At 42.4% G+C, this 67431-nt stretch overlaps 2 protein-coding genes and 2 pseudogenes across 6 annotated transcripts; 3 read left to right on the forward strand and 1 right to left on the reverse strand.

Moving 5' to 3' along the window:
- Positions 1-846: 846 nt before the first annotated feature.
- Positions 847-1655, forward strand: LOC150069180 (pre-mRNA-splicing factor SLU7 pseudogene; annotated as a pseudogene).
- Positions 1656-1900: 245 nt separating this feature from the next.
- LOC150069181 (pre-mRNA-splicing factor SLU7-like) lies at positions 1901-5632 on the forward strand (annotated as a pseudogene).
- A 25690-nt stretch (positions 5633-31322) lies between these two features.
- Fbxo45 (F-box protein 45) lies at positions 31323-49156 on the reverse strand. The gene is made up of 3 exons (XM_090344422.1): positions 48505-49156; positions 35443-35799; positions 31323-32289 (listed from the first exon to the last, which is right to left on the reverse strand). The coding sequence occupies exons 1-3, from the start codon at positions 48814-48816 to the stop codon at positions 32104-32106; spliced, it is 855 nt and encodes a 284-aa protein (XP_090200548.1). The 5' UTR covers positions 48817-49156; the 3' UTR covers positions 31323-32103.
- A 21-nt stretch (positions 49157-49177) lies between these two features.
- Positions 49178-59864, forward strand: Wdr53 (WD repeat domain 53). Of its 5 annotated transcripts, none has more exons than XM_090344377.1 (4): positions 49198-49282; positions 50190-50311; positions 56084-56579; positions 59244-59864. In XM_090344377.1, exons 3-4 carry the CDS (start codon positions 56100-56102, stop codon positions 59844-59846), a joined length of 1083 nt encoding a protein of 360 aa, XP_090200503.1. In that variant the 5' UTR covers positions 49198-49282; positions 50190-50311; positions 56084-56099; the 3' UTR covers positions 59847-59864. The 5 variants fall into 5 exon arrangements, with proteins under 5 accessions (XP_090200536.1, XP_090200503.1, XP_090200511.1 ...); XM_090344385.1 differs by having other exon boundaries at positions 49259-49321; XM_090344394.1 differs by lacking the exon at positions 49198-49282 and adding an exon at positions 49879-50104.
- Positions 59865-67431: the final 7567 nt, after the last annotated feature.

Consider the following 67431-nt stretch of genomic DNA (forward strand, 5'->3'; position numbering starts at 1 on the left):
TTCACTTACCTCACTCAACATGATTTGCTCTAGTTTCATCCACTGTCCAGCGAATGTCATTATTTTTCTTGTCTGTTGGCTATGTAGAATTCCATTGTACATATGTACCACATTTTTTTTTGCCAGTCCTGGGCTTGAGCTCAGTGCCTGAGCACTGTCCTTGGACTTTCTCAAGGCTAGAGCTCTACCACTTGAGCCTCAGCACCACTTCCAGCTTTTTCTATATATGTGGTACCAAGGAATCGAACCCGGGTCTTCGTGCATGCTAGGCAGGCACTCTACCACTAGGCCAAACTCCCGGCCTGTACCACATTTTTTATATCCATTCATCTGTAGTGGGGCATCTGGCCAACACCAATTATTGAAGAGGCTTTTTCCCACTGTAGTTTTTGGTTCTTTTATCAAACATTAGATGACTGTGTTCCCAGATTAACAGCAAAGACACACACAAAAAAAATGACAGCGAAGAGACATACATGACTCTACTCATCTCCAGGAGTTAATCAGGGAGGTGAGCAGCTCAGATCTTGAGATACCTCAGGAGCAAAGGAGCATGAGATCTAAATGCTCCTCCAGAGGCTGCTATGGCCGCTGGGAGAAGGCAGGGAATCCAGAAGTAAACACGGTTGCTTCGCTTTCTTGTCTGCTGCCAGGTTCTTCTGCAGTAGCTGTGGTGGGACCAGTGTCTCACTCTGTTGATTGAGCTGGCGTCAAAATCAGTGTATAGCCCCAGACTGGCTTGAAACCCTAGATCCTCCTGCACCAGCCTCCTGAGGACCAGGATTGCATGTGTGCCACTACACGTGACACTGCCTACTGTTTTAATACAGATGAAGCCACTTCATCATGTTGTTGGCACCTGTGTTCTTTGGTGCTATGTTGGGGTCCAAAGAACAGAATTTAGAGGAACCAAAGAAGACCTAAGAAGACCAGAGGATGAAGAAGGTGCTAGAAGAACAGAGCAAACCAAGTAATGCCCTGTGGAAGTGGATGAAGGACAAGGACAAGCTATGAATCCACACATCCCTCAATGCATTTCTTCAGTCTCCGTGGAACATGGATCCACCGAAAAGACCCACCTTCAAGCATCAAGAGGCCACAACCAGAGAAACAAAAGCAGTTTAGTTCATCCAGAGAATGGCACAAAAGTGATATAATTCCATAGCCACCAACTATGGCAATGATACGTGCCAGAATTGTGAGGCCATGATGCACAAAAAGAAGGACTGCTTTGAGAGACCCGGGTGAGGTGCTGCTAAGTTTCCTGGCACTAACATAACTCTACATGGGAGATGAGCACATCTAGTCTTGGCTGATGTTTGGCCATGATGAAAGGAGAAACTACTGGAATGGATGTGAAAATAGTAGAAGAATGTGCCCAGAAACTAAAAGAAAAATTAGCCTCAGGAAAATTAGTGGAACAAGCTAATTCTCCAGAACACCAGTAGGGAGAAGAGGAACCAAATTCTCAGATGGCAAAAGGTCACGACAGTGAAGATGAGGATGAAGAGAAATACACAGATGGTATTGACATACCTGGGCAGAATTTTGACTCTGAGAAACAAATTAGGGTCTGGAATCTCAGAGCCAAGTGCTGGTGGCTCAAGCCTATAATCTTAACTAATCAAGAGTCTGAGATTCAAGGGTCACAGTAGGAAACCAGCCTGGGCAAGAAAGACCATGAGACTCTTATCTCCAATAAACTACTCAGAAAAATCTGGACATGGTACTGTGGCTCAAATGATAGAGCACTAGCCTTGATCACAAAAGCTCAGGGACAGCACCCAAGCTCAAGAGTTCAAGCCCCAGGACCAGCATAAAGAAAAAGAAGAAGGAGAAGGAGGAGAAGGAGAAGGAGGAGAAGAGCAGGAGGAGGAGGAGGAGGAAGAAGAAGAAAGAAGAAGAGGAGGAGAAGGAAAAGGAGGAGGAGGAGGAGGAGGAGAAAGAAGAAGAAGAAGACCTTCAGGAAGAAAGCATCCTGGAAAAGTATGGCAGCCAAGAACACCTGGAACATCTGGAAATCTTACTGGAAAGAAGGCCAATGGGGATTACAAATGCTATCACACTTTCAAATATTCCTGTTGCACTGGAGAAGTGGGGAAGGAGACTGCTAACTCTGAGGAGTGTGTGATAAGTAGTGAGACTGGAAGAGTCATGAAGAAACTGCAGATGCTTGTGGATATATACCAAGAAAAACTAAAGGGAGGGCTAGGAGTATGGCCTAGTGGTAGAGTGCTTGCCTAGCAAGCATGAAGCCCTGGGTTCAAGTCCTCAGTACTACATAAGTAGAAAAAGCCGGAAGTGGCCCTATGGCTCAAGTGGTAGAGCTCTAGCCTTGAGCAAAGGACAGCACCTAGGTGCTGAGTTCAAGCCTCACAATCAACCAATAAAAGAAAGAAAGAGTAAAGAAAAGAAAGAATAGCAGGAGCAGTAGCAGCACTATAAGAGCAGTTCCAAGAGTGATGAAGGGAAAAAACAGGAGAAATTGGAAAAGGTAGAGCTGGGTGCTCGTGACTCACACCTGTCATCTTAGCTACTCAGGTGGCTGAGAGCTTAGCCTTCAGCTGAAGAGCTCAGGGACAGCACCCAGGCAGAGTTCAAGCTCCACAACCGACAAAAAGAAAAAAAAAAGAAAAGAAAAGAAATTGAGAAAGGCACGGAATGCTGAGGAGACCCACCTGCTCCATATCAAAGAGACTGTGCATATTGACTAGAGAAATGGGCTGTACAACAGCACAAATGAAACCCAGGACTCCATGGAGAAGGAAATGGAGGGTTACAGAATGAAGCAGCACAGGCCAGATGACCCAATGGCCTCTTTCCTTGTACAACAGTGTCTACTCAGAAAGGGCAGTCCAGGACACAGTTTGGCATGCTTCCGCAGCTTTCTGCTGCTCGTCATAGATAGAAAAACACTGATCTGTCCTTACTGCCTGACTTTAACAAGGCTTTCAGAAGGCTCAAAAAAAAAAAAAACAACAAAAGGCACATATTCACTTGTAAAGGTGATAATGATGCACCAGTGAAAAGCCTAAATTAAGACCAAATTGTCACAATCCAAGATTTCCAATTCAGGCTTGCCTTCCTTCCTTCCTTCCTTCCTTTCTTCCTTTCTTCCTTCCTTCTTTGCTTCCTTCCTTCCTTCTTTCCTTCCTTCCTTCCTTCCCTCCTTCTTTTTCTTTTTTGCTATATGCACATTCTCTACTCCAATGTCTTTCGTATCATTAATAACTCTCAAATTCTCTTCCAAAACAGAAGATTCAGATTCATATTTTCAGCCATCTACCAGTCAATCAGTTCCTCAGAACTCTCATTCTTTGTCCCTACTGGTTCTGCTCGCTGTCGGCTCTTGCCATTTCTGGCAAGTCTCAGCCCAGATGGTTAACTTTCCCAGTCTCCACCACTCCTATCCAACTTGATCATCCATTCCTGCTGAGAATCACACAGAAATATTTCCAGGCTGGGAGTGTGGCCTAGTGGGAGAGTGCTTGCCTAGCAATGAATGAAGCCCCAGGTTTGATTCTTCAGTACCACATACATGGAAAAAAAGCTGGAAGTGGTGCTATGGCTGAATTGGTAGAGCTCTAGCCTTGAGAAAGCCCAAGTACAGTGCTCAAACCCTGAGCTCAAGCCCCAGGACTGGCAAAAAGAAAATGTTTCCAAAAATCCAACCCCACTGACATGTTTAATTGTAATCGTTTTGAACAACTAAAGACAATTGGAATATAATTAAAAATTTTAAATGAATAAAAGAGTAAACAAGGAAAATCCAACTCTATTCTTCATTCTTGGGGCCTGGCTCTGGGTCTAGATCTCACTAGTGCATGTCTGGATGATTCCAGTCATTTCCTTAAATTAGCTCCCTGTATACTACTCTGTCCCTCTCCAGGACAGACTATACCCAGCAGCTACAGGATGTGGTCGTAAAACGTGTATCAGATGGTCTTATTCTCTGCTTGAAGTCTTTTCATGGCCTGCTGTCTATCCCTTATCAAAGTCAAAAGTCAAACATGGCTGAGGGTGGGGGGGGGCAGGAGTTTGGGCCGGGTTCTATTCCTCAATACCACAAACAGAAAAAGCTGAAAGTGGTACTGTGGCTCAAGTGGTAGGGCTCTAGCCTTGAAAAAACCCAAGGACAATGCTCAGGCCCTGAATTCAAGCCCCATTATTGGAAAAAAATGAGACTTCTTCATCATGTTAATATGTTTTTAAGCACTTGGATTCTCTGTAGGATTTCTTTCAAGGCTGCTCCTAAACTGGACATGGTGTCACACATCTGTAATCTCATCTACCCAGGAAGTAGGAACATGGAAAATTGGAGGCCAGCCTGGCAAATGTTAGCAAGACCCTATCTCAAAAATAAGCTGGATGTGGGGATGTACTGACACAAACCTGTGGGCTCAGCTACTTGGGAAATGGAGTTAGGAGATGCTTGGTCCCTGGCTAGGGCTGGACAAAACTGGGAGACCTTATTTGAACAACAAACTAAAAGCAAAAAGACCTGGGGTTTGCTTAAGTGGTAGATCTGTTATCCAGAAAGTACAAGAACTTGAGGTGAAAACTTAGTACTGCCAAAAAGGAAAGGAAAGGAAAGGAAAGGAAGGAAGGAAGGCAGGAAGGAAGGAAGGCAGGAAGGAAGGAAGGCAGGAAGGAAGGAAGGAAGGAAGGAAGGAAGGAAGGAAGGAAGGAAGGAAAGAAGGAAGGAAAGAAGGGAGGAGGGAGGGAGGGAGGGAGGGAAAGAGAGGGGGAGGAAAAGAAAGGGAAGGGAAGGAAAGCAATGAAGAGAGAAAGAAAGAAAAGAAAGAAAGAAAGAAAGAAAGAAAGAAAGAAAGAAAGAAAGAAAGAAAGAGAGTAAGGGGGGAGAGGAGGAATGAAAAAGAAGGAAGGAAGGCAGAAACAAGACTGCCTTGGTCACCAACAGCTCTCCTGTGTCAGGGCGCTGGCTCAGCAGGGAAACTACTACCTGCAACTTCGAACACTGCTCCCACCAACAGAGTTGTAAGCTATAAGCTATGAGCCTGACTGCACAGCTCAGGACCCTCTCACTTGGCTGGGTGCTTGCTTGGGTGCTCCTTCACAACACTAAGGTCCACTGCAGACAGAGTGTTGGCACTCCCACACAACCCAGGAGTTCTTTGCTTTCTGGTGGCCTGACCAAGAACATGCTTCAGTGGAACGGTTAAGTCTAGTGTGTCTCTCATGGACCCTGGGCCACATGTTATAGTTTTTCCCACCTGCTAGAAATAAAGCAAGAGTGGGTCGCACAGCAGCTAATGGAGATGCAAGTGGAACACAGGAATCAGCACATCCCAGAGGAGAAGAAGCCAGGTGCCTCTCTCAGCCTGGTGCCTCTCTCTCTCTACCGCCTTCCGTTCTTCAGCTCATCTGCAGGGCATGCTGTCCAGCGTGCTCTATTCTCTGTCCCTGCAAACACAACAGCATTTCCCCACTCTGCCTTCTCTTCCAGGAGCTTTCCTTGCTTGGGAAGGCCTGTCTCAGCCTGCCCATCTCAGAGGCATGGCTTGGGCTCCTCTCCTCCTCTGGAAAGCCTTTTCCACCTCAGGCCTCCTCCTCTTCTAAATCCATGATACTAATGTTAAAGCTTAGCCTTGCAACAGCTCTTCAGCTGTGACCGAAGATTTTCTATTTCTGTTTTGTCTTTCCAACGACACCAAAAAGTTCTGAGGGTAGTGGCCATGAATTATTCCAGAAACCATACTTCACATGCAGAAGCTCATAAACATTGGCTCAAAGAAGAAAGGTAGAAGCTAAGCACTGATGGTTGGTATCTGTAATCCTCGTTACTCACATGGCTGAAATATGTGAGTCAAGGTTCAAAGTCAGCCTGCACAGAAAAGTCCATGATACTTTTATCTCTAGATACCAAGCTGGAAGTAGAGCTACGGATCAAATGGTAGAGCCTTGGGTGAAAAAGCAAAAGGACAGAACACAGGTCCTGATTCCCAGTACTGACCTACGAAAGGAAAAAGAAGGAGAGGAAGGGAGAAAAGAGAGAAAAACAACGGATCTACCCTGACTATGATTCTCTATGTGTTGTCTTCTGGGAAGTGTTTTGTCTTCTTTCTTTTTCTTTTTTCTTTTTCCCAGTGCTGGGGCTTTAACTCAGGGCCTAAGCATTGACCTTGGACTTTTTCAAGGCTAGCACTCTGCCACTTGAGCCACAGCACCACTCTGGCTTTTTTTATGTATGTGGTACCGAGAAATCGAACCCAGGTCTTTGTGCATGCTAGGCAAGCACTCTACCACTAGGCCAAACTCCCGGCCCCATCCTTGTCTTATTTTTAAACGAAGTTTTTCATAAGAGTTGGTCACCTGTGGGATTTCTCAGTCTCCCAAGGAGATAAAAGGGAACCTGAGCATCTGTTCATCCTTCTCACTGCTCTACCAGGTAATAATCCGTCACTGCAGAACCAGGGGAGTAGAGGAAATCTATGAGGGAGACTGTGGAGGGCGCATGTGCAAGTGATGGAGAGGCAGGGGTGAGATTCCTTTCCGCAGAGTACTACTCTGTGCAAGAGAGGAGGAAGTACACAGTACCCAGTGGTACTGTGGTAGGAACTATCTTGGTGCTCTTGCTCTTATCTCTAGTGTTTTCTGCTCGTGGGCTCTCTGCCTGACACACACAGGGCAGCCTTGCCATCTCCCCTTATGGCTGGACTTGGCCAGGGAGTGAATTAGTTGCTCCCTCACATCTCTCAACCTGGTCACATGACAGGGAGGGGGATTTCCTTTGGGGCCTTAACTGGGAATTGTTCTGCTGGCCGACATCAACCAGCTGCTGAGCAAGTCTTCAGTGGTTTCAGTTCCCTCATTTGGATTGGAGATTTTAAAGAACCAAAAAATCAAAACCAGAAAGGGGAATGGCCATCACCCACAGAGTTCTAGCCAGCACCCCGTAATGTTAGTCCTGGAAAAGTTCAGGGGTATGTGCAGAAACCCCTAAGCTTCGGGGAAGGTAAGGGGGTCGAGCCTAATGTCCTTCCTGAGATGTTTACTCCTCTTCCCTAACCATCTAGAAGAGGAGATATCGAAAGGATCAACATATAGTCAAAGATTTCACATTGTACAAAGAGAGAAAGAGGCTCGTGGAAGTACCTGTCGACATCAGGGCATGGCTACCCGTGGGCCAGGAGGGAGAGGGGCCTCACAATAACCACAGTACTGATCAGGGAAGAAATGATGGAGAAACAAGTGTTAGGAGAGAACAACAGTGGGAGATTTCCAGCTAGACTTTTGGAAAGATCTAAACTAGAATGTCCAGTCAGAGACTGGAGAAGACATGAGGACAGTGACAATCAGAAGAAGACCATGTTGGGGAGGGGTGTGGCACCTCTTGATGTTTATTTTCTTCTTTTCTTTTCTTTTTTTTTTTGGTCGGTGGTGGGGCTTGAACTCTGGGCCTGGCTGCTGTCCTTGAGCTCTTCAGCTTAAGGCTACCACACTACCCCTCGAGTCAAGCACCACTTCCGGTTTTCTAGTGGTTACTTAGAGATAAGTCTCACAGACTTTAGTACCTGGGCTAGCTTTGAACTTCAACCCTCAGATCTCAGCCTCCTGTGTAGCTAGGATTACAGACATGAGCCACCGTGCCTGGCTTCTACTTCTTGGTGTTTCTACAGGACTTTATCAATAGCTCTGTCCAGTGCTCCATGGGGATTGGAGGCACTGAGGATTTTCCCTGGGACCCTGAGTCTGGGCTGGCCGGGACTATGATCTGTTCATGTTTGCATGTGAACAAGCAATCCTCAGTATTGGGCCTTGTGGGGCCTAAGCTTGCTCTAGAGTAGATGAAAAGGTTGAAGACCTTTTTGTTGGTCATTTCAACGTCCTTTATCATAACTGTAAAAAACAAACCATAAACCCCAGAAACCTTAGAAACCTAAGGTCTAAGAATCCTAAGAATCACCCTCCCAGGGCTGGGATTGTGGCTTAGGGATACAGTGCTTTCCTAGCACTCATGAAGACCTGGGTTCCATTCTTCAATATCATATAAACAGATAAAGCCAGAAGTGGCACTGTGGCTCAAGTGGTAGAGTGCTATTGCTAGCCTTGAACAAAAGAAGCCCAGAGACAGTGCCCAGGCCCTGAGTTCAAACCCCAGGATTGGAAAAAAAAAAATCACTGTCACAATCATAATCACCTAGTCCCTCATCAGCTCTATCTGGCTACAAGCCCTGCCAATTTCCCGGTTTCCTCTGTGGAGGCCTCCTGGAAGCTCTCCATTCAAGCCAAATGGCCTTCTGACTAAGGCTTTTACCTGGACTGTTCCCCATGTGCACCCCACACAACACAGCGTACCCCTTAATTACCTTTAGACCTATATTCACATTACCTCCTTTAAGAAGCCTTCTCTGATTAAACCACCAAATAGCTCCCTCTAGGTCACTCTCTTTTCCCTACCTTTACAGTATTAAAAAAAATTCATATCTTTAAGTAATTGTACAAAGGGGTTATCATTCCTTTATAGTATTTTTTAAAACTTAGATCACTGTCTGGTATTTCCCATGGTTGCTAATTATGTACCTGCCTCCCTACACTAGGTGCTCTGGAGGAAAAAACCTGTCTGCTTATTCATGGCTGTATCCTAGGCCTTACAACAGAACTTGCTGAGTGAGGGGAGTGAGGGAGGAAGTAGTTGATCTTACAAAGAGAACTTTCAGTAGGGGAATGGGGTAGGGAGTTTGATTGCACATATTGATTAGTTACTGAAGTACTGAAGTACATGTTGATTAGTTACTGGAGTTACTGAAGTAAAAATAGGAAAAGACAAATATTCTTTCAAGGAGTTAGTTAATTTAGCCACAAGTAGGCGTACCTAGAGCCCCAGCCACTCTGGATGCTGGAATGGAGGATTGCAGCCTTGCTTGAGCCCAAGAGTTCAAGATCAGCTTGAGCAAGATAGAATCTAGATGGGGAGGCAGGGAGAAACTTGAAAGGAAAATAAAAGGAAAGAAGGAAGGAAGGAGGGAAGGAAGGCAGGAAGGAAGGAAGGAGAAAGGAAGATGAAAGGAAAGAGGGAAGAAAAGAAAAAGAAAGGGAAAAAAGAAGAAAGGAAAAAATGAAGGGAAGGATCAATATACTCATATACTGATCCTGTATATTCATATACAGTGAAAGTGTACCCATTGTCCTTGGCAGGGTAGAGCAGGGAAAGAAGAATAGAGATGGGACAGGTGTCTACAAAGTGGATTTTGACAAACAGGAAAACCGACTTGGTGCATATGGAACTAAGGCCATGTGATAGGAGAAGGAAAAGAAGCCCCAAAGACACAGTGTTCATCAGCAAGGACCTACTTGGAAAATGGCAGGCGATGTGGGGAGACTTGGCCTGCATTGTTTTATGACTACTCGTGAATGTCCCCAGACCTGGTGGGGTAGAAAGCAGATTTTTAACATGGGGCTCACAATTATAGCTGTTGTTACCTAAGGGTACTGTGACTCCCCAATGAATTCTGGATAGGTATTAAGAGTCCCAATTTAAAGGAGAAAAATCTAGCCTTAGACTGCCTTGGTGACCGGCCCAAGGCCACACAATAGTATCAGTACCAACTTAGTTTAAGGAATAGTCATTATTTTTTCAGGTTTCTGATTATAATAATATTTTATGGCTACTGGTAAAGAAAAGCAAAAAAGAAGAAACCTTGGGCTGGGAGCATGGCCTAGTGGTAGTGTTTGCCTAGCATGCACGAAGACCCAGATTCAATTTCTCAGTACCACATACACAGAAAAAGCCGGAAATGGCGCTGTGACTCAAGTGGCAGAGCACTAGCCTTGAGCAAAAAGCCCAGGCCCTGAGTCAAGCCCCAGGACTGGCTAAATAAATAAATAAATAAATAAAAAGAAGAAACCATAGGCCCACATTATGCAGATGGCACCCAGTTAATATTAAGGCATGTTGCCCTTGAAACCTTTTCCATGTATAGGTAATGCTGCACTTACACATACATGTATGCAAGATGGGAACCTGTGTTTATATGCTCTTCTGTACATTTGTACATACAACTTGTAATAATATGTTGGGATTGTTTGCCCATTCCTTATATTCTCACAGATGTGATTTTGACAGGATCCTCAGTATTCTGACACACGAATATCTAGCCTAGGCTCCTGGGGTCCTCTTTCCTTTGGTTTGATTGTACAAGTTCAAAGCCCTGCTGCTAAACTTGACAGGGGAGTGGAAAATTTCAAAGATCATTTTTGAGCTGGGCAGGTTGGCTTAGGCCTATAATCCTAGCTACTCAGGAGGCTGAGATCTGAGGATCAAGGTTCAAAACTAGCCAGGGCATAAAAGAACCAGAGACTCTTATCTCCAAGTAACCTCTAGAAAACAGGAAGTAGGGCTTGGCTCAAGGGTAGGGCGGTAGCCTTGAGCTGAAGAGCTCAGGGTCAGCACCCAGGCCAAATTCAAGCCCATGATCACACAAATCACCATTTTTCATAGTTTAGAGAGGTAACACATTGTGGGTGTCTTACATTATGTAATTCTTCTAACAGGGTTCAGAATCAAGATGACCAATCAATATGCAATGTTTTTGCAGTAAATATAAGTACCTGCATTAGCTAGAAAATCGAGTAGCTTCTCCCACTTGAGTTTAGGTTTTGTAGACAAAAAAGTTTACACCAAAGCCACACATACAAAGCAACAAAAACAAAACAAATAAACAAAAACCCTCTTTGGTTTTCAGAGCTTTGTAGAATTCAGAACTGTGGACCCTATTGTCCTATCAAGACCTGAAACCTGCCTTGTTCTCCACCCTGCCTGTGTTGCACACAGCTGTGGCATAGTGGCAGGGCTGTTGAGAGGAAGGCACGCCCATGAGGCAAATTCTGGCTGCTCAGAAAAGCAAAGGAAGCAAAAGAGTGGTGGCGGGTTCCTAGAACAGGGAGGGGTGCAAGAGCAGGGGTCAGCTAAAGGTTCCTGAGATGTGAGGAAATAAAGCGTGGTCACACACCAAAGGGGCCTTGCCAAAGTGGGACAGAGGGCAAACTGCCATGAAGTAGAGGGCCAAAGCTCCCACCTCCAATCTCCCTGTGTGTTAGAGAGAAGATCCCAGAGGGTCCCCTTCTGAGTCTTCTGAGGCCAAGAGAAGGAAGGAAGAAAGAAAGGGCAAAGGCCCAGCAGCTGCCTGCATAAGGGTGGGCAGCCTGGCACAATTTCAAAGGCCGAGGGCAACAGTCTAGGTTCTTCAACAAATGTGGTTTGCTGTGGGGTGGTAGCAGGCTCAGCCACAGTCAGGGATGTTGGAGCATGTAAGGGAGTGTGGAATAGAGGTCCTAGAGAGAGAGAGGCCCAAGCGGCCAGAAGATGATTTGCTAAGAGCCCCTTTCAGCTGAGGAACAAGGTGAATGGTGGGGACTGAGGCTTCTGAGTGATGCAGGACATGCTGGGAAACACGGGTTTCAATTGACAGTTGAGCGGTTTAGCCACAAGTTGGGGTGGGGTGGGGTGGAGTGGGGTGGGGTGGGAGCAGCAGAAGAGGGGGACTGGTGAGGCGGAAATGGAGGAGTGATCATACTATTTCTACACCTACAAACCAGAGGAAGCCAAGCCTATCAGAACCAGTTATTGTCAGCTTATCTCTGAGCTTAGTGGCTGAAGTCAGACTCTGAAAGGGACTCTTCTTTTTCATCATCTCTTGCTAGTCTCCAAGATAACTCACACCAATAATATGATTCTCATTCATGTTGTGAATCCCCTCCTCCAGGACTCAGCATTCAAATGCCTCTTTGCAGTCCACCTCTCTCTCTCTCTCTCTCTCTCTCTCTCTCTCTCTCTCTCTCTCTCTCTCTCTCTCTCTCTCTCACACACACACACACACACACACACACACACACACACACACACACACACACCCCTTAGGCTCTCTTCTTCTCTGTCAGTTCCTCCCTATTCCTTCTAGAACGCAAGACTCAGTACCAAGGAGTATTGAGTACTCCCCAGTACCAAGGAGTAACCAGTCCCATTCTATTGAACTTGCTATTTCTGCTTATATAAAATGCCACCTAACTCTTCTAGAATTCAGACACTTGCCCAAACCATAGCCAAGCCTAAGCACCATATTATGAGGCACATTTAAAGCTGTGAGAACAGCACACAAAAGGAAAGTAAAACAGAAGATACCAACAAAGGGTTGGAGATTTAACTTAGTGGAAGAACACTTGTCTGGCAAGTTTAAGTGTCCTCAGCTCTGCAACAACAACAAGGAAAAGATATCCACGAGTGAATGAGAACATGCTCTGCTACCTGCTTTCTTCTTCCTGATAGCACTGGGTTGCAGACTTCCAGGTTTTTTCTGAGAATCTCCTCCATCTCAGAGATCCTCATTATAAAACAAGAACAAATTTACTCACATTCAGAATTCAGGGAGAGGCTGTAGTTCAGTGGTAGAGCACTTGTTTAGCATGCTCCAAATCCTTGATTTGATCCCCAACACTGGAAAAGAAAAAATTCTCATGACTCAACAATAATCCAATCTAAAAATGGGTGAAGGGTATGAATGTGTCTCTTCACAAGATCTACTAAAGGAGGGAATCTGGCCCAAGCAGAACTGACTCCGTTCTGTCCTTGTTTGTCTTAGTTTGCCTCTTTACCTTTTTTCATCCTGAGTTTCTCTCTTCTGCACAAATTGAGGAATATTGATAAATATCTTATGATAAGAGACTGAAGCAAGGCCTATAAGACAGATTACCCCAAGATGAGCTAACCCTTCAAATTGAGGCAGCTACCCGTGATGCTGAGGTTTCACCCTAGAGGAAGAGTAATAATCTCATGGGACAAGATTGTTCTCCTCAAGTGATGACAGCAATAACAACTTTTCTAGAACCCCTCTCAGAATAATCAACCAGGACCAAGGAACTGGCTGGAAAAACAGACATGAGAAAAAGGAATATTTGCAGTTCAGCTTATAAATTACTAGTTAATATATTCAAAAATTCAAAATCTATAGAATTATGATAGCAAACATAATTATTTGAATTATTGACAAGAAAATAAAGCTTTCTGAGCTTACAGTGTTTTACAGGTTGATGTGTGTGTGTGTGTGTGTGTGTGTACACATACATGTGTATGCCAGTAACGGGCTTTATTCAGGTCCTGAGTGCTATTCCTTAGTTTTCTCACTCAAGACTTATGCTGTACCACTTGAGCCACAGCTCCAGTTCTGGCTTCTGTGAGAAAAGACTCTCACAGACTTGGGGCCTGGAGTTTGGCCTAGTGGTAAGAGTGCTTGCTTAGCATGCACGAAGACCCAGGTTTGATTCCTTGGTACTACATATATAGAAAAAGGCTAGAAATGGTGCTGTGGCTCCAGTGGTACAGCTCTAGCCTTGAGAAAGCCCAAGGACAGTGCTCAGACCCTGAGTTCAATGCCCAGGACTGGCAAAAAAAAAAAAAAAAGAAAGAAAAGAATCTCACAGACTTTCTTGCTGGGGTGGCTTTAAACCTCAATCCTCAGATGTGAGCTTCCTGAGTAGCTAGGATTACAGGTTTGACCACTGGCACCTGGCATATTCATTCTTAATTTTATGTTTTGTTTGTAAGTACTTTACTTATAAACATTTATTGTCTGTTAATGCTTCTGCTAATATTTTGAGCACGAACCACTGGCACATAGCAACTGATTGGTAGCCAGCTGGGAAAACTAAGTTTAAGATAATTCCAATAATGTAATACTGCATTCTACCTGGGCACAAGTCAGCCATCTAGAGTTGTTGGAAATAATTCATAGAAAGTTTGTGAAAGAAAAAAAATTTGCACAAACTATCCTATTTTAAGTTCACATTGAATGGATTATCAGCATAAGTTACCCACTTAGTGGTTAGATGGCCTCTCTGTGGCTCAGTTTCACACATATACTGATTTTTTTTTTGGCAGTCCTAAGGCTTGAACTCAGGGCAAGCACAGCATCACAGCACCACTTCTGGCCTTTTCTGTGTATGGTACTAAGGAATCAAACCCAGGTCTTCATGCATGCTAAGCAAACACTGTACCACTAGGCCAAACTTCTGGCCCCTATACTAAATTTTTAATGAAATATTGTTAATTGTGTAAATCTTGTGACCATGTCTGACCCTGCAAGTATCCCTTGTTCTTGGGATTGTTGATGGGTTAGTTAATGGGGGTACAGGCAATATGCTCATAATGATTATGGAAGCAAAAGTAGCTTTGGGGTTGGGAGCATGGCCTAGTGGTAGAGTACTTGCCTAGCATGCACGAAGAACTGTGTTCGATTCCTCAGTACCACATACACAGAAAAAGCCAGAAGTGGTACTGTGGCTCAAGTGGTAGAGCGCTAGCCTTGAGAAAGCCTGAGGACAGTGCTCAGGCCCTGAGTTCATGCCCCAGGACTGGTAAAAAAAAAAAAGTAGTTTCAGGGGCCGGGAGCATGCGCACTCACACCTGCTCATGCACACTTTCATGCATATGCATGTGCGCGCGCGCGCGCGCACACACACACACACACACACACACACCATGCTAAAAGTAACTCCAAGGGTAGGAGCAGGGGGATGGGAGACATTGCCAACCTCAGGTCTGCTTCAAATCTACCCAGTGCCCAAGATTCATTACCTGCCAGCTGAGCAAAGTTGAGCAGGGTGTGTGGCTTTCTCTGCCTTCCTCACCTTGAGGTTAAGGCCTTCCCCTACAGCTTGGTATGTGAGCTAGTATTATTGCTGCTGGCAATTTCATCTTCCAGGGAGCAGGGGAAGTAATAAGAGGAACTGCCACTCTTAATCTAAATTTGGCTAAAAGGAGGAATTGGCTGGCAGAGTGGAAGTATAGAAAGCTTGGGAGAAAGCAGCTATTGTCTTCAAGTTGTTGATTGAAAAGTGATAGGACAGTGAGATGGGCTTGTTAAATTTTAATTCATTCCAAACATTACAACTTAAGACAACAGGAAGAAGTTCAGGTCTTTGGTACCTTTTCATGTCTGTCATCCTGGTTACTCAGGAGACGGGGGTAGGCAAATAATGGTCCAAGGTGAACCTGCACAGAAGCAAAGACCTTGCCGGGCTCTGATGGCTCACACATGGGGTCCTAGCTACTCAGGAGGATGAGATCTGAGGATCATGGTTCAAAGCCATCCAGGGAAGAAGAGTCCTCATGACACTCTTATCTCCAATTACCCACTCAAAGAACCAAAGTGGAGCTACGGCCCCAAGTGGTGAAGTGCTAGTCTTGAGCAAAAGAGCTCAGCGACAGTATCTAGGCCCTGAGTTCAAGCCCTCGACCAACAAAAAAATAGTGGAGCTGGGAACATGGTCTAGTGGTAGAGTGCTTGACTAGCATGAATGAAGCCCTGGGTTCAATTCCTTCTCCCAAATACACAGAAAAAGCTGGAAATGTTGCTGTGGCTTCAAGAGGTAGAACACTAGCGTTGAGCACAGAGAGGCTCAGGGACAGTGCCCAAGTCCTGAGTTCAAGCCCCAGGTCTGGCAAAAAAAAAAAGTGAAGACCCTATCTATAAACAAATTATAAAAGCCAAATGGATAGGGGTGAGACTCCAGTAATAGAGTACCTGTCTAGCAAGCACTAGGCCATGAGTTCAAAGCCCAGTACAGCCAAAAGTTAAAAAGTTGTGAAACTTTTTTTGGGGGGTGGTGGGAAGTAGGGGAAGAAGTGAGGATGGAATCTAAGGTATCATGAGCTAAGCAAGTGCTGTGCCACTGAGCTACAGCCCAAGTTCGACTCCCCTATTGGAACCACTTCCTTCCTGAAAGATCTCAATGACAAAAGGAAAAGAGTCCAAGGAAGCCCCTGGTCAGCCATTGTAGAGGTGTTGTTTTTCTGACTGGAGGAGAAGGTCAATGTACATCCCAATCACACAAGACAGGAGTAGGAACATGCCGTGAAAGGCACGTGCAAACAGAGACCTGAGTGGGCTGTCGTCAAGTCATGTTCAAAGCAGAAAAGGGATCTGCTGTGGTCAGTGTTGTCACATTGGAGAAAACAGAACCCGAAATGTGTCCTCGGGTTCTGTTTTTCTCTGTCAAAGGGAATGTACCAAGAACTGAAAAGCTCAGTGGAAATGTCACCCATGATGGAATGGACAATGACAAGAGATCTCTCTAGGTCTGAGCAGGCATCCTGTGATTGGAGTGTGACACACTCGAATCCAGGGATCTGGCCAGGCCAGAGCTCCAGGGCCAGTGGCCATCCCCTGCTACAGTCTATGAGGGGATTCAGCTCCACAAGCCTTTGTGTTAGTGGGGTGCCAGAACCAAAACAAATTAATGAGATGCTGTGTTGTGCCCAGAGGAGGAGTCCCCCCAAAGAAGACCACCGAGATAGAGGCATCCGAAATGCAAGAACAAGGTTTATTGCGGGATACAAGCCAGGCAGGGAACTCTTCCGCAGGCATTCGGCAGCAAGGCTAGGAGGAGTCGTAGATCAGGGTTTACACAGCCTTTTTAAAGGCAAAACTTAGGGGGGTGGGGAGGAGGGTAATGGGACCAAGACATGTGGAAGGGTATCAATATATGTGAATTAATGCACCTTCTATCTGGCAAATATCATGTTACCCTTTTATTAAATACAATAAAAAATAAAAATGTAATCAATATTAAAAAAAAAATAAAGGCAAAAATTACACCCATCAGGTGGTTGAGTGAGGTAAGATTTAGGGAGCTTCCCAGGCTGGTGGAAACTGACGGAAAGTTCTCACGCCAGCTGGGTCCCATTTAACTGTCAGAGAGTAGTTTTATGGTTTTACTGAAGGGGGTGGGTCTGGGGGGGGTCTCTACAGCTGATGTCTACCCCCAAAGAGACAGGGGTCACCCAGTCAGTGTCTAGGGCTGGAGAACATTCAGATCCCTGATATTTTGACCACAGGGAATGTGACTTTATTGGATGCAGTTTTTGGTGTGTGTGTGTGTGTGTGTGCAGATACTGGGTCTGGGCACTGTCCCGGAATGCATTATGACATACTGTCACATTGTAGAAAGAGCTGGCACAGGAAACCTGGGCAGGTGAAGGTGTTGGTAGAGAGACTGGCACGTGAGGTGGTCACCAGAGCCAAGACTTCCCAGACAGGGCTGCTGACTCCCAGCTCTAGAGGGAGACAGTGCTGATCACAACCAGAATGTAACATCCACGTGACACTGAGGAGAGGCGGTGCAAGGAGACACACTCGTCTCTAAGGAGGCTCTAGGGAGGCCTTGTCCAGGGCAAACCCAAGAGCAGTAACAGGAGATAATAATCCTGTCCCTCATCTCTCACCTCTTAGAGATGAAATTTAACCCTAGTCTTTTTTCTTTTCTCTAACATAATTTCACATCATTTCCTAGGAAAGAAGGCTGAGATAGTAGTTCAGTGTTATTTACTTAGTATGTGCTCAACCCTAGGTGATCCAGCAAAATTTTTCCCATCAGTTCCATTTTGTATTAACTAAAAAATTGAAGTTTGGGTGTGGTGGCATACACCTATACTCCCAGCTACTCAGGAGGTAGGGATGGGGAAGATTGAACTTTGAGGCCAGTCCAGACAAAAAAAGTTAGTGAGAACTCTATTTCAACAAATAAGCCAAACATTGTGGTATCTGTCTCTATAATATCAGCAACCGGAAAGACTAGCTAGGAGGATTGTGGTCTGAGGTTGGACTCAAGCAAAAACGTGAGGACTTTTTTGAAAAACTGAACAAAAGCAAAGCTGGGGCATGATTCAAATGGTAGGGAGCCCTCCCAGCAAGTGTGAAAGCTCTGAGAGTTCAAACCCTATTACTGTCATCATCATCATCATCATCATCATCATCATCATCATCATCATCATAAAAATCTGAGCTGCACTATCATTTGTGTAAGCACATCCTCCATAATTATCTTTTTTTTTTTTTTTTGCATGCCAGTCCTGGGGCTTAAACTCAGGGCTTGGGCACTATAGTTGGGCTTTCTCAAGGCTAGGACTCTACCACTTGAGCCACATTACCACTTCTGGCTTTTTCTGTGTATGTGGTACTGAGAAATGGAACGCAGAGCTTCATACATGCTAGACAAGCACTCTACCACTAGGCCACACTCCCAGCCCATAATTATCTTTTTTTTTTTGGTGGGTCATAGGGCTTGAACTCGGCCTGGGCGCTGTCCCTGAGCTCTTCAGCTCAAGGCTACCACCCTACCCTTGAGCCAAGCCCCACTTTCCGATTTTTCTAAAGGTTACTGGAGATAAGAATTTCAGGTCCTTTTGTGCCCGGGCTGGCTTTGAACCTTGATCCTCAGATCTCAGCCTCCTGAGTAGCTGGGATTACAGGCGTGAGCCACCGCACCTGCACCCGGCTCATAATTACCATTTTTTCCCCTTCTTTTGCGGTATTACTAGGAATTCAAGACCTAGTACCTAGTGTTTTGGATTTTGTTTTGTCTTGTTTTGTTTTTTGCCAGTTCTGGGGCTTGAACTCAGGGCCTGGGCACTGTCCTTGGACTCTTTTTGCTCAAGGCTAATGCTCTGCCACTTGAGCGACAGCTCCACTTCCAGCTTTTTCTGTGTATATGGTTCTAGAGACTTGAACCCAGGGCTTTGTGCATGCTAGGCACTAGACCATGCTCCCAGCCCCAGCCATATTTTTTTGGTGTTAGTCATATTTTAAGTTATTTCATGCACAGGACTGCCTAGACTGTGATCCTCCTGTTTGTCTTTCCTGTATCACTGGGATGAAAGGTGTATGCCCTGCCATTGGGTGAGATGGAACCTTGAGAACTTTCTTTTGCCTGGGCTGCCATCAAACCACAATCCCCTGATCAATGTATCCCAAGTAATCAGTATTACAGGCTTAAGCCACTATGTTCAGCTGGATAATTTACATAACTATCTTAAAATATAATTTGGAACAAAATACAATGAGATATTAGTAATAGAAATCCAATTCAAGGTGGGCATAGAGGTGTGTGCCAGCTACATGAGAGGATGACATAAGAGAATCACAAGTTCAAAGTTAGATTGGGGGCCAGGAGTGTGGCCTAGTGGTAGAGTGCTTGCCTAGCATACACGAAGATCTGGGTTTGATTCCTTGATACTACTTACACAGAAAAAGCTGGAAGTGGTGCTGTGCAAGTGGTAGAGCTCTAGCCTTGAGAAAGCGCAAGGTCTGTGAAAGTCTTACATTCACTTAAACGGCAAAATGCCAGAAATGGGGTTCTGGATCAAATAGTAGAGTACCAATCTTGCAGGAAAAAAACCAAGCCCCCCAGTACACACACACACACACACACACACACACACACACACACACACACACACACACACACACACTTATTGTCTCCTCTGAAATGCTTAGTGGCAGGCCCAGCTGAGTGAGATACTTAATGAGTGCTTTGAAAAAGCAATGTTGGGCTGGGAGTGTGGCCTAAATGGTAGAATAATAATAGCACACACAAAGCCTTAAGTTCAATTCCCCAGTACCACATACACAGAAAAAGCTGGAAGTGGTTTTATGGCTCAATTGGTAGAGCATTAGCCTTGAGAAAACTCAAGGACAGTACTTAGTCCCCGAGTTCAAGCTCCAGGACTGGTAAAAAAAAAAAAATCAGGAAGTATACACAAACTCTTAATAAGTGCCAGGAGTGTAGCCTAGTGGTAGAGTGCTTGCCTAGCATGCATGAAGCCCTGGGTTTGATTCCTCAGTACCACATACACAGAAAAAGTCAGAAGTGGTGCTGTGGCTCAGGTGGCAGAGTACTAGCCTTGAGCAGAAAGTGTCCAAGCACAGTGCCCAGGCCCTGAGTTCAAGCCCCAGGACTGGTAAAAAAAAAAATCATTTTGAACATGTAAATAGGTTACCTACAACAGACATATATAAATTTCCATTACAAAGTTTTAGTAAAATAAAATTCCCTCTTAACAGCCAGACTGTCTTTTCCTATAATTAGATTTGTTTCCTGAGGAGCTCATTTAAGTAACCGAGAAACCTGTAGAGCTGAATGATGATGAGCCCTGACTGGAGAGGGAGAAGATCTGTTTTGTAGACTCAGACTTGCTGCCATCAATGGGTCTCATTTTGCATGGGTAAACTGAGGCTGCACAAGCCCTCTAAGGTCTCTTCTCGACAGAATTCTATTCTATCTGAAACGTCTCATCATAGAGCTCGTATGGCCCGGAACTGTTAGCTTATGCCTGTAATTCTACCTTCTCAGGAGTCTGAGATCTGAGGACTGTGGTTCAAAGCTGGCTTGTGCAAGGAAGTCCATGAGACGCTTATCTTCAAGTAACTACCAAAATGGTCAAAATGGAGCTGTGGCTTGAGTGCTAGCCTTGAACAAAAGAAGCTTAGGGATAGTACCTAGGCCCTGAGTTTCAGCCCAGAACCAAAACAAAACAAAACACACACACACACACACACACACACACACACACACACACACACACACACTAGCTGGGCACAGCACAGTAGCTCTTCAGCTCAAGGCTACCGCCCTACCCCTTGAGCCACAGTGCCAATACCCATTTTATAGTGATTAATTAGAGATAAGAATCTCATGCTCTTTAGTGCCTGGGTTGGCTTTGAACCATGATCTTCAGATCTCAAACTCCTGAGTAGCTAAGATTACAGGCATGAGCCACCAAGCCTGGATAGTAGCTCACTTCTATAATTCCAAGTACTCAGGAAGTAGAGATGGGAGAATCATAGTTCCAGACCAGCCTGGGCAAAAATGAGACAGGATCTGAAATACAACGTAAAGCAATTAGGGCTAGAGGCATGACCCAGCATAGAGTGCCTCTATAGTAAACATGAGGACCTGAATTTAAATCTTAGTACTACCAAAAAAAACCCAGAACAAAAACAAAGTAAGAAAGTAGTGAGCCAGGCTCAGTGGTGCATGTCTGCAATCTAATTCTTGGTAGGCTGAGCAACGAGGATCTCAAGATCCAGGCAAGCAAGATCCACCAGCCTGGGCTATAAAACAGGACAAATAAACATTTACCCCTCCCTCCCTCCCCCTCCACTGCCCCCCCCCAGTCCCTTGAGGGATGATGGTCAAGGGAAGGCAACAGCTATTGTTCTCCACACTTTCTTCCTGCTCAGCCTTCCTGACTGACTCCCTTTGGATTCATGAGTTTCTAAGAAACCACTTCTTTCAAGGGAAGCAGTTCAGGGAGGGTTACTGGAGGCTAGGTCTTGGGAAGAGGGGGGGAGGGAGAGGGGTATGGTGAGGGGCACTGGAGGAGGAAGATTTCAGATGGTGAAAAGGTCAAACATCTGATCTGTGGGAAAGAGAGAGGAATGACTTGGTGGCGGGTGGAGGGTGGGGGAGAGACCTGGATGATTTCCACAGCCTCGGCTCCCAGAATCCAGGAAAAGTCTGGTAGGCCTGAAGAGGTCCTGTTGGCCAGATGTCTCTTCTTTTGCTCCTAGAATCCTGCTTCCCCAAGCTGCTTTCTATCTCACACAACCTGGAGGAAGCACTCTGCTTCAATATCAGATTTCAGTTGAATTTCCCAGCCAAGCAGCCACAGCTCAGGGACAGACAGCCTGAGAGCAGAAACAGTTCAATGTTGCCTGCCCCTCCAGCTGCTCCTATCACCATTCCAGCCTATCCTGAAAGCTGCAAGATTGAAGAGCACAGAAGCTCCATGCTGTTATTGGATCATTGTTTGGAACCTAGCAAATATAATTACTAAAGTTGACAAAGAACAGTGACCAGCCTATTATCTCCTAGCGGAAAGGAATCACACAGAAGAGGAAAAGAAATTGAACCCTGGGGCTGCTGTGCTCAAGGGCTGGATAGGATGTAAAAAATGAATAGAAGGCTGGTCATGTGGTCAATAGTAGAGTGCTTGCCTAACATGCATGAAACTCTGGGTTCAATTCCTCGATACCAGATAAATAGAAAAAGCCAGAAGTGGCACTGTGGTTTAAGTGGTAGAATGCTAGCCTTGAGCAAATGAAGCTTATGGTCAGTGCCCAAGCCCTGTGTTCAAACCCCAGGACTAGCCATAAAAAAATAAGAGGGAGAGAATAGATTCTGTTCTACCCCAAAGCAACAATGGCAGCCAGAAGACTACAAATGAAGTATACAGAACTCACTATCAAATATACTTAAGTCCTAACGGGGTACGGTGGCTCATGCTTGTAATCCTACCTACTCAGAGAGGATCTCAGTTCAAAGTCAGCCTTGGCACTAAAGTCTGAGAGACTCATCTCCAATTAACTACCAGAAAACTGGAAGTGGTGCTGTGGCTCAAGGGGTAGGGTGGTAGCCTTGAGCTGAAGAGCTCGGGGACAGCACTCAGGCTGAGTTCAAGGCCCACGACTGACAAAAAAAAAGCCTTTAAGTCCTGAATGACCTGAAGAGAATACCCTCAAAACAGAAAATAGACTAAAGTCCCATGCTCTTTCTTATGCATCAAGAAGCCATGTGGCCCAATGATGGCAGGGAAAAGACACATGATGGTGTTTGGTGGTCTTCTGACTCAAGTTCTAAAAGTAGATCTCCCTACCAGTCTCTGTTGGCCTCAAAGAAAGAAATCTACTTTCCTCCCAAAGGGGCAGAAGCCAAATGCCTGAAGATAACCCTATGCCTCCTCTTCTCAATAGCCCTCCACCTTCAAGAATCCAGTATTTTCCTACTCCTAATTCCACAGTTTTTATTCAAAACACCCAGAAAATAAGGATCGCTATAAAAAATATAATAACTATAAGCTAGGTACTGGTGGCTCATGCTCATGCCTCTAGTCCTAACTACTCAGGAGAGTGAAATCTGCGAATCATAGTTAAAGCCAGCCTCAGAAGAAAATTTTGTGACACTCTTATTTTCAATTAACCAGCAAAAAGCTGGAAGTGAAGCTGAGGCTCACGTGATAAAGCACCAGTCTCGAGTGAAAAAGCTAAGGAACAATATTCAGGAGATCAAGCTCTAGTACAGAAGAAGAAGAAGGAGAAGGAAGAAAGAAGATGGAAGAAGGAAGAAGGAAGAAGAAGAAGGAGAAGGAGAAGGAAAAGGAGAAGGAGAAGGAGAAGGAAAAGGAGAAGGAGAAGGAGAAGAAGGAGAGGAAGAAGAGGAAGAAGCCGGGAATTTGGCCTTGTGGTAGAGTGCTTGCCTAATATGCACGATGACCTGGGTTCAATTTCTTGGTACCATATACACAGAAAAAGCTGGAAGTGGTACTGTGGCTCAAATGATAGAGTGCTAGCCCTGAGAAAGCTCAAGGCATTGCCTAGGCCCTGAGTTCAAGCCCCAAGACTGGGGGAAAAAAGTGATGGGTGACATGGCTCATGCCTGTAATCCTAGCTACTCAGGAGACTGAGATCTGAGGATCACAGTTCAAAGCAAGCTTTGGCACTAAAGAATGTGAGACTTATCTCCAATTAATCACCAGAATATGGGAAGTGGGGCTGGGGCTTAAGGGGTAGGGCAGTAGCCTTGAGCTGAATAGCTCAGGAATAGTGCCCAAGCCCAGACCAGAGTTCAAGCCCCATGACAAAAAAAAAAAAAAAAAAGCAAAAATGAGCAGGAACAATAATGTTTGACATAATACCTTTATCGTTTGAGTGAACTCATTCTGTGAGGTAGTTATGGAAAGCATTAATAATCATTTATAGTTGAGAAGACTAAGGCCCAGAAAAAGGCAAATAACCTGCTCACAACGCAGTATGTTAAAGCAAGCAGGAGGGTATGAGATGGCACTGTCCTGGCACTCTTCAACATATTCTGTTTATACTATGCTGTGTGTGAGGACACATCTGGGCATTGTAGAGGACTACAGACAGATGCACTGAGAAGATCCTAGGAGTCACAGCCCTTGGGCTCCCTACAAAGCTTTTCTTCACTCTATACTTGGATCTCCAGGCTTGCATGTCCTGCTCTCAGGTCTCCTTATTGTAACAGCTCCTTGTGGACAAAAGTGCTTATACATGGCAGGTGTGTGCCCCTGTTCAGCAGAACATCAGCAACTGAGTGGGGTAGAGAGATGTGTGAGAAGCTCCAGGCCTTCGCCTTCCAGGTAAGCAGGGTCATGGGGGTAAATGTGATGCCCCTTGTTCCTCATGAGGCCTGGGGAGCTTGACAGATTGCCCTGGCCTCCACAGTCACTGGAAAGCGACTATGCAGATGGACCCACAATCATAACTATGATAAACATTGGGGGAATGATGGAAATAGAAGGGGGGAAGGTGACAGGAACTAGAACTTTCATGGCCAAAGTAGAGGATGCTGACAACCAGTCAGGAAACTCCATAAAGTACTGGAGGTGCCCTCCTCCTTCCCCTTCTTCAGGAAACACGCGTCTCAACTCACCACAGGATGCACTAGCTTCTTTCATATTATGGGTTTCCTCCTGCAAGCTCCTCCCTAAGGGGTGCCTTCCAGCACCCTATCTTGAGCACCGAAAGTGTGCTGCTGCTGCCCCCTGTTGAAACAATGCTGAGAGACCCCAGGGAGAGCATGAAAGGATGGATTGGTGCAAGAAATAAAAGTATTTAAATAGAGCAGCGCACCAGAACAAACTTGTGTGGGAAATGTCTCCAGCATCTGGCTTGTGTGTACAGACGTGCTCAAAAAGAGGTCAAGGAAAGCAAAGGGGGTAGGGGTCACCTGAGGTCAAAGAACACACACACTGGTGACATGGCTTTAACACTCAAGTCTTCAAAGCTTACTGTTTTCTAGCTCACAGTTGGTGCCCTATCACTTGAGTCATGCCTTCAGCCCTGACTTTTACTATTAACTGGAGACAAGATTCTCACATACTATTCTACCTGGGCTGGCTTCCAACTTTGACTCTTAGAGCTCAGGCTCCTGTGTAGCTAAATTAGAAGTGTGAGCCACTGGTATCCAGTGACTTTGAATAAGGCCTAATTTTTTTTTGGGGGGGGGCTTATCAGCATCATAATAACCTTCCTTAAGCCAATGTATCTATCTATCTATCTATCTATCTATCTATCTATCTATCTATCTATCTATCTATCTATCGATTTTGCCAATCCTGGGCTTGAGCTCAAGGCCTGAGCACTGTCCTTGGACTTTCTCAAGGCTAGAACTCTATCACTTGAGCCTCAGCACCACTTCCGTCTTTTTTCTATGTACGTGGTACCGAGGAATCGAACCTGAGTCTTCGTGCATGCTAGGCAAGCACTTTAGCACTAGGCCAAACTCCCGGCCCCGACAACGTTTATTATAAGGAAAAAGTCTTCCAAGACTACGTTGCTAAGAGAAATTGTTCAAACCCTTCAATTATCCTTTTCTTACATCTTATTCCAAAATCTAGACTGGCTCCAGCCTATATTTTAGCCTATTCCTATGCAGACTGGGTCCCTACCAAAAGACAGGATGCTGGGCATGGTGGCTCACGCCTCTAATCCTAGCTACTCAGGAGGCTGAGATCTGAGGATCAAAGTTCAAAGTCAGTCTAAGCAGAAGTCTAATATCCAACTAACCAGCAAAAAGCAAGAATTGAAGGTATAGCTCAAAATAGCTCAAATGCTAAAATGCAAAAGCTCAGTGAGAGCATGAGGCTGAGTTCAAGCCCAGTGCCAACACACACACACACAGTTCTGGGGCTTGAACTCAGGGACTGAGTGCTGTTCTTTCTAGGACACTAGGCTTTCTCAAGACTAGTGTTCTACCATTTGAGCTTTTATTACCACTTCTGGCTTTTTCTGAGTATGCGGTACCAAGGAATGAAACCCAAGGCTTCCTGCATGCTAGGTGAGTACTAATCCACTAGGCCCCCGTTTTGTTTTTTTATTTCTCCATCCCTAGTACCTGACAAGAGCCTGATACATAATTCTGAATTATTTTTTCTTGTTCTTGTTTTTTTTTTTTTTTTTTTTTTTTGTAGGCCACAAAGCTTGAACTGGGTCTGGACACTGTGCCTGAGCTCTTCAGCTCAAGCTACCGCCCTACTACTGGCATTGTTGTCCCTGAGCTCTTCAGCTCAAGATTACCACTCTACCCTTGAGCCAAATCCTACATCCCATTTTCTAGAGGTTAACTGGAGATAAAGAGTCTCAGGTCCTTTTGTGCCCGGGCTGGCTTTGAACCTTGATCCTCAGATCTCAGCATCCAGAGTAGCTAGGATTACAGGCATGAACCACCATGCCAGGCATCTTTTCTTCTTTTTAAATTACTAGTGATGACTAGTGACTGGTTGTCCAGAGAGATTACTTCATAATTTCAGACACTATGCCCCAACTATAGGACAAAACCCAGTGTGGTTTAAAGAGTCACTGACAGTTTCATGAGATCCCACAAATACTTCAGTTCATGTTCCATTAGACTGTACTTGAAAGGGTGGATACATTCAGCTGCTTCCAGAGAACTAATGCTGCTAGTCTCCACTGCCACTGTGCTGTTCAGCAAGCAGCCAGCCACCTGTCCATGCCAATACTGCTCTTGAAGTTTAGCCATGATCAATTTCACTCTTTGGCCTGTAAGAGGGAGAAATGGCATGGCATCTCTCATTCTAACCTTGTCTCCTCTCCTTCAAAGCTGTAGATGGCCAAGAAAATATATTATAATAATTTTATTATTCTTTAAACATTGGTTAGGAAAAAGGAACATGTCAACTAATTAAAGTAAACAAAGCTATTTGGCCTATTCCCATTATAATATGCCTCTAACCAACTTGGGACATTAGTTTGTTTCTTTGCCAGTCTGGGCTCGAGCTCAGGCTTGAGCACTGTCTTGGACTTTCTCAAAGCTAGAGCTCTACCACTTGAGCCTCAGCACCACTTCTGGCTTTTTTCTATGTGTGTGGTACCGAGGAATCGAACCCAGGTTTTCATGCATGCTAGGCAAGCACTCTACTACTAGGCCAAACTCCTGACCCAGACACTAGCATTTTAGTAAATAAACCCATAGAGCCTTTTTCCAAGGAACACAGAAACTCAAAACTATGCACTCCCTATCTTATTTAGAGGGAAGAAAGGATCAGAAATACAATTATGCCTTACGTATCAAATAGGCAGGACTTGACTTCCCTTGATCTTTTTTTTTTTGGGGGGGGGGCCGGTCTGAGGGCTTCAACTCTGGGTCTGAGTGCTGTCCTTGAACTTATTTTGATTAATGCTCACATTCTTCTACCTGACCCACAGCCCCACTTCTGGCTCTGAGTAGTTTATTACAGATAAAGTCTCACAGATTTTCTTGCCTGATTGGCTTTTAACCACAATCCTCAGATCTCAGCCTACTGAGTAGGTAGGATTACAAGTGTGAGCCACCAGTGCCAGGCTGGCTGGCTGACTATCTATCTATCTATCTCACACACACACATTCTTCTTTTTTTGATTGGTCATGGGGCTTGAACTCTGCACCTGGGCACTGTCCCTGAGTTCTTCAGCTCAAAGCTAGTGCTCTACCACTTTGAGCCACAGTGCCACTTCTGGTTTTCTAGTAGTTATTGAAGATAATAAATAGTCTCACAGACTATAGTGCTGGGGCTGACTTTGATCCTCAGATCTCAGCCTCCTGAGTAGCTAAGATTACAGGTGTGAGCCACTGGCACCTGGCTAGACTATATTTTTAAAAGAACAGAAATTGAGCTGTCAGTAGGGTGAACTTAGAAGATTCACTAAATTATTCTTGTATCACTCATCATGAAATACTATAAGCAAGTCTGAAGTCCCAAGGGGCTACTTCTATAAAAATGTATTCTTAAGATGAGAGAACATATTGCTGTCAACAGTATTCTAATTACTACATTAAATAAAAAGCACTTGTTTTGAGGGAAGATCCAAAAAACAAAATAGGACAACAGCCTAGTTAAGCTGTTCCTGATGTCTCCACTCAACAGAGAAATTTCACACCTACTTTTCAGAAAATTAAAATGGCTTGTTTAAATTTTAACACTAATATATCAAACAACTTTGAGCAGCATGATGAACTGATTCTCTGGTAAGGTTTTGCCTCACAGGAGCCCCTTGTCCACCCAGCAGAGGAGTTGGCAAACAACTGCATACTCAACTGCTAGCCAATAAGGACAGGACCCTAGAGATTACTGTTCTCTACTGGGTTCTCTTCCAAACATGGGAAACTAGAAACCAAGGAATTTATGGCAGTTCCTTTAGCTAACACAGCACCCCAATTTTGACCAAAATGTTAACAATTTTCTTTATAAGAGGTAAGCAATCACAGGTAGTTATGGTTTATTTTAACTTTTTATTAGGAAACTAAAGCAAAACAACAGAATCCCCAAAAATTCAAATACAGAATTCTAACTCCAATTCTAAACAAATATGAAATCTACACCAAGAACTAAAAATCAGTTTGCCAATATTGGTAAATAAAGAGTAATGGCTAAAATGCATCTGCAATAATTATTTCTTCACTAGCCTCGACTTTGCATCCCTTAATTTCCTTGTTCCTTGGCTTAGGGCAGAGAATGTCTTTCTCACCCATCTTTGCTGCTACAGTGTAAGTTTAGAGGAGCTTTTGTCTGTTCCCCAGCAAGTATGTGAGCACCTTCCTACTGAGCTTAGAGATGTGAACACACAAAAATGAGTCCATCAAAGATCCATTCTAATGTAGGGGAGCTAAGACACTAATAAATAAGTAATAAATATGAATATTTTGTACAAGGTACAAGTCATATAACATGAGTTAGTACAGATAAAATATTAAATATGAACAATGTGAAAGGAGCGATTACATTCAGATAGAGCATATGCAGACTGTTTTCTGAGGACAGCATCTGGGTTGGGTATGGACTATTCTTTCCTACTATACAAGGCTTCAAAGCGACCCCGAATCCCACAGACCCAATTGTGGTCTTGGTTTCAATGCTAATTTTTACAACTCTTTAAGCTTCTGTCCATCCCTTAAAACTGCTCATTTCTTAAAACAATTAAAAAGCATTGCTATAGCCTATATAAACAGTACTTTAGGGAGTTAAATGGTAAATTTAGTAAGGTCTTTGTTAATTTTAAAACTCCCTAGTCAAGTTTTATCTAAAGGGCAAAAGAAGCCTAATCATTGAGCCATGATTTCAAACATTCAACTAAGCAAAGCCCGCTTTAGGTGCATTATCAAATCTGTATTGAAATTTACAAGAATAAGAATAAGATGAAGTAAACAGCTGAACATTTAGAAGCCAAACAATAAAACAGTAATGGCAAATATGAAAGGATTCTAAACCACAGGATTCCTTGTACAAAAAAAATTTTAATGAATTATGAGCAATGAACATTACAGACTTTCCTCCTTAATATTTCTTCTTTCCTACATCAAACCAGATAATTAAGACAGCTGATCTCAAGTATAACAGAAGACCACAGTATGATTCAGAGGAATAGTAACGTCTGCTTGCACATCTGCACACTTCATTAAAGAACCAAAGGAATGCTCCCAATCTAAGACAACACCACAAATCGGATTGTACACTTTTTTCCTGACCACTGTTGTGGTTGAAATACAAATACTACTTTCTTTCCCTAAAGCACTTTTTGTCCAGAGTACACTTCCCCATTATTTTTTCTTTTACCTTCAATATCCTTGTGAGGTAGTGAAGGGAGGGAGCAAGAATTGTCTTTTGCAGATGAGAAAATCCTATGTAAATTTTAGATCAATTGTTCTCAGTTTCATACTGACATCATCAGAAAGTTTTTAAAAATCCCAATGGCCAGGTTATATCCCAGACCAAAATCAGAAACTTAGGGTATAGGATGGGACCCATCCCATGAATATTTTAAAAAATACATTCTGAAGTGATTCCAAAGTGCAGCCAAGGTTGAGAAGCACTGACTTAGGGTGATTTATATGTCACCCTCAGGTGACACAGTTTTCTACCTAAATGCTCTCTCAGCACCAATGAAAAAAGGGAATTCCTTTAACATTGAACAGTTTATTTTGACAATGTGGATAGCTACTACTAGTCTCTAGTAACAAATGCGTTTATCAGGTTATAAATGAAGGCTCGTCATTTCCCCAATGTTCACACTAACTAGCAACTTCTATTTTACAAAACTTGCAAATTTGAATCTTTGAGATCCAAATGGCTTGTTAAGTAATAGGGCAATGATTTTGATCCTAGGTTCAATATGAAAAACCCATGTGTTTGCTATATGTTTTTCCAATCAGCACCTTCAAAACCAGGTTACAAATGTTTACTAATAAGACAAACAGAAGTTACAAACAAGACTATCGGCAAAAGCTCTTGAAATAGGCTGCCTCACAACCTGAAAATTCAACAAGTACTTAAAGGACTTCATGATTTTCTAACTAGTCACTTTTCATCCTGAATCAGTTTTCATCGTTAATCAAATTTTACACCTCATCAAACTGAGTTGAGCTGAAAAATTAATTTCTGTGTCAACCATGGTCTCAAACACATTTAACATACAACTTCATTCTGTACAACTAAGTTTCTTCTTGACAGGACTATCAAAATGAAACTTTAACAAATTTCACTTTTCAAGCAATGTACCAGAAACATAATAAATACATGTAAACCTTTCAGGTAGAAAAAACAAATTTTTGTTCTATGGCTGAGATCTCCTGCTTCATAGGAGTGTTGTTCATTTTAACTCTCTAGGAGCAACCCCCCCCCCCACAGACACAAGAACTCCAGCAAGCTGCTCGCTGTCTCTAATTCTGTTAGATTCAAAAGAAAATATAAATAGAGCAATAATCTAAAAGTACAAAGATTTCACTTACTTTGATCAATTCTTATGTATCTGAATCCATACAATTTATACTTTCATACCGAAAGATTTCCCTTTTAACAAAAGAAAAATCTCAACTCATGTGTGTTGGATTTTAAGTCAAGAGTCAGTGAAGAGATAAGATTTATCAGTCAAAGTAGGAAATGTTAGACTCTTCTCCAGTATAACTTTCAAAATATTGCCAACCCTACCCTTTCAGCACAATGTGTTACATTTCAAGTCTCATGGGAGTATTTAACTATAATGAGATTAAGAATAGTCTAACCTGAGCTCAGGTTGGCGCTATTTAGGATGCGTGAGTAAACATTTTCTTGATAGCCCCAAGGCAGAGTTGGAGGCTTAGACTGTTGCATGATGTAAACAATATTAAATTAAGATTATCTGACAACATCTACATCATTATAAAGTTAGAAAATAAAAGAACCATTAACCATTCCTTTTCCTATGGTTTATGATGAACAGCTCTCCTATTTGAGGACTATAAGAGCACATAGCATTGTCCTATAAAATGAGACACTTTCTCAGAAGGCCAAAAAATGAAACCAGGTACCAAAAGATGTGCATCACTATTACATCTTAGAATCATTGTTACTGATATGAGTGTAATTAGAAGAATTACCTTCCCTCAATATTAAGCCAGGAGGTGAAGAATCTTTACCATTATCATGATGGTAAAAAAAAAAAACAACAACAACAACAACAAAAAAAGCAACAACAAAAACCCTGTAAAAGCTACAGGAATTGTAAATCAAAATAATACAAAATGAGACAACATAATACATGTCTTCTTAAGGTCCTCTTCTTTGTGGTTACCCAATTGTCCCCAAATGTTATTCTAATTTTGTACCATGTAGTGGTTTTTTGTTTTTGTTTTTTTAAGAAATTTAAGTAGAACAAAGCAACCACTTTGTCCTTTTTTTCTTACAGTTTTTTATACATATATTGTATATACAACTTTTAAAATAGCTGCACAATTTTATTTCTCATTGCTAGAGAAGTGCAGTCCAGGCAGACCATGCTTCTCAATATATTAAAAATATTAAGTAAAATCCCAACCAGTTTCATACTTATCTAATAGTCAAGCTGGCTGGCAAAAAAAGTGTGTATGGGGGGGGCTGGAGAAAGAACAGGCAGTTGTAGATGGAATCAATCTTTCTTCACAAACAAACTATTTAAAAATCTTGCTATTTCCTTATCCCTTTTACAGCACCTCTAACATCTCACCTTTAACTCTGGAAAGAACACACTGATAACTCAAGAGATAAATCTGTTGTAACATGCATAAGTCAACTGCCCACTCAACCAACTGCAACCCTGAGGATTATTCTGGCCCAGTGGAAAGAGGAAATACTAAGATAATCTCTGATGTAGAGTTGCTTCTCCAGTTTACAACTTCATGTGTTTTCAGGATGTTTCTTGGACATGCACACATTACTTCACTTCATGATTCTACTTTCCACAAGTAGGTCTCTACTCTGTCAACCCGAAAAAGCCACTCTCATCCATCCAAAGGTTTTCCAAGGTAAACCAAAGTCACTTCTGTGTTGCCGTATACAGCAGAAACTGCTGGATATAAGCAGGCTTTTGGAAGTCCTCTGAAGGCCACCCCCAGGAACTCATATCCACGTTCAAATGCTAAAGTCTTATCTTCCATGTCCAAGATGACTCGAATTCTTTCTCCTATCTGTAATAGACATTACATAAAGTCACAAGAAAATCCATCAAAGGCACAGATAGAAAAAACATAACACCAATTAAGAAGTTGAAAATATAAATTTTAAAAGTTAACCAGAAAAATTCAGAAGGAAAAGCTTCTGATGAGAGAAAACACATCTAGGAGAAATAACACACATAATTCTCTCTTCAAATGATCACTTTGATCTTTTAAAAACTCACATAAGATCTGTGTTTAGTTACTAACAAACATCTCAAATGTTCCCCTGAATAGCCCCTACATTTTCATTTGTTCTTCATTTAAGGGCTTTTCTATAACTTGGCATATTTTACTACAAAAAAGTCTACTAAGTTGAAAACTACTATAGCATATACATATAATGAATATTATCGAGAAAAAGAATTTTGACATGCTACAACACAGATGAAACAGGAAAAACATTATCCTAAATAAAATAAGCCAGGCATGAAAAGACAAATATTGTCTTTATATTGATTTCATTTATATGCAGTTCTTAGTATAACCAGAAACACAAATAAATTTCCAGGGGCTGAGGAACAGGAGACATGGAGAGTTACTATTTACTAGAGTTTACACTGAAAACAAAGGAAGTTTTGGGTATAGGGTTATGGTTATATATTGTACATGTGTTCAATGTCATTAAACTGTATACTTACAATTATAATAACAGAGGTGGGTACCTGTGGCTCATGCTTGTAATTCTAGCTACTTGAGGGGTTCAGATGAGAAGAATCCTGATGCCAAGCCAGGTCAAACAAAGTCAAAGAGACCACAGAAGGTAAGATGGACCAAGATGGCTCAAACCTGTGTGTGTTGGTGATTCATGCCTGTAATCCTAACTACTCAGGAGGCTAAGATCTAATGACTGGCTTTGAAGTCAGCCTGAGCAGGAAAATTCAGCAAAAAAACAAAGAAAAAATGAGATTCTACACTGAATACAAGGAAATACACACACACACACACACACACACACACACACACACACACACACACCACCCCCCCACCCCACCCCCTCTGAAGGAATGGATCAGTGGTATTGTTCCAGCCTAGCAAGTGTAAGGCTCTGAATCCAAACCTAGTGGCTCATCCTAGCTAGCTCCTCAGGAGGCTCAGATCTGAGGATTGTAGTTCAAAACCAGCCTAGGCAGGAAAGTCCACAAGAGTCCTCTCCAATGGACCATCAAAAAGCCAGACAGCAGGGCCAGGAGTTTGGCCTAGTGGTAGAATGCTTGCCTAGCATGCACAAATACCTGGGTTTATAAGGCAGTTACATACAATGTAGAATTTATATAATCATGACTAATCTAACTGTATATAGTCATGACTGATCTCTAACTATAGATGTTAAAAATGAAGAATGGTGGACCAGGAGGTTAACCTAGTGGTAGAGTGCTTGCCTAGCACACACAAAGACCCAGGTTCAATTCCTCAGTACCACATACATAGAAAAAAACTGGAAGTGGTGTTGAGGCTCAAGTGGTAGAGCTCTAGCCTTGAGAAAGTCCAAGGACAGTGCTCAGGCCCTGAGCTCAAGCCCAGGATTGGCAAAAAAAAAAAAAGAAAAGAAAAGAAAAGAAAAGAAAGAAAGAAAAAGCTTGACATGGCACTGTGGCTCAAGTGGTAAAGTTCTCCACCTTTGGCAAAAAGGGAGCTCAGGGATAGTACCAGGGCCCAGAGTTCAAGTCCCAGAACTAGTACAAAAAAAAAAAAAGTGATCTAGGAAATCCACTTTAAGTAAAGACTAGAAGTGAAAGAGTGACAAAAAAGGTGCTCTGTAATATCAAGCATTTTCAAATATGTATCAATCAGAAACTTAAAAAAAATCAGACAGAAAGAAAAATCATTAATAATATAGACTTGAGGGGGCCAGCAGTGTTGTCTACTGTTAGAGTACTTGCCTAGCATGCACGAAGCCCTGGGTTCAATTCCTCCATACCACATATACAGAAAAAGTCAGAAGTGGTGCTGTGGCTCAAGTGGTAGAGTAGTAGCCTTGAACAAAGAAAGGTCAAGGACAGCACCCAAGCCCTGGACTGGCTAAATAATAATGATAATATGGACTTGAATTTTAGCAACAAATTTGATCTAATTGTGATTTAAAGACTACTACATCATGGGCCTAGAGTATGGTCTAGTGGTAGATTGCTTGCCTAGCATGCACAAAGGCTGGAGTTTGATTCCTCAGAACCACATACATTAAAAAAAAAAAAAAACCTAAAGTGGTGGTGTGGCTGAAGTGGTAGAACTCTAGCCTTGAGAAACCCCAAGGACAGTGCTCAGGCCCTGAGTTCAAGCACCAGGACTGGCACCCCCCCCCAAAAAAAAAGACTACTACATCCAAGAATAAAATATATGTTCTTGGACTAGGAGCACGGCCTAGTGGTAGCATGCTCGCCTAGCATTCAGGAAAAGCTAGAAGTGGCACTATGGCTCAAGTGGTAGAGTGCTAGCCTTGAGCAAAAAAGTGTCCAAGGACAGTGCCCAAGCCCTGAGTTCAAGCCCCAGGACTGGCAATAAATAAACAAACAAATGAATAAATGAATAAATAAATACGTTCTTTTTAAGTACATGCAGGTTAGCCATGAAAGGGTCAGGACTCTTACCTCCAATTAGCCAGGAAAAGACAGTTCAAATGGTAGAATACCAGCTGAGAGCACAAAAGCTGACCAAAAGCAATATGCGCAATGGACACAAGCCTCAACAGCAGCACATACACAGAAAAGACTTAGATGTGCCACAACATAGGAAACATGAAAACTTCACGCAAGAAATGAGGGGGCAATGTATAGTCACGGGACCAAATCTGCCCTTCAGACTATAAAATCTTACTGGGGTACAGTCATATTCACTCATTCACAATATCCACAGTTAGGTTCATGCTATAACAACAGAGTTGAAAGGTGTGACAAAGACAATATGGATTATAAAGCCTAAAGTATCTACCCTGGCCCTGTTCAGAAAAAGCTTGGCAACCTCTGATTGATCGCAAAGGTCAAATATGTATTAGGAAATAAATATTGAAATGCATCATTTAAGCAATTACTAAAAAAACATAGCTGCTATATAAATATTTATGAGCTTAAAACAAATTTACGTATAACTTTACCAAGGCCAATAGTTGAGAAAATATTCATTTCTCACCTGGTATTTTGGTGCATTATTACACTGTGGAAAACTGCCATTGACTTCGCCATTATGCAGTAGATTATTGTCCACCAAATTCCAGCCCCAGCTCTGGTCGTCACTGCCCAGCAATGCCACATAACCTTGGCACTGCATGGGGGCCCGCTTTGTAGCAATTCCAATTACTGCCACAGTGCCCAAGGGGCCCTCCCACCATACTTCCCATGCATGGCGGCCCTCACTAAAACCAATCTTGGTCCTTGCACCATCAGTGCTCTGAGCAATGGGGTTTCGATGTAAAGTAAAGCCATTCTTCTTGATATAGACATTCCTGGAGCAGTCATTAGTGCTGAAGGCATGCTGGAAAGCGCGTACCTAAAAAGATGAGAAACACATCAGAGAAAACAGAAATTTAATTTTTCTTAAATATTAAAAAGTAACCATATCTGAGGCTTATGCTTTTAAATAATAAAGCTACATTTTAAAATTACCAAATATTTCCAAAGAATGGCTTAAGTTTTAGGATAAGAACCTAACATTAAGATTGTACAACATGGGCTGGAAGTTTTGCCTAGTGGTAGAGTACTTGCCTAGCATGCCCAAAGACTTGGGTTTGATTCCTTGGTACCACATGCACAGAAAAAAAAAAAAAAATGAAGTGGTCCTGTGGCTCAAATGGTAGAGCTCCATCCTTGAGAAACTCCAAGAACAGTGCTCAGGCCCTGAGTTCAAGTTCCAGGATTGCAATAAATAAATAAATAAGATTGTACAATATGTCCTTCTCATCTCCCTTCTTTCTCTTCCCCTTTGTCTTCCTACTTCCCTTTCTCCTACCAACTTAAGAGAAAATAAGCCAGGCATAGTGGGTCCCTTGTAATCCTGATACTCAGGACGCTGAGACCTGAGGATCGTGGTTCAAAGCCAGCCCGAGCACTAAAGTTTATGAGACTCTTTTCTCCTATTAACCACTGAAAATGGAAGAGTGGTTCTGTAGCTCAAGGGATAGGATGATAGCCTTGAGAGCTCAGGGATAACGCCGGGCCCAGATGTAGGGCAGTTGTCTTGAGCGGAAGAGCTCAGGGACAGCACCCAGGGCCAGAGTTCAAGCCTTACAACCGACCAAAAACAAAAAAGCAAAAAACAAACAAAAAAAGATTGTATAACATGTCAAGTGGTAGTGGCTCAGGTCTATAATCCTAGCTACTCAGGAGGTTGAGATCTAAGGATTGCAGTTCAAGGCCAGCCCAGGAGGAAATTCCATTAGGCTCTTTTTTTTTTTTTTTTGCCAGTTCTGAGGCTTGAACTCATCAGGGCCTGGGTGCTGTTCTTGGGCCTTCTTAATACTAGCACTCTACCATTTGAGCCACAGTACCACTTCCAGCTGTTTCTGTGTATGTGGAACCAAGGAATCAAACCCAAGGTTTCATGCATGGTAGGTAAGCACTTTACCACTAGGCCATAATCTCAGCCTCCAAGAGAATCATCTCCAATTAACCACCAGAAAACCAAAAGTGGAGATGTGGGTCAAAGTGGCAGAGTACTAGCCTTGAACAAAAAGACCTCAGGGACAAGGCCCAAGCTGAGTTCAAGCCCCACAACCAGGGCTGAGGAAAAAGGAGGAAAAAATAAAAGGGGGAATTGTACATTAAACTGCCAACTGGAGTCAACATGCCTGCAGTTATCTCTTGAGGCTAAGGAAAAAGGACCATTTCAATCAAGAGTTTGAGATCATCTAGGGGGACATAATGAAACCTTGCTATAACAAACAAGCAACTAACTGCCAACCTGTCTTGTTGCTACCAAATGCTAAACTGTAGCATGATTTCTTCAAGTAGACTTCTTAAAATATCAAAAAATATACACAAGAATCCTTGTATTTTAGAAACAATTTTTGGATGAAATAATGGCATGTAGAATTGCTTAGAAATATAGGGGATCGGGGGGGGGAGGAGGGAAATGGGTACCAAGACATGTGAAAGGGTATCAATGCATGTGAATTAATGCACCTTCTATCTGGCAAATATCATGTAACCCTTTTACTAATTACAAAAAAAAAAAAAAAAAAAGAAATATAGGAGGTCAGGGCCAGGGGCGTGGCCTAGTGGTAGAGTGCTTGCCTAGCATGCACAAAGACTGGCATTCGGCTCCTCAGTACCACATACATAGAAAAGCCAGAAGTGGTGCTGTGGCTCAAGTGGTAGAGTACTAGCCTTGAGCAAAATGTGCTCAAGCCCTGAGTTCAAGCCCCGCCCCCACCCCCAAAAAAAGAAAGAGGGAAGGGGTGGAGGGAAAGAAATATACGGGCAGAATAGGACAGAGTGTATTGGGTAAACATAAAACTAGATTTGTCATGAGTCGCTGGCAAAATTTGCTGATTGGTATAAGGAAATTCCTCAAAGCATTTTTTCCACTTTTATGTTTGATATTTTTCATCAAAAAGTTAAGAGATCAGTGATTCATATACAGATCTCATTTTTGAATTCTTATTTGCTAAACGTGACATTTGAAATATGATGTAAAAAATCAATGTTAGGGGCCGGGAGTTTGGCCTAGTGGTTAAAGTGCTTGCCTAGCATGCATGAAGACCCAGGTTCGTTTCCTCGGTACCACACACATAGAAAAAAGCCGGAAGTAGTGCTGAGGCTCAAGCGGAAGAGCTCTATCTAGCCTTGAGAAAGTCCAAGGACAGTGCTCAGGCCCTGAGCTCAAGCCCAGGACTGGCAAAAAAAAAAAAAAAAAAAAAAAAAAAACCAATGTTAAGAAAATCTAAAAAAAAAGTTAAGAGATGCACATTTTTAAAACATTTTGTTTTTATTGGTGTATATGGTACTGAGGATTGAACTCAGTATGTCCTACTTGCCGAGTACCACTTGACCTCTCTCCCAGCCCCAAGAGATGTACATTTTTCATACCGACAATTGTATCATCAAAACAAATTATTCTTTGGAGCAGGGGAGCATGACACAGTGCATGCCTAGCATGCACAAAGCACTGACTTCTATCCTCAGCACTAAAAAAAATTCTATTTTATAGAAAATAGACTTTAGTCATAACAGCTTGACAGTTTATGAAAAATGTTAGTAACCACAAACTAATGTAGGTCCTTATCATACTTGCTAAGTATTACTCATATACTGACACATCACCATTTTCATTTTACCAAATAAAGATTCCTCTAGATAGTAACTAAATTCAACCAGTAGGACTTGTAGCCATTAAGAGCAAACTACCATAAGACAAGTTAATTCTTCAATAACAAAAATATAAAACAAAAAAACAGTATAAAGCAGCTACTTCACACAAATAATAACCATCTGTCATTTTTTTTTTTTTTTTGCCAGTCCTGGACTTGATATCAGGACTTGAGCACTGTCCTTGGGTTTTCTCAAGGCTAGCACTCTACCACTTGAGCCACAACACTACTTCTGACTTTTCTATATATGTGGTACCAAGGAATGGAACCCAGGTCTTTGTGCATGCTAGGCAAGAACTCTACTACTAGGCCAAACTCCTAGCCCTAAGTCATGTTTTAATAATTTACAACTTTTGGTCAGGTGCTGGTGGCTCACATCTGTAATCCTAGTTATATAGGAGGCTGAGATCTGGGGATCAAGTGTCAAAGCCAGTCCAGGAAAGAAGGTCTATGAGACTGATATGTCCAATTAACAATTAGAAAATCAGAAGTGGCCTGTGGCTCAAAATGGCAGAGTTCTAGCCTTGAGCAAAATAGCCAAGGGACGGGGCCCCTGCTCTGAGTTCAAGCCCCATGACAACATCCCCCAGCTATGATCAACAGCCCCCCTAAAAAAAACTGGGAGTTTTGCCTAGTGCTAGAGTGCTTGCCTAGCATGTATGAAACCCTGAGTTTGATTCCTTGGTACCACATACACAGAAAAAGCCAGAAGTGGCACTATGGCTCAAGTGGTAGAATGCTAGCCTTGAGCAAAAAGTGTCCAAGGACAGTGCCCAGACCCTGAGTTTAAGCCACAGGACTGGCAAAAAAAAAAAAAAAAAAAAGAAGGAGAAGGAGAGGAAGAAGGTGGGAGGGAGGAAGGGAAAGGAAAGAAGAGAAGAGAGGGACCAAGACATGAGAAAGGGTATCAATGTACGTGAATTAATGTACCTTCTATCTGGCAAATATAATGTAACCCTTCTATTAATTACAATAAAAATATATGAAAAAAAAGAGAAGAGAAAAAAGAAAAGAGGAGCTATGTTGAAAATGAACTAAACTTATGGGCAGGGGTAGAGGGAAAAATTGGGAGAGTATAAAGGGATGATACTGTTCAAAAAGAAATGTAGTTATTACTTGACTTATGAATTGGTAACTCCTCTATACATTACCTTTGTAATAAACTTTAAAAATTAAAAATAAAAGTAATCCATTCTTTACTTATATTAAAATATTCCATAGTACATACAAAAGGAGAAATGTAGTCATTATATTCAATGTACATTGTGTAAAAATTGTACCCTAACTTGAGAGTAGGGATAGCAGGAGAAAATGGAGGATGGAAGAAATGTCACTGATCATGATGCACTGTACTGACAGCCTGACATATGGAATTATAACCGCTTTGTACATCACTTGATAATTTTTTAAAATATCCCACAGCAGTAGAAGGCTAGAACCTATTGCTGAGATTGCAGAGTGTCAGTCAGCATAAAGACGAGTCCAAATTAGGAATGAGGACACAGACTTCAAAGTCAACAACTAATTAGTGAGGAACCCAGAAATCAGAACTTACTTTTTCTCTTTCTTTCTTTTTTCATGGACACTTTTTGCTCAAGGTCAGCATTCTGTCACTTGAGCCAGCACTCTGCCACTTGAGCCACAGTACCATTTCTGGCTTCTTCCTGTGTACGGAGGAATCGAACCCAGGGCTTCATGCATGCTAGGTGAGCACTCTACCAGGCTATGTTCCTGGTCAGAAACTTAGTCTTTTTATCAAGTGTGTTCACTTATTATTAACCATACTTAACTGTTTCATTTTGCATAGCAATTTTTAACTGCTTTTTTCAAGTATCTCATATTTTCCAAAGAAAGCTGTAAAGCTGAAATATTCCTATTTTTTCCTTATCTGTATTAGTATACACTTTCAAGCAGCTAAGGGATCACAATGTAAGAGTTAATGAGAAGAAGCTTGGATGATGTGGCTGTATGGTAGAGCACTTGCCTAGCAGGCTCAAGGCTCTGGATTCAATCCCTAGCACCACCACCACCACTACCACCACTATCACCACCACATACACAAAAAAAAAGTAAATGAAGGAGAAAAATATCCCAAACAAGTAAGGTCAGTAAGGTCTAAATTACTCAAGAAGAATTACTCAAGAAGCCGGGCACTAGTAGCTCACACCTGTAATCCCAGCTACTCAGGAAGATGAGATCTGAGGATTGCAGTTTGATGCCAGCCCAGGCAAGAAAGTCCATGAGACTCATCTCCAACTAACCACCAGAAAACTGGAAGTTGAGCTGTGTTCAAAGTAGCAGAGTGAGCAAAAGAATTCAGGGAAAGTATCCAAGCCTGAGTTCAAGCCCTACAACCCCTAGCCTCTTCTCCCTCACCAAAAAAAAAAAAAAAAAAAAAAAAGACTACTCAAGGCAATCACATCAAGAGAATGAATGCTTCATTAGGGAAGACCTAATACTTCCTTTTATTCCTAAATCCTAGGTTTTTGTTTTTGTTTTGATTTTTTTTTTTTTTTGCCAGTCCTGGGCTTCGGCTCAGGGACTGAGCACTATCCTTAGACTTTCTCAACGTTAGAGCTCTACCACTTGAGCTACAGCATCACTTCTGCCTTTTTTCTATGTTTGTGGTACTAAGGAATGGAACCTGGGTCTTCGTGCATGCTAGGCAAGCACTCTATCACTAGGCCAAACTCCAAGCCCAATCCTAGTTGTTTTTAATTTCATTTGTCACATGACATTACTGACAACCTTTTCTATAAACACCTATGACACCTTCCTATTTCACTGGAATGACTTCTATTATATTCTTCAGTGACCCCTCCTTCCTCTGGCCCCTCAAATTCTAAAGAAACACCTTTATCATATTTCATACCCATTTTAATAACCTATGATAGCCTTATATTTAGTACCACATCAACTATAAACTCTTTGTCCTCCAGATCAGAGTCCTCATATTTCATTTTCTACTTTCCTTGTATACAGTACCATATCTGCTTTTCTCTTCCCACACATTCTCTAACACCACCTCCATAAAGCTATTCTTAACCTGGGCCACTCAATCTCTTTCATTTCTCTCCTGAATTCCTACCAACAACTGTCTACTTCACATTGTACTTAATTACACAGATTTTATTTTTTAATACACTCCTACTTGATTCTAATTAGGACAAAACTTGCAAAAATCTAAATTAATTGATACTCTATAGGAAATGCAGAGGACAGAAGAGCATATAAATCAATACCATGGGAATGAAATCAGTAAAATCTAAGATGACAACAAATGTGTTACACAGGTAAAAGGCAGAGTCAATCTACAGACTAAAACAGCCTTAAGAGACTTATTTTCGGGGCGGGAGTTTGGCCTAGTGGTAGAGTGTTTGCCTGGCATGCACAAAGACCCGGGTTCGATTCCTTAGTACCACATACATAGAAAAAAGCTGGAGGCCAGGAATTTGGCCTAGAGGTAGAGTGCTTGCCTAGCATGCACAAAGACCCGGGTTCGATTCCTCGGTACCACATTAGAAAAAAAAAAAAAGCCATAAGTGGTGCTGAGGCTTAAGTGGTAGAGCTCTAGCCTTGAGAAAGTCCAAGGACAGTGCTCAGGCCCTGAGCTCAAACCCAGGATTGGCCAAAAAAAAAAAAAAAAAAAGAAAAAGAAAAAAGCTGGAAATGATGCTGGGCTCAAGTGGTAGAGCTCTAGCCTTGAGAAAGTCCAAGGACAGTGCTCAGGCCCTGAGCTCAAGCCCAGGACTGGAGAGAGAGAGAGAGAGAGAGAGAGAGAGAGAGAGAGAGAGAGAGAGAGAGAGAGAGAGAGAGAGAGAGAGAGAGAGACTTATTTTCATGAAAATCTTATATAGGTCTTACATAAACTATAAGTTAAAAATACAGTATTTGACATTTATGAAACAGTGAATTTTTTTTTTTCAATCCTGGGGCTTGAACTCAGGGTCTGAGCAGTCCTGGGGCCTTCTCAAGGATAGCACTCTGCCACTTGAGCCACAGTGCCACTTCCGGCTTTTTCTATGTATGTGGTATGGAGGAATCAAACTCAGGTCTTCATGCATGCGAGGCAAGCACTCTACCACAAGGCCAAACTCCCAGACCAACAATGAATTTCCAATATTAAGAAATTATGGGGGCTAAGAGCGTGGCCTAGTGATAGAGTGTTTGCCTTGTATGGATGAAGCCCTGGGATAGGACCTTGAGCTGAAGAGCTCAGAGACAACGCCCATGCCCAGGGGCAGGGCGGTAGCCTTGAGTTGAAGAGCTCAGGGACAGCTCCCAGGCCCAGAGTTCAAGCCCCATGACAGACCAAAAAAAAAGTATTCAAGCATAGTGCCTAGGCCCTGAGTTCAGGCCCCAGGACTGGCTGACAGACAGAGTGGAAAGAAGGGAAGGGGGGAGAGGAGGGGCAGGAGTTTGGCCTAGTGGTAGAGTGCTTGCCTAGCATGCATGAAGACCAAGGTTCATTTCCTCAGTACCACATACATAGAAAAGTCAGAAGTGGTGCTGAGGCTCAAGTGGTAGAGTGCTAGCCTTGAGAAAAGCCCAAGGACAGTGCTCAGGCCCAGAGTTCAAGCCCCAGGACTGACAAAAAAACAAAAAGGAAATTATTACAGCTGGGCACTAGTAGTTCACCTGAATAGTCCTAACTACTAAGGAGACTAAGAGAGCTGTTCCAAGTCAAGAAACCAGGCAGGAGAGTCAGTGAGACTTTTTCTGGGTAGGATCTCAGCCTCCTGACTAGCTAGAAATATAGGTGTGAGACATTAGCACTGTGAGACTCCTTTTTTTTATTTTTTGGTTTCAGTCATGGGGCTTGAACTCTGGGCCTGGGCACTGTCCCTGAGCTCTTTAGCTCAAGGATACAGCGCTACCCCTTAAACCACAGTGCCACTGTACCACTTCCAGTTTTCTGATGGTTAATTGAAGATACAAGTCTCATGAACTTTTGTGCCCAGACTGGCTTTGAACTGTGATCCTCAGGTCTCAGCCTCCTTAGTAGCTAGAATTACAGGTGTGAGACTCTCATCTCATGTGAAGCCCATGTGGTAGAGTACTAACTTTGAGCAAAAAGATCATGAGGATCAAGGTTCAAAGCCAGCCCAGGCACAAAAGGACCTGAGACTCTTATCTCCAATTAGCCTCTGGAAAACGGAAAGTGGGGCTTGGCTCAAGGGTAGGCTAGTAGCCTTGAGCTGAAGAGCTCAAGGACAGCATCCAGGCCAAGTTCAAACCCCATGACCCATCAAAAAAAAAAAAAAATCAGAGACAACATCCAAGCCCTGAGGTCAAATCCCAAAGCTATCACAAAAAAGTACAGAAAAACAGAAGGGAGAAGGGAGAAAAGGAAATTATTGTAGATTTCCTTTTAGATATGTCAGAACTATATCAAATATCCCCCTCCCCACTGGGTCCTGGGCATCAATACTGAGGAATCAACCTAGAGCCTTGAGCATGCAAGGCAAATCACTCTACCACTTGAGCCAGGACCCACACCATGTGTCCTTTTGTAGAAATGTATACTGAAAATTTCAACTGCAATGGAAACTACCATATTAATAAATAAAAACAATCCATAGTTTCTGTCTTAGTTCATGAATCTTACATTATAGGCTATGCGGGAGCATAGCCTAGTAGTATAGTACTCGGCTAGCATGCATGAAGCCCTGGGTTCAATTCCTTGGTATCACATACACAGAAAAAGCCAGAAGTGGTGGTATGGCTCAAGTGGCACAGCACTAACCTGAGCAAAAAGTGTCCAAGGACAGTGCCCAGGCCCTGAGTTCAAGCCCAAGAACTGGAAAAAAAAATAGCCTTAAGACTTAGCTTAGGCTAGATCTGAAACTTAGAGAACTATAGTTGGCTGCCAAGTATGGTTAGAGTAACTACTTATTATATGAGATAAAGCAAAACAAGAATTTTGAAAAAGAAAATGCCTTGATGCAGATCAATGACACAGCATTAGATTTGAGTATGATGTACAGCAAAGAAAAAAGGAAAGGGGAAAGATAGGATGGGAAGGAAAAAGGGGAAAGAAGTAAAGGGAGGAAAGGGGAAAGGAGAAAAGGATGGAAGGGATAAAGATAGGGAAGGGAAAGAGAAGGGAAGGGAGAAAAAAAGGTTCCAAATAGACCAATTCCAAGTATTTTCCATGTTTATGCTTCTAAATCTGTTCTCATTTTTCTTTTACTGTGTCTCCTTAGTCCATTTGACTCTGCCTTTTTCCCTCATTTCACTCACACCAGCTGTTCTCCTGGCCATATCCTTCTCTTCTCTTTACCCTATTTATAATATACGGACTAACTCCTGTCCTTTCTGTTTCAGGGCCTAATCTCTTTAAAGTATAGCTTTTATTTAGTTCATCATTCCTCTGCCCAAAGCCCAAACAAAAGACTAAAGATTGTATTTCAAAAGACCTTCCATGATACATTTAGTTCCAGCTTACTTTTCAATCATCATTTTCCTTTCTTTAAATATTTTAGATCTTTACCCTAGATCCCTTCACTAAACTCTAACTTCATGAGCACACACTGAATTCCACTCTACCACTGTTGAACTTGTTGCCAGTATTCAAAACCTAACCCAACTAATCCCTATATTATGTAAGTCAGATACCTACGAGTCACCCTTAGCACTTCCCTTTTCCTCATCCCTATTTCAAATCCATTGCCAAATTCTGTATTTTTATTTCCTAAATCTGCCCATTTATCTCCATTTCCTTTACTTCCTAACTAACTTAATGCCCACATCCAAGCTGTCCTCCACATTGAAGGTCAGAAATAACCTCTTTAAAATGAAAAATAATCAGGGAAAGCGGGGAGTAATAGAAGGGAGTGAGATTGACTGGAATACAGTGGAAATGTTTGGAAAGGTCATAATGAAATTCCTCCCTCTGTGTAAGTAATGTATACTAATAAAAAGTACACAATAATTATATTACTAATCCACATGTCCCTAAAATCTATTGCTTATAATTGTAAATATCTTCCCTATAGTTTGGACCCAGGCTATTTCTTCCATTTTATCTCATATTAGTATAACTTTTGCTATATATGCTTCAGCCTAATTCTCATAATGTTCTCTTTTGAAATGCTAATACTTGGTCTAGCCCATGTAATAAGAAAGCATTCCCTAACCTCCCTACCTAAATACAATCTTCTATTACTGACTCTCACAATATCTTGTATCTGTCCTTTATCATACTTACCAAATGCAGTTTTACAACTGCAAGATTATTTAACTAATATCCATTTCTCCACTACCATGTAACTTCCCAACGAGAATAGTGTCTACAAGTTTGTTTTTATTTCACCGTGGTACCTTTAGTTCCTTGTATGGATCTTTTGTTTGGAGTACTTCCTCTTCAGCAACTACTCAAATCCATCCCATCTTTAAACTCTCCACTCAAATGCTGGATGACTGGATGTCTAGTACACTGTTTTATATCTAACAGTAAGGAGCAATATGTACCATGCATTGAAGTTATTTCTATATTTCTTTTCCTTTTCTACCACACTAGGGAGTTCCCAGTGTGACCCTTCTGAATAAACATTTCATCCTGATGATTTTTAGAAAAGGTCATGCAACACCAGAAAACAATCTATCATTAGTACAAGACAAATAATATAGTGCACATAGTAGAAAGATATATAAAATACTAAAAGCTTAAGAAAACTAAAATAAACTGAGTACCAATGGCTCATGCCTGTAATTCTAGCCACTCAGGAGACAGATCTGAAAAATCACAGTTCAAACTCAATCCAGCAAAGTCCATGAAACATTTATCTCCAATTTAACATCAAGGAGCTGGATGTAGAGCTGTGGCTCAAGTGATAAGAGCCTCCTGCAAACAACAACAATAATAAAAAACACAAACAAAACCTCTGGGACAGCATCCAGGCCCTGAATTCAAGCCTGGAAATGGCACAAAAAGGAAGGGAAAGATGGACAGGGACAGGATGAAAAGTGAGGGAGAAATGAAGGGAGGGAAGGATGGAGGAAGGAAGAAAAAGAGGGAGGGAGGGAGGGAGGGAGGGAGGGAAGGAGGGAGGGAAGGAGGGAGAGAGGGACCCAACAGGCAGCTAGGCAAGGCAGGCAGCAAGCAAGACAGGAAGGCAGGCAGGCAGGCAACAAAATTAAAATACCTCTGGCAGGGTACAAGACAAATGATAATATAGGGCTGCCTTCAAGTAGAGAAACTGAAAACTAAGGACCAAAGGAAGATATTTTGCTTTATATTATTTTGCTTCGATTGAAGCTTGACTCACAAAGGCATGTAATCTTTTGTTACATGAGTTATATTCATGACTCATGAATATATTACAAAAGAAAGTCAATGTAAACTAAGCCAGAAAATACACTTATGGAACTTTTCCCATTAAAAAAAATTTTTAAGGCTGGGCGCAGTGGCTTACTCCTGTAATCCAAGCTACTCAGGAGACTGAGATATGAGGATCAAGGTTCAAAGCCAGCCCAGGCACTAAAGTCAGTGAGACTCTTATCTCCAATTAAGGACCAGAAAACTGGAAGTTTTCTGTGGCCCAAGGGGTAGGGCGGCCTTGAGCTGAATAACTTACAGACAGGGCCCAGGCCCAGAGCTCAAGTCCCAAGACCTACAAGGAAAAAAAAATGTAATGAAATCCACACATTAAACAAATTAGGACAAAATTGCAATCTTCTACACTCTCCTATCCATTGAGTATCCATTGAGTATCTGTTATTCACAAACATTCTCCTGGCAAATGTTAGGAGAAAAGCAAGAGATGTAATAGTTGACAGCTTTAAATAACATTATTCTTTACCTTATGAAACTAAGGTTTGTCTTTATGTAACTATAACCAGGGGTTATATTACATGTGTATAATCACATGACTCAGAAAGCAGATGGACGGCAGGATAGTAAGTTGGAGATTAGACTGAGCTACATACATGACTATCTCCATAAAGAAAAATCAAAATGAAATATATACATACACATACATTCTACATGAAAAATAATTGACTTCTTACTCTGACCCTCACTGGCCATAGCTTTTTTTAAAAAAAGTAAATGTTTATTACATTCCAGGTGACACTTTATCCTCTTACATCTACACTGATGAATACTGAATAATAATAACCAGCCTAGGCTCTTTGTTTACATGGCCTCGAGAATCCCCACGGCCCTACCATAATCTGTTATTCAGCATTTTACTTTGTACTATGAAGACATAAGAATATGGACAAGAAGCTAGGAGGATTCAAAAAGTTGTGACAAAGGGAACCGATGAGCCATCTTCAAGGTAGAACTACGAAAAAGTTAGCAAGGAAGTAGCCGATAATAGTCACAAAGGGAAGAATGACGACTCTGCGGTACCAATCAATAGTCTATGAAAGCCTGTAATCTCAAAAGTTCTTAAGCAGAAGACCTAGGACCACATTTACTTGTAAGCCTGAAATATATTGAAGTAAAGAGAACCTGGGGGGAGGAGGGGTAAGAACAAGAAAGAAGAGGAAAAAAGAAAAAGGATGAGACTAATGCAAGATCTCAGAAACTAACTTTGTATTAAAAGCATCAAAGAAAATATAATTTAACAAAAAGTCTACCAGGAGGCCAGGGAGACGAATAATCGTCATGAAAAGGTACAATCGTCTGGCTATTCGAAGGGCAAAGACCGACGAAAGTAGGAGTAGTAAGAAGCTAGTCTTTTAAAAAAGTGGAGTAGCTTAAGGGGAACTTCAATCGAAGGATCTTTAGGGAAAAAGAGGTGAGGAATATTTGACTGGAGCGGTGTAAGACGGGATGGTGAGGCTTACAGGCGTCTGACCCAGAAGCTTGGAAGAGAAAGCCATCAGAGCCGGGAGGACGAAACCTGGGGCAGCGCCGTGGCCGAGGGTTCTCTTACCTTGGCCTTGTAGCTGGGCAGGTTGCAAAGGATGTCCGTGCGCAGAGCCTCTTCTGCCAGGCTGCGAGCGCACAGGCTCCGCCACACCTCGCTATTCTCGTCGCCGTGTAGACAGCGGTACCAGTGCTTGCACACCAGGGCGCAGCTCCGCAGCTCGGACAGCTCCAGGTAGGAGAACACCAGCTCCAGCACCCGGCTGGGCAGCCGGCCCCCGACCCCCGCGGACCCAGAGCCCGCGCCGCCGCCCGCGCCGCCGCCGCTACAACCAGCGCCGCCCGAGGCTGCCCCGGCCCCCGGGCCAGGCGTCGCCATCGCTTCACCAGCCGGCCCGAGGGCCGCCGCCGCCTCTGCCTTTAACCCCCGTCCTGGCACAGGAGGCCCAGCCCCGCCTCGAGACCCGAGCAGCTCGCTCACCACCCCTTTCAGTATCAGCCACTGGCGCCACCACCACTCCCGCCCCTGCCCGGGGCGCCCGCTGCGCGCCCCGCCTCACTGAGGGCAGACGCACCGGCTGCTCGAGCGTCCCTCTCCCCTCCCCCGTGGCTCAGCGCGGGCGCCGCCGGAACAGCCCGATTCGGCGGGCTTCCCAGCGGCGCGCCCCGGGCTCCGCCATGCGAGTGAGGGCACGAAGCAAGGGCGCATGCTCAGTTCACGAGCCGTTCCTCTTGGCCCCGGATGTGACTCTTTGGCTGTGGCGCCCCGCGTCGGGTGCTTATCGAGATTGGACGCCGCGAGTGAGGTCATCACGACGCGCCAAAGAGAAGACCGGGAAGCACAGGTATGCGGCGCGTGTTGGTGTGTTCTGAGCTGCCCCCCGGTACTTTTCCCTTATTTATTTATTTATTTACTTACCTACTTACTTACTTACTTACTTACTTACTTACTTACTTACTTACTTACTTACTTACTTACTTACTTACTTGCTTGCTTGCTTGCTTGCTTGCTTGCTTACTTACTTATTTATTTATGTTATAGCTGTCCTGCCGTCGACTCTTCTGAGCTCTTTTTCCTATGAAGCTTCACTGTGCCCCTGACTTCTGCTTCACTTTCCAACTTAACGCATGACCCTTCTTTTCCTTGCCAGCCAATTGTATCTCCTCCGGTTTGAGTGGCACCGACAACTTCCAAGTACCATCTGAATACTTAATTAAATGCCATAATCTTTTAGACAAAATGTAGTGTTCTTGGATCCATCGCTTCGTAGCTTATTGCAGATTAAGGCAATGTGGTTTTTATTCGCTTGGACAGTGACGTGGATTCTGGAATTGTAAATGGTTTCTTGGAAGCAAAAGAATTTCATCATTATGCGTTTTCCAAGGGGCCTTCGAACTTTTCTGATAGACTTTGAAGAAACACTTAGGAAAAAAAAAAAAAAAAAAACAAGAAGAGGAATAATAATAGCCTTGGCATAGCCAGACTTTATAGTTGATCTTTTATACCAGTTTTAAGGCAACTCTGAAGTAATTATAACAGTAGATTTCACAGATCCCTTAGTCACCTCCAGTGTCTTGCAATCTTTATGTACTGAAAACTTTTTGGCATTGAGTAATTCTTTTCCTGTTCTCTAGTAAAAACAAAGGAACAACTTCTTTACTCTGATGTAATGACCTGTTTTCTACTTGCCCATCCCTTTTCCCCAGGTGACTTTTTCACCAAGCTTAATAACCCAATTTTTTCATTCTCAGCAACATCAATGCCACAGTCTTTCATTCATTTGGGTTGCTACTCAGCTTCTCCTTTGAAGACCAACTTTAGAAAGCCCAAACCTATAAAGAAAAGTTGACCTGGCCTGGAGTTTGACCTAGAGGTAAGAATGCTTGCCTAGCATGCACGAAGACCCAGGTTGGACTCCTTATAGAACAGCTCAAAGTGGTGCTGTGGTTCAAGTGGTAGAGCACTAGCCTTGAGGAAAGCCCAAGGACTGTGCTCAGGCCCTGAGTTCAATCCCCAGGACTGGCAGAAAAAAGAAAAGTTGACCTGTAGCACTGGTATACAAGATTGAACTTAGGGCCTCCCATTCTTCTTTAGCTTTTTTGCTCAAAAGTGGCTCTACCACTTGAGCCACACCTCCACTTCTAGCTTTTTGCAGGTTAACAATAGATGAGTCAGACTTCTCTGCTCCAGTTGACTTCAAACTTGAATTCTCAGATCTAAACTTCCTGAGTAGCTAGGCTTACAGGCATGAACCACTGGAACCTGGCCTGTACTGATATCAGGCTTCCTAAGCTGAACCAATTTGAAACCTGAAAAGACAGGGGTTTTTTTGTACATTAAGTCCATCTTAGAAAGAACCATACAGAATAATCAGCTTGAAAATCATAGGCAAGGCACCATGACATCAGATATCTATAGTCCCATCTACTTGAGTGACTGAAGAGGGGAGGAAATCCCTTTATCCCAGGAGTTCAAGACCAACTTGGACAAAACAGACCCTGTCTCTTCAAAAGAGAAGAGTTTATAAAAAGCATAAAAAACCTCACAGAGGGCCGGGAGTTTGGCCTAGTGGTTAAAGTGCTTGCCTAGCATGCATGAAGACCCGGGTTCGATTCCTCGGTACCACATACATAGAAAAAAGCCGGAAGTGGTGCTGAAGCTCAAGTGGTAGAGCTGTAGCCTTGAGAAAGTCCAAGGACAGTGCTCAGGCCCTGAGCTCAAGCCCAGGACTGGCAAAAAAAAAAAAAAAAAACCCTCACAGAATGCTGTAGATCAGTAGATGACAGGGAGAGAAGAGAAACAGTCTGCTGTTGGGGAAGATGCCAATGAGGAGTTGGACTAACATGGGTGGGAGAGTAATAGGGAGGGATTTATTAATAAAATCTCCTCCTTGTTAATGTATGCTAATAGAAGAGCCAGGCACCATTGGCTCATGCCTGCAATCTTAGATAATCAGGAGTTTGAGATCTGAGGATCATGGTTCAAAGCCAGCCTGGGCACAAAGGTGACTCATCTCCAGTTAACCACCAGAAAACCATAAGTAACATAAGTATCGCTCAAGGGGTAGAGCGATAGCCTTGAGCTGAAGAAACCATGGACAGTGCCCAGGCCCAGAGTTCAAGCCCTACAACTGACAAAAAAAAAAAGGAATCATGGACACTTGAAAAACACAAATTGGGGGCCAGGAGTTTGGCCTAGTGGTAGAGTGCTTGCCTAGCATGCATGAAGACCAGGTTTGATTCCTCAGTGCCACAAACATAGAAAAAAGCTAGAAGTGGTGTTGTGGCTTAAGTGTTAGAGCTCTAGCCTTGAGAAAAATCCAAGGACAATGCTCAGGCCCTGAATTCAAGCCCCACAAATGACTTGATGAGTGTTGAAATCAGTTATTCAATACTTTGTTCTTTTATCTTCTGTCTCACAAAAGTGGAACCAAACACCTATTTGTTATGCTTATAATCCTAGCCATTCAGGAGAAAGACCTGTGGAATCAAGGTTCGAAGCCAGCCAGGGTTTAAAGGTCTATGGGACTCCATCTCCAAAATAACCAGCAAAAAGCTAGGCTGCAGGCATAGCTCAAGTGATAGAAACTCTTGTCAAGCAAATAAACCAAACAAGTTTGAGGTCCTGACTTCAAACCCTAGAAACACACACATAGAAAGTGTAAAATCTCTCCTGAAATAATTCTGTTTTTTAGCCCTATCAATGAAGTGACTTTCAGTAGCATCTGTTGATGTGGTACTGAGAAATTGAACCCAGGGCTTCATGCATGCTAGACAAGCACTCTACCACTGAGCCACATTCCCAGCCCCTAAACCTGCCTCCCCCAATTTGTTGTTGATTGTGGGGCTTGGACTCTGGGCTTCGGCACTGTCCTTGAGCTCTTCGACTCAAATTTAGTGCTCTACCATGTGAGCCACAGAACTACTTTGGACTTTCAATAGCATCTGTTGATGTGGTACTGAGGAATTGAACCCAGGGCTTTGTGCATGCTAGGCACACTACCACTAGACCACACTCCCAGCCCTGTCAGATTATTTTAAATTATTATTTTTCAAACCGAATTAAAAAATTATCAAAGCATCAATGAATTAAAGTCAAGTATCTTACCAGAAAATAAAAACTCAGGTAGTTTTTTCTTGGTAGATTTTTTCCTTGTCTTATAAAATGAAAATTTGAGTTTATCCAGATTAGAAGGGGGGAAAAAATAGGGGGGAAAAAGTGTCCAAATAGTTTTTCTCACTTCATCTGCCATTAAAGTTATATTAGTTTCCTTGATATTCTTTTTTTTTTTTTTTATGATGACCAATAGGCAGTTGAGAAAGGTCAGTACTTTGCGGCAATTTCAGTGAGTGTATCAGGGATTTTTAGGAAAGCAAGAATCTAAATTTTGCTTATTAATATTATTGTATAAGTGCAAATAGGTGATATAATTAAAATATGTGAATACCTTTAAAATCAGTAATGAATTGTCAGTAGCTTTTGGTCCATTTTTGTACTTTGAAGGAATACTAACAAAATTGTGGTAAAGTGGAATTGTTAGAATAAGATTCATTGTTTAAACTTGGGAAGCCTTTAGATTCAATCTCATGAACAAATCCTAAGACCCAAGCAAACTGTTGTTTTTTGTTCTTGTTTTTATAAATTCAGGTAATTTTTGTTGTTGTTGTTGTTAAGAATAGGTAATTTTGTTGTTGTCGTTGTTAGGAATAGAACTCAGGCCTTGTGCGTTTTTGTGCATGATTGGCCTGTTATACCACTGAGACTCAGTGAAAATGAAACTAATTAGAAGGCTTGTTTTTTAAATGAAACTTGTTTAACTTACTGAGTAAGTCTCTGGTGATAAAACCCAGAGGTCTGAATTTTAACCAGTTTCCCAGATGATCATTAATATAATACAGCTCTGAAGTTCTAGTACACATCAGGATTAACACATTGCTAGGCTCCACTACAGGAGGCTCAGAATCAGGTCTTAGGTAGGATCCAACAATTTATTTTTCTAACAAGTTCCTAGGTGTTGCTAGTGGTGCTAGTCCAGGAAGTACTGTTGGGAAAGACATTTTGAAACTATTGGGGTTGGGCTGTGGGTGTGGCTCAAATGGTAGGTGCTAGGCAGTTAGCAAGCACATGAACCTAAATTGAAGCCCCAGAACTGGGGGGAAAATACTGTGTTGTATATATGATATCATTTTGATCCACCTAATAAAATAGAAAAAGAATCATAGGAATAGTTATTGAACACTCACTATGTAAATAGGACAATTATTTGTGCTTTACATATCATTTAAATCCCTTAGTGACCCCATACAATAGGGGTGTTTCTGTTACCCTCTTGAAGAAGGAAAGTGAGCTTAGAAAGGTTCACCAACTTGCCTAGACATCCAACTAATATAAACCTGGAGAATCTAGCATAGAGCTCATTCTCTAAAACATCCAGATAAAAGGTCTAGTCTGATAATTGTGCAACCTTTCTTTAAAAGATGTTTTACTCCAGCCAGGATAGTGACATGGTTGAGTGCTTGCCTAGCATACACAAAGCCCTGGGTTTGATTCCTTGGTACCACATACATAGAAAAAGCCAGAAGTAGTGCTGTGCCTCAGTTGGTAGAGTGCTAACCTTGAGAAAGCCCAAGGACAGTGCCCCAACCCAGAGTTCAAGCCCAGGAATGACAAAAAAGAGAAACAAAAAATGCTGTACTAGTTATTGGAGACAAGGTTTTACTACATAGCCTTGAATTCTTTACTATATAGCTTTGAATTCTTGATCCTTCTGCTTTTGCCTGCTGAGTTTTCAGATCACAGGCTGACTTTCAGAGCTCACCTCTAATTTAAAATAAATATATTATTTATTTTTGCCAGGATAGGGTTGAAATTAGACCCTGGTCACTATCCTTTAGCTTTTTTACTCAAGGCTGATGCTCTACTACTTGAGCCACAGTCTCACTTCCAGTTTTTTGGTATTTAACTTGAGATAAGAGTCAGGGGTTGGGGCCGGGAGTTTGGCCTAGTGGTTAAAGTGCTTGCCTAGCATGCATGAAGACCGGGTTCTATTCCTCGGTACCACATACATAGAAAAAATTTGGAAGTGGTGCTGAGGCTCAAGTGGTAGAGCTCTAGCCTTGAGAAAGTCCAAGGACAGTGTTCAGGCCAGGAGCTGAAGCCCAAGACTGGCAAAAAAAAAAAAAAATGAGTCAGGGGTTTAGCCTGGCGGTAGCTCACACCTATAATCCTAGCTACTCAGGAGGCCGAGATTTGAGGATCAAGGTTCAAAGCCAGCCCAGGCCCTAAAGAACCAGGACGTATCTCCAATTAATCACTAGAAAATGGGAAGTGGCCCTGTGGCTCCAGGGATAGGGTGGTAGCCTTGAGCTGGAGAGTTCAGGGACAGCCAGCACCCAGGCCCAGAGTTCAAGCCCCATGACACACACACACACAAGTCAGGGGGGCTGGAAATGTGACAATAGTGGTAGAGTGCTTACCCAGCATGCATGAATCCCTGGGTTTGATTTCCTCAGTATCACATAAACAGAAAAAGGTGGACATGGTGCTGTGGCTCAAGTGGTAGAATGCTAGCCTTGAGTAAAAGAAGCTCAGAGGGGGCCTGGAGTTTGGCCTAGTGGTAGAGTGCTTGCCTAGCATGCACAAAGATTCCTTGAGAAAGTCCAAGGACAGTGCTCAAGCTCTGAGCTCAAGCCCAGGACTGGAAAAAAACAAACAAAAAAAAAGCTCAGAGATGGCCTAGTGGCTCAAACCTGTAATCCTAGCTACTCTGGAAGCTGAGATCTGAGGATCATAGCTCAGCCTGGACACAAAAGTCTGAGAGACTCTTCTCTCCTGTAACTACCAGAAAACTGGAAATGGCTCTATGACCCATGTGGTATAGTGCTAGCTTTGAGCTGAAGAGCTCAGGGACAACACCTAGGCCTAGAGTATAAGCCCTACAACCAAACATAAAAAAGGAGAAGCAGCAGCGGCAGCTCAGGAACAGGCTAGGCCCTGAGTTCAAGCCCCAGGACTGGGGAAAAAAGTGGGGTGGGGGTGGGGGTCTCAGGGCCTTAACTGTTCAGGCTAGCTTTAAACTGCAATCCTCAGGTATCAGCCTCCTGAATAGCTAGTATTACAGGTATAAGCCACCAGTAGACTAGAGAAGTAGGAAGGAAAGCCTTCTTAGAATGTGTTAGCCAGTACACCACAATTCTGTGAATTCTGTGTTCAACTAGGGTTTTAAGGGTTTGGGGGTTGGTTGGTTGGTTTGGTTTGGTTTTTGTCAGTCCTGGGGCTAAACTCGGGGCTTGAGTGTTATCTCTGAACATTTTTGCTCAAGGATAGCACTCTACCACTTGAGCACAGTTCTACTTCGAGCATTTTTGGTAGTTTATTGGAGATAAGAGTCTCACAGATTTTTTTGCCTGGGCTGGAAGTACTTTAAACTGCATTCCTCAGATCTCAATCTCTTGAGTAGCTAGGAGTGTAGGTGTGAATCACTGATACCCAGCTTCAACTACACTTTTATAAATTTGGTCTTTAAATATCTTTATTTGAATGATTATTTTGAGATAAAAAACATTTTAATGAAATGATGCTTTTTTTGTAATATTTGTTTCCAACTATCAAGTTCTTATAGAAAATTCCCCAACTCTCTTCACAGAGTCTTCTGGGCCATTATGGCAGTCAAGTGGACTGGTGGACATTCTTCGCCTGTTCTCTGCCTGAATGCAAATAAAGATGGGCTAGTGGCTTCCGGAGCAGAGGGTGGAGATCTCATAGCTTGGGGTGATGATGGGACTCCATTAGGACACATGCAATTCCAAGGAGCCAGTGATGTTACAAGTGTTGTATTTTCTCCTTCCTGTCCCACCAAGCTTTTTGCCTCGCATGGAGAAAATATTAGCCTGCTCGATGTCAGATCTCTCAAAGGTTCTGTGGATAATTTTCATGTGAATGAAGAAGAAATCAATTGTCTTTCATTGAACGAAACTGAAAACTTGCTGGCTTCAGCTGATGACTCTGGAGCAATCAAAATCCTAGACTTGGAGAAGAAAAGAGTTACTAGATCCCTAAAGAGACACTCCAATATCTGTTCCTCTGTAGCTTTTCGACCTCAGAGGCCTCAGAGCCTGTTGTCATGTGGACTGGATATGCAGGTGAGACTTTTGTAGAGAGTGTTCGGGTTACTGAATTGGATTTTCTAGCAGCCAAGTGCCAGTGGCTCATACCTGTAATCCTAACTACTCAGGAGGCTGAAATCTGAGGATCATAGTTCAAAACCAGCCCAGGCAGGGCTGTGAGACTCTTATCTCCAATTAACACCAGAAAACTGGAAGTACTGCTGTGGCTCAAAGTAGTAGAGAGCTTTCATTGAGTAAAAGAGCTCAGGGACAGTGCCCAGGCCCTGAGTTCAAGCCCTACAACAGACAAAAAAGTGTCTTGTGTCTGTGTGTCTATGTATGTTTGGGGGCTTTTTGCTTTGATTTTTGGGGGGGATTGAACCCAAGTACTTATACATGCTATGCATATGTTATATCCCTGAGCCACATCCCAGCCCCAGATTTAAGTTAGTGATCCACTTATGAACTGTAAGCTTTACTTCCACATTAAATGCACTAACCTGACAGAACCAAGTAGGTTGTTTTTTTTTTCACAGAGTGATTATTAATCCTTTTGTCTTCCTTTGCCTGAGCTTTTAAGACATTTCTAAAACTATAGGATTCAAATACTTTGTTCTAAATGTGTTTAAACAAAGGGGAAGATTGAAGGCAAGAGAGGCACCTTGTATTTACTTTCAGATCTGCAGTTTATCAAATGAACTATTTGTGTATTAGTTACCAGAATCAGAGCCTTGTATTCAATGATGGATATATGGGGGGGTTGAAGGGATTTTCTGAGAAAGGCCAGTAAGAAAGTAAATATAGCTGGGGCTGGGAGTTTGGCCTAGTGGTAAGAGTGCTTGCCTAGCATGCACAAAGACCAGGGTTCGATTCCTCAGCACTCCACATACATAGAAAAAGCCAAAAGTGGTGCTGTGGCTCAAGTGGTAGAGTGCTAGCCTTGAGAAAGCCCAAGGACAATGCTCAGGCCCTGAGCTCAAGCCACAGGACTGGCAAAAAAAAAAATAAATAAAATTAAAAAAAAAAGTAAATATAGCTAGAACCACATTATATATAGTTGTTCGGTTGTTTTTCTTTGTGTATGTTTGTGTGTTTGCCAAAACTAGGGTGTGATCTTAGGCCTGATGCACACTGTCCCTTAGCTTTTCCCTGGTACTTTACCATTTGAGCCATATCCCTACTTCTGATATTTTAGTGACTAGTTGGAAATAAGAAACTCATAGGCTGGGCTGGAAGTTTGGCCTAGTGGTAGAGTGCTTGCATGAAGACCTGCGTTCAATTCCTCAGTACCACATATATAGAAAAAGCTAGAAGTGATGCTGGGGCTCAAGTGGTAGAAGTCTAGCCTTGAGAAAGCCCAAGGACAGTGCTCAGGCCCTGAGTTCAAGCCCAGGACTGGCAAAGAGAAAAAGAAAAGAAAGAAACTCATAGATTGCTCAAGCTGGCTTTAAACCTCAATACTCAGATCTCAGCTTCCTGAGTAGATTATAGGCATGAATCACTGGCACTCAGTTATTTCTTAGGGGTTTTTTGTTGTTTTTTAAGAGGGTGAAAATACTGTATGTTACTTAAATAGTATAAGACAAAGGGAAGCAGATTTTGTATTAATACCAGCATTTTCAAATAGTTTGAACTTTGCCATCGTGGTATATGCTCCCACTCAAGAAAATAAATCTCACAACGAAATGAGAATAATCATAACTTACCTCTGTAAAGTATTTAGTATTTATCAATGCTTTACATGCTTTCTCCAAGTAAAATATTGGTTTTAATTCTATCCATTTCTTCCTTGATCATTCTTAAGACTTTTTTGTAAATGAGGAAATATTAAAATTAATGTCCACACAACTGCCTGATTTGAATTTCATGCAGGATGTCTAACTCCAAAGCCTGAACTTTTTCTCTGACACCTGAGACATTTGAACATATATTATTAATAATATGACAGAAAATTTTCCTAGTTTGGGAAAAGGAGATATCTAGATATAGAATCATTATTAATTAATAATGTGTACCTACTTTTCAAGTATATCCAGTATCTCACTGCTAAGATTCTGTAGAATTCTGTGGAATCATTTGGGAATTCAAGTTGCTGACTTGGTTATTATCACAATGATTGACCCCTCTTCCTAAGTTGAAGTGTTTGGCAGTAGAAAGAGTGAATGTCCTATAATGCTATGACAGCCCCCAAACAATAGAGCGCCCCCTCTCAAAGCATCTATACTACTTATGTTGAGAATTAGTCTATATTTATGGGACACTGACCATATAACCACTAAATTCCTTTTTCACTCCTAGGCCTTGATCAAGCTCTTAAAAACCTAGATTATCTACCCTCATGGTATAATCTTCCTATGTGCTATAAAGAGCACCTAAAGAACCAGGAGGATATCCGTTATGAATAAGCAGTTTAAAGTGCCTTTGACGAGTTCCTCCATCCTAAAGATATACCCATTTTGCCAGGTGCCAGTGGCTCATGCCTAGATACTTGTGAGGCTGAGACTGGGAAGACTAGAGTTTACAACCCATTCTCAACCCACAGTTTGGTACAGTGGCATGTACCTGTCATCCCAAAATACATGGACATGGGTGGCTGAGATTGGGAGGTTCTTAGTGCCAGGTCAATAAAGGGAATAAACACTGTGGTTGAGCAAACTGGCTAGAATTCCATATGAAGCTATAACTTGGTCTTATTTATAGGTGATGCTATGGAATCTTCAGAAAGCTCGCCCACTCTGGATTACAAATTTACAGGAGGATGAAACAGAAGAAATGGAAAACCTACAATCACCTGGCCAGCTCTTAAATCCTGCCCTAGCACACTGTATCTCTGTAGCATCATGTGGCAATATTTTTAGTTGTGGTGCAGAAGATGGTAAAGTGCGAATCTTTAGGGTGATGGGAGTCAAATGTGAACGAGAGCTGGGATTTAAGGGCCACACTTTAGGGGTATCCCAAGTCTGCTTTCTGCCAGAATCCTACTTGCTGCTCACTGGAGGGAATGATGGGAAGATAATGATGTGGGATGTGAGCAGTGAAATTGAGAAAAAAACTAAGAATCCTGTAAAACATACTCACAGGAAGAAAACTAAAAGAGCAGCTTATACCAAACAGGAAGAAAACAGTGCTTCTGTAAGAGATGTGGAGGAACATGGCAAAGTTTCACCAAAACTAAATATTGAACATGGGGAAAAAGTGAACTGGCTCTTGGCTGCCCAAATAAAGGGACACCAAAGTATATTAGTTGCTGATCAAACTAGTTGTATATCTGTGTACCCTTTAAGTGAATTTAAAATGTCATAAAAGCATTTGAAAAACTGTGGCAAACTTGTTTAGATTTAAAAAAATCCTGCTTCTTTTAAATTATTAATCATATATAGAATTATGAATTATGCCATTTTATTGTGCACATTAGAAAAGAAAATAATTATTAAAAAATAAGATATATATTGGGGCTGGGAGCATAGCCTAGTGGTAGAATGCTCGCCTAGGGTCCGATTCCTCGGTTCCACATACATAGAAAAAGCCAGAAGTGGAGCTGTGACTCAAGTGGCAGAGCATTAGCCTTGAGCAAAATGTGCCCAAGGACAGTGCCCAGGCCCTGAGTTCAAGCCCCAGGACTGGCAAAAACAAAACAACAACTATATATATATGTGTATATATATATATTTGCAGGAAGAAAACATACTATTGACTGTGTACCACCATTTTATACTTATAATCTATTTATGATTCCAAATCAGTGACATAGGTGATGCTTGCTTTTTTTTTTGCCAGTCCTGGGGCTTGAGCTCAGGGCCTGATCACTGTCCTTGGGCTTTCTCAAGGCTAGAAGTATACTACTTGATCCACAGCACCACTTCTGCCTTTTTCTATATATGTGGTACTGAGGAATAGAACCAGGGTCTTTGTTCATGCTAGGCAAGCACTCTACCACTAGACCACACTCCCACCCGATGCTCCCACTTTCATTGGCACAGGACTGAATACCCAGAAATATCAAGTAACCTAAGGATACAGGAGTTTCAGGACAATTACTTGCCTAGAAAGGACTTTGGTGGTCATATCAAGCTCCTGTCTTCTGGAGGCCCACAGTATGACCCAAATGAAGTCACCACATTGTTTATAACATTTGCTATTTCTGATTAGTTTGTCATGAGCAGTCTTAGCAAGTTAGAAAAGGAAATATGGGGCCGGGAGTTTGGCCTAGTGGTAGAGTGCCTGCCTAGCATGCATGAAGACCCGGGTTCAATTCCTTGGTACCACATATACATAGAAAAAGCTGGAAATGGTGCTGTGGCTCAAGTGGTAGAGCTCTAGCCTTGAGAAAGTCCAAGGACAGTGCTCAGGCCCTGAGTTCAAGCCCAGGACTGGCAAAAAAGAAAAAGGAAAGGAAATATGTTCTTGCTTGTTCTTGAAGCAAGTTGATGAGGCTCAGAGGCTTTGCTCAAAGTTATATTTTTTGGGGTGAGCAGATGTAAAAAGCAGAATATATGAGAAAATAATAGAGGCCAAGATAGTGAATAGATAGAACACTCTTCTTATGGCAATAGCGACCAAAGCTGCTTGAACCACAGTTCCATTTCTGGATTTTTGTGGTTAATGGCAATGAGTCCCATGGACTTTTCCTGCCTGGACTTGCTTCGAACCGCCATTCTCAGATCTCATCCTCCCTGAGTAAATTTACAGGCATAAGCCTTCAGAGCCTATCTGCATTTATTTTTAGACTTGAGTTTATTCATAAATAAGTCATGATAAATAACCACATGTTGCACCTCCAAAGTTCCAATGGACGAAATTGGTAATCATGTTATAAACCAATGTATGGCAAGGTGCTTAAGTCACTGTGTGTGAAACAATGGATATATTTAAATATTTTGTTTGAAACTATTGAAATAGATAATCATGCCAGGCTACAAAGGCTTAGATAATTATATGCTAATGAAGAGAGTGTAGTTTTCTATGGTGTACTCATGAAAGGAAGTTGAGTAAGTTTGCTAATAAACTGAGAATACATGTGTTTGGAGAACTGTAGTAAGTAGAGCTGAGGTAGAAGATTATCCATCTTACCATTGGATGGAACTTCTCTTCAGTTTGGTCACTCTGATTTTTTTTTTTTTTTTTTTTTTTTGTCAGTCTTGGGCTTTAGCTCAGGGCCTGAGCACTGTCCTTGGACTTTCTCAAGGTTAGAGCTCTACCACTTAAGCCTCAGCACCACTTCCAGCTTTTTTTCTATGCATGTGCTACCAAGGAATCGAACCCGGGTCTTCGTGCATGCTAGACAAGCACTCTACCACTAAGCCAAACTCCCGGCCCCTGGTCCCTCTGATTTTTTCACTTGTCAAAAGTGTAAACACTGGGGCTGGTACAAGTGGTTTCTTTTTTTTTCTCAGTCCTGGGACTTGAGCACAGGGATTAGGCACTGTCCTTGGGCTTTCCTCAAGGCTAGCGCTCTTCCACTTGAGCCACAGCACCACTTCTGGCTTTTCTATGTATGTGGTACCCTGGAATCTTGAACCCAGGTCTTCAGGCATGCTAGGCAAGCACTCTACCACTAGGCCAAACTCCAGGCCTGGTCCAAGGCATCCAAAGAGCACAACTCACACTAGGTTGCTGGGTGGCTCATACCTATAACCTAGCTATTCGGGAAGCTTAGATCTGAGGATCTCATTCAAAGCCATCTACAGCAGAAAAGTCTCTGAAACTTACTAATCAGCAAAAAGCCAGAACTGGAAGTGTAGCTCAAGTGATAGAACACTAGCCTTGAGCCAAAAGTGTGAGTCCGTGAGTTTGCCAGTATACACACGCAGGCAGGCATACACACAAAAATTTAAAGCATACAACACAGATTTAAGAGCTAAAGGGAAATCAGGGTAAGAGAAACAGAGGCATATGTTGCAATTTTAAACTATAAAGATAAAAATAATGGCAAACCCCTTCATTTTTGACTCTTGTATAGACTGTTTGGAAAGAAAAATGATTTCTAATGTAAGAACACATGGTGGTATACAAAGAAAATATGAAAGAGCACAAGGCTGAAGTTTTGTACAATATAGTTTGGGAAAACATTGAATCCTCCCTAATACCATTGGTCAAATCGATGATACCCATGTATTGGGAAGCTGGGGACTAGACCATGAAACTGAGATATGTATATATTCCCAGCCCTCTAAAATTCTCCTTTATACTTTCCTTTTACTTTGGGGGAAGAAGGATGAGGGGAGAGATAAGATTTCACTATATAGCTCTGAGTGGCCTCAAAGTCACCATCCTGTTTAAGCATCTCAGGTATGCATTGCTATACACAGCTAGCGTGCTGTTTCTTTATGTAATTGACATTATCAGTGAACTTTCTAAACTTTTTTTGTGTGTAAAACTTTTTTGTATGTGAAGCTTTTTTGTATGAAATTCCTGGGACTTGAACTTAGGCCTGGGCTCTGTCCCTCAGCTTTTTGCTTAAGGGTAACTACTACTTAAGCCAAATCTCCATCCTGGCTCTTACTTAAGTAGTTTATTTTTGGAGATAAAAATCTCACAGACTGGGGCCGGGAGTTTGGCCTAGTGGTAGAGTGCTTGCCTAGCATGCAGGAGGACCCGGGTTCAATTCCTCGGTACCATATACATAGAAAAAAGGCAGAAATGGTGCTGAGGCTCAAGTGGTAGAGTTCTAACCTTGAGAAAGTCCAAGGACAGTGCTCAGGCCCTGAGCTCAAGCCCACGACTGGCCAAAAAAAAAAAAAAAAATCTCACAGACTTACTGCTCTAGCGGGCTTCAAACCACAATCCTTATCTCATTCTCCTGAGTAGAATTACGGGCATGAGTAACTAGTGCCAGCTCTAAACTTTTTTGTGTGCCAGTCATAGAGCTTGAACTGGGCTTGGGGCTTGGCCCTTGCCATTGTCACTGAGCTTTTGTGCTCAAGGCTAGTGCTCTACCACTATGAGCCACAGTGCCGTTTCTGGCTTTTTGGTAGTTATAGGAGATAAGAGTCTCACGGATTTCTGCTTAGGCTAGCATTGATCTACAGTCCTCAGTTCACAGCCTCCTTGGTACCTAGAATTACTAACATGAGCCATAGATGCCCAGCATTCTAAATTTTTAAAAAATGAAAATGCAACTTTTACATGTGTTATGCAATTTGAACAAATGCTTTGACATGTCAGAAGAGACAGACAACTGCTCTGCCAAACACTAGAAATAGCTATTTTATGCTGGTGGTAGAAATAAGAATATAACCCTGGAATTATATAACTCGGAAATTATATTTTTAGTTTTTTATTGAATGTTTCTTAAGCTCTCATGTTTGCCTTTAGACCATAGTCAAGTTGTCTTTTCTTTTGCCAGTCTTGGGTTTTGAACTTAGGGCCTCAGCACTGTCCTTGGGCTTTCTCAAAGCTAGAGCTTTTACCACTTCAGTCAAGACACCACTTCTGGCTTTTTTTTTCCTGTGTATGTGGTACTAAGGAATCAAACCTGGGTCGTAGTGCATGCTAGGCAAGCATTCTACCACTCTGCCAAACTCCTGGCCCCTGTATTTTTATTTTTAAAACTGTCATCTTGAAGTATAATTTACAAATCATACAATTCATTCTCAAAGTATAAAATTCCCTGCTTTTGAGTAACTTGAGATGATTATGTCAACATTCACCACAGCCTAATTTTATTATTTTTTTTTTATTTTTTTGCCTGTCCTGGGATTTTTCTCAAGGCTAGAGCTCTACCACTTGAGCCTCAGCACCACTTCTGGCTTTTTCTAAGTATGTGGTACCAAGGAATCGAGCCCGGGTCTTCATGCATGCTAGGCTAGCACTCTACCACTAGGCCAAACTCCCAGCCCTCCACAGCCTAATTTTAGAAAATATCCTTTTCCCTACAAAGGAAAGCCTATATCCATTAGCATTACTCCCTACGATCAGAAGACCATGGGTTCACAACTTGCCACTCTCTCTGATTGCAGCAACCATATTGGCCTATACCTAGTGTCATCTGAGATACTAAAGACCACTGGAGTATTTCTAGCGTACTACGGACTCACATATGTACACTGTATACTTTTTTAAGACGAAAAATAGTAGATGTCCAAACTTAATGGTTACTTACATTACTAAAGTTGCTTTTAGTGTAATGTTGCTTAAATGTGTTCAGACCCAGGCCTGGAGCTTGGCCTAATGGTAGAGTGCTTGTCTAGCATGCACAAAGACCCAGATTCAATTCCTCGGTACCACATACATAGAAAAAGCTGGAAGTGTACTGTGGCTGATATGGAAACTTTGAGAAAATCCCAAAGACAGTGCGCAGGCCCTGAGTTCAAGTCTCAGGACTGGCAAAAAAAAAAATGTTCAGACCCAACATCTTATATATGTAGCTTTTAAGCAACTATCAAATCAAACCAAACTTTGTGTATTAAATACAAACCAAATTACATCTGTTAAAATGACAGCATTACTTTACTATGATGGCACATAGTGCTTCTAGAACCCAAACCACCTCTCATAGCATGGGTTTGACACTTTTAGAGCGGGTTCTTTAGAATCTGACAAGCTAATATTATCTTGGGCAGAAAAATGATTCAATTTTAAAACTTCCCATTGAATAACATCTAGCAGTTGATTTATGCCTTCACAGAGTTTTTGAAACCATAAGTATTTAGCCATAGCAGTTTTTTATTCTTTTAATTTGTTGTTTTGTGTCAGTCATGGGGCTTGAACTCAAGGTCTTTGACACTGTTCCTGAGTTTTTTTGTTCAAGGCTAGTACTCTATAACTTTGAGCCACAGTTTCACTTCTTGTTTTCTGGTAATTGTAGATAAGAATCTCATGGAATTTCCTGCCTAGGCTGACTTCAAACTTTAAACTTCAGAGCACAGCCTCCTGAGTATCTAGACACCACAGCCCAGCTTCAATCTATTGTTGTTGTTGTTTTCCCCTGCCAGTCCTGGACTTGAGCTCAGGACCTAAGTACTATCCTTGGATTTTCTCAAGGCTACAACCCCCTACCACTTGAGCCACAGTACCACTTCCAGCTTTTTCTATGTATGTGGTACTGAAGAATCGAACCCAGGTCTTCATGCATGCTAGGCAAGCACTCTACTCCTAGGCCAAACTCCCAGCCCAAATTTATTTATTTATTTATTTCCATCAGTCGTGAGACTTGAAGTCTGGGCCTGGGTGATGTCCCTGAGATCAGTTTTCAGGCTGCCACCCTACCCCTTGAGCCAAGCATCACTTTTGGTTTTCTGGGGGTTAATTGGAGATAAGAGTCTCACAGTCTAGTGCCCCAGCTGACTTTGAACCGCGATCCTTAGATCTTAGCTTCTTGAATAGTGTGAGCCACCACTCGTGGCTCTAAATTTATTTTTTGTTTTAAGTCTGAGACTTTTTCTTTTGGTTGGTCATAGGGCTTACACTCAGGGCTCAGGCACTGTCCCTGACCTTTTTGGATCAAGGCTAACACTACACTCTACCACTTTGAGCCACAGCATCACTTCTAGTTTTCTGGTTGGATCATAAGAGTTTCACAGACCTGGACTGTGAGTTTGGCCTAGTGGTAGAGTGCTTGCCTAGCATGCACAAAGACCGGTTCTATTCCTCGGTACCACATACACAGAAAAAGCCTTCTTTTGACCATTTTTGTCAGCATTAGTTGTATTGGGAGGATTTCATTGAGACAGTTACACTAGTATACACTCAGTATACAATGTACCCACCCCCTCTACCATAATACTTTACTATTCTCCCCACTTCCCAGGTTTTATTTTTCTATTTTCATACATCCAGTAATTATATGGGCCATATTCATCTTTTATCTTCATTAGCCCAATTGCCTATTGTTGTTAAAACAGCATCTCACTATGTAGCCCAGGCTATCCTAGAACTGGGGAGCCTCCTGCCTTAGCCTCCTGAGTGTTGTGATTACACACAGGTGCCACTACACAAAGCTTTTATTCATTTTTAATGTTTTTGTTATTTTCCTGGTTATAAATCCCTTACATTCTATGAATAGTGTCTCCTGGACTATGGCTTATCTTTTCACTTTCTTGGGTTTTGTTTTGTTTTTAGTACGGTGGGGGTGGTACTGGGGCTTGGAATTCAGGGACTCGCTCCCTCACTTGTCTTTCTTACTCAAGGCTAGCATTCTACTACTTCAGCTACAGCTCCACTTCCAGTTTGTTGGGTTTTGTTTTTGTTTTTGTTTTTGTTTTGCTGTTAATTGAAAAGGAATTGTGGACCCTCTGTGGTTGTTATCAGGAGTCTACTTGTTAACATTAGGTATTGCCAATCAAATATGGATTTTCAGTCTTCAGGTACTTATAATCTTAATTACCTATTTTGTAGAATTACATATAACATAGATATGTATTGTTATTCCTCAAGACTTGACTGGAGTTATGGGTTGATTTAGACACATTTATCTAGATCTGAAGTTCAGGAAACTTGAAAATGTATTAGATATATGAATGGAGTTAGAAAAAGAATGTACTAAGGTATGGAAAAGAGAAAATTTATGCCAGGTGCCATGGCTCATACCTGTAATCCTAGCTACTCAGGAGGCTGAGATCTGAGGATCAAGGTTCAAAGCCAGCCCAGGCACAAAAAGACCTGAGACTATTATCTCCAATTAAACACTAGAAAGGGAAGTGGGGCTTGGCTCGGGTAGCTTGGTAGCCTTGAACTGGACAATGTGCCCAGGCCAACTTCAAGCCTCATCACACACACACATAAAGAAATGAAAGCACCTAAGATTAGAGTCAGGAATTTTGGCTTGCCATGAGGTATCTGGTCTCCATTCCTCAGGTTTTGTGGACTGTTGCAGTTCAGCAGCTCAATGTAGGAGGAGGCTGAATCTCATAAGGATGACCTGTCTTGGGTGAGGAGTTTGGCCTAGTGG

Source organism: Megascapheus bottae, chromosome 1 (genome assembly GCF_031878675.1).
Source record: "Megascapheus bottae isolate mThoBot1 chromosome 1, mThoBot2.hap1, whole genome shotgun sequence".
In the NCBI taxonomy this organism is placed as follows: domain Eukaryota; kingdom Metazoa; phylum Chordata; class Mammalia; order Rodentia; family Geomyidae; genus Megascapheus; species Megascapheus bottae.

Excerpts from the sequence above, each read along its gene's own strand:
- Wdr53 (XM_090344410.1), top strand. The coding sequence starts at position 56,100 with ATGGCAGTCAAGTGGACTGGTGGACATTCTTCGCCTGTTCTCTGCCTG. Across the intron at positions 56,580-59,243 it reads CATGTGGACTGGATATGCAG|GTGATGCTATGGAATCTTCA; the intron begins GTGAGACTTTTG and ends TCTTATTTATAG.
- Fbxo45 (XM_090344422.1), bottom strand. The coding sequence starts at position 48,816 with ATGGCGACGCCTGGCCCGGGGGCCGGGGCAGCCTCGGGCGGCGCTGGT. Across the intron at positions 35,800-48,504 it reads TGCCCAGCTACAAGGCCAAG|GTACGCGCTTTCCAGCATGC; the intron begins GTAAGAGAACCC and ends TCATCTTTTTAG. Across the intron at positions 32,290-35,442 it reads ATAATGCACCAAAATACCAG|ATAGGAGAAAGAATTCGAGT; the intron begins GTGAGAAATGAA and ends TGTCTATTACAG.